Genomic DNA, 72089 nt, shown 5'->3' with positions numbered 1-72089 from the left:
GGCAGCACTAAGCCGGACTTATACCGCACCCGACAGGCATTGCATGCACAGAACGATCGCTCTGCCTCATCGCGAACCGGCGTTGCCGTCCTTCATGAACCGGTGCTCTCCGGCGTCGCCGTCCTCCATGAACTGGCACCGTCATCTTCCGTGAACCGGCGTCACCGTCATCCTCCGTGGACCGGCGTCATCGTCCTCCGTGAACCGGTGCCGACGTCCTTCAGCGATCGCCGACCGTCCTCCGTGAACCGACGTTGTTGTCCTTCGTGAACCGGCGCCGACATCATCCAGCGATTGCCGATCGTCCTCCGGCGTCGCCGTCCTCCGTGAACCGGCGCCGACGTCCTTCAGCGATCGCCGACTGTCCTCCAGCGTCGCCGCCCTCCACTCTCATGTACATGCTCTCCAACGCGCTCTCCGACGTCGCTCGGTTTAAATCGAGCGCGATCGATTTAAATTTTGAACGGGGAGAGAGAAAAAATTTCACGCTCGGTTTAAATCGAAAATTAGCGACGGATTAGCGACGGAAAAATTCCCTCGCTAAAATATTTTTCTTGTATTGAGAATTAGCGACGAAATAATTGTTGTCGTTAATTCATCGCTAATTAGCGATGAAACAACTTTCATCGCTAATCCATCGCTACTTAGCCACGGATTCATTAAGAAAGTTTTCTCTAGCTAATCTGTCGCTAATTTGCAACAAAAAAAATTCGTCGCAAATTTTCATCGCTAATTAACATTTTTCTTGTAGTGAGCACTAGCAGTTGGCCTATCACATTTAATTCCTATAAATGGCCGAAGCTTTGCGGATCCTTACAAATTTTGTCAACAGCACTTGAAGGAAATAATGCATACTTTGTCAAGCCCATTAAGTAATTTGTGATTCCCTTCTTCTCCATTTTAATTATATAGTATATACATAAAAAGATATGCTTCCAGTCTCAGTGCTAGTGAAGTTTCCATCATGAATTCTCGAAAGCCAGTAACCAATTGTTGCAATTCGTGGGAGAACAGTTGCATCGAGTCCTATAAGTTATAGATGGCAAAAATAAATAAACAAATACATACATAAAAGTTGAGCCTGATTTTTATATCATAGTTTTGTTCCCGACTTTAGGACCATGAACAGAGGGAACAGTAGGTACTTCCGTGTGGATCACACTAGCTACGATTAAATTTTTGTTAATTTTCATATAGGGAGGGCATCACCATTTAATGTTTAGCTGCCTCAATATGAACGCATGCTTTTTAGTTTTTAAGAAACTGCTCATGTTAATTTTAAGTTTTTGTAAACTGGTGCCTGCCTTATCATTAATTGGCAAATTAGCCCCTGTCTTAACAGGTTTTGCAAATTGGTCCCCGACTTTTGGTCAAGACTTGCAACTCTGTCCCTGAGGTTAACAGCTGTCCCTCACTCGTGACGGAAACCGTTAAGGTCGTCAGTTAATAGATGGTTCTACCCTTGTAACCAGCTGGGGCAGAGCCACATTGGGGCCCAGAAAATTCCCCACATAATGGGGTTCGGGACCTGATAGGGTGCTCACTATACCCACCCTGAACCTGTATAAGGTTGGGTCAGGGTAGGCACAACTTGACCCGAACTTGTTTACGCCCTCCCCCCTCCACACCCAGCTCTCTCTCTCTCTCTCTCTGCAACTCTGTCCGGCCATCCTCAGTTCGATATTACCAGTGGCGGTGCGCTTGCCTTGAGGTCCTCTCTCTCTCTCTCTCTCTCTCTCTCTCTCTCTCTCTCTCTCTCTCCAACAAAGTTTGCATAGTTGTTCAATGTCTGGTGACATTCGTGGCACATGCCCTTTGTTAGTATTTGATTCAAAATTATACCATTTTTTAAACTAAAGTCTCATGCAAAATATCCTTTTTTTTTTTGTTTAGTTTTTTGAGAAAGCATTTTAAAGTAAAAAATCTACTCTATGATAAAAAAATACTTTGAGTTTAAAATAAGGAGAGTTGGCTTACAGCGAAAAGCCCTCTTGCATTTTGGGCTTGTCACATTGGACCCGGATTTAACTTTGGACTTGAATTCGGATTCACATGGTCCGGTCTGGTCATGGTTTAACTTTGACTATCAAACGAGGGTTCCACTTGGTTGGTAGGAGATGTCAATGCACGTCTCCTTGTAGTGGGACATTGTAGGTTCAAAACTCAATGATATGTTGAATAATAACCGGTAGGGTATTGCCTGAACTCGGCGTGCCTTTAAAGAAAAAAAAAGGGGGGGGGGGGTTGACGTTGACTAAACTTTTTTACTTATTTTTGGAGAAAATGTGTATCTTATAAAAAAACAATAAGATTTAATTATGCTAAACGTTTTGATGGTTGGCCAAGGTGATCAAAAGTCATTTATGACCTTATTGGAGGGCGACACCAAGCTTTAATGGCTAACCTTAACGTGTTAAAAATGTTGAGATGTTAGTGGGTGTTGGCTGCCTGTTTGTGGGCATAGGCAGTCTGTTGAGGGTGACTATTTTAGTCATTATGGGTGCATGCTACTCATTTGAATCTTAATGGTTGCATGAAACTCGTTTGGACCTGAATAGGGTTTTATAGACCAATGCAAACTGGATCTATATAAACCCCAACTACCACAGGTCATGCCATCTGTGATTTTTTTCTTTTTATACTCTCTACTTTTCTCTTGTGAAGTTGTTCAAGGGTCATCATGCCTGTCTACTCAATACAAGGAGTGACCAGCAGTGCACGTGAGGTACAAGCTTGGTTGTATCCCATAAGCAAGGTTGATCACTATCCTTCTGCACCTGGGTTCAAACCCATGGGGGCAATTGTCGCTTTTAATAAAGTGCCTTGTTTGTGTGCTTTCAATAATCAATCTCATTGATTTTTGTCAAAAAAGGTCTCAAAATTCTAACACCCTTTACCCGGTTTGTTGGATCTTCTTTTTCTTTTCTTTTCTTTTTCAAAATGCTTTGATAAGGTTATGATTTTAGGGGTTTTTTTCAATTAACATAATGTATTGTTAGGGTTTAATTTTTTTATTTAGTTTTTTTTAAAATAACATGAATTTTTAAATAGGGTGTTAAGTTTTTTTTCAATTACATTGGGCAGGAAAAGTGTTAGGGTTTAGTTTTTTTATGTTTTTTTTTAAATAACATAATGAATGCTTGATTTTTCTTAGAATATTAGGGGGTTTATTTTTTAATTATCATATATCTATAATTTTATAAAATTTAATGTATTGATTTGGGTTTTTCTAAATGACATGAATATGTAATTAGCATTTTAAGATTTTTTTTGTTTTATTTTCTTTTCAATTTTCATTAAGCATGATTAAATTAATGAATGCCTCATTTTAGATATTAAACCCTTAAATTTGATTTTTGTTAGGATTTGAGTTTTTATTTTAGTTTTTAAATGACATTAATATTTAATTATTTTTTAATTAGCATCTCTATGAATGATGTTTGTTAGGAATTAGGGTTTTGCTTTGGTTTTTCTCATTTATGTCTGACATAAATGTTTAGTTTATGGTTCTAGGTTTGTGTGTGTGTGTTTTAATTACCATTACTCATGAATTCGTGAATATTGTGTGATTTGATTTTTGTTACAATATTAGGTTTTTATCATCAAATAGCATAAATGTATAATGTATGATGTTTGTAGGAATTAGTGTTATGATTTATATATTTTTTTTCTTCTTTATGCATTTGTTTGCCCTATAATTTAGGGTTTTTACTTTGTATGCTTATATAAGGAGGTAAATTTTAGGTGCAATTGTGCACACCCTAATTTAGATTCTTGGCTCCGCTTATAGCATGACAATGGGGACAACGAGCAAGGGTGGGGGCTGGCAACAACACTGAATCTCTCTCTCTCTCAATGAAAAACCAGCAAAATCCAGCTCAAAGAGAGGCAAAATTGGGATTTTCTTCTTTCCATAGTCTCCATTCACTATCGTCTCTCTCGTTTCTCATGCCTTATTGGTCGAGAGTAGGCCTGAGAGGGAGAGGGAATCGATAGGGAGGTAGAGATGAAGGGAATAGTTAACCGTGATCAGCATTTGAGCATTGTTAGGTTAACATGATCACGGATGTGGACAGAAAGAGTAATTTGTAATAACTGTGAGAAAGGCAGGGACCAAATTGCAAACCCCCATAAGGCAGGTAGGGACCAATTTGCAAAAAAACCCTTTTAAAGAAATGAAAAAGTCAAGTGTGTCATTTAAATGAGTTAGCTTATAGGGTTGTGTGATTAAAAAAAAAAAAAAAGTTCAAGTGGTCATCCAAACATTTCTAGAAAAAATGGGTGTTTCTATTAAACGTTTTTTAAAAAAGAGGCAGCTAAACATAAATCTCCCAAAAGGTAGGTGACCCTCTGAAAATTGTACCCATAAAATTAATCTTGCAAGGTTGGATAGAGAATGCATCATGGCAAGAAGAAGAAGAACACTCGAGGTAATAAAGAGAATTCCAGCTTAATTATTGTTAGCAGGAAAAGTGTGTGTGGGGGCATTAATTGAGAAATTTTGGTTGACTAGGGGGAGACCAAAACGGGTAGTATTGTGTCTAACGTCGTCACGCTTGCAGAGTTGGATGAGTTGTTTTTTAACAAAGTGGCCTTCTTTTTTTTTACTTGTCTGACGACCAGATCACTGATTTAGAGCTACGACAAAATAATGGGGCCAGTGATATTAGCCCCAAAACAGGTGGGCTACGTACCTATTGGAATCATCTCTGCAAGCTTAGGTGTTAGAGATCTAGAGCATTATTAGCCCATTAGTGTGGTTGAAAAAAGTTGAGCAATGAATGTTGATGATTTGAATTAAGTTTCGTGGTGGATCCCATTTAAGAGATCATGGATTCCCAATTTTTCAAAACTTGAGAATGGGATTGTGGGGAGGCATAGAAAGCATGTTGGATGCAGTTTTCTCTCCCAAAAGACACGGTTTCGTGCAATTCACGCTTGGTCCATTAGTGGTTTATGGAACAAGCTTTGGTTGATTAATTACTATAGTTAATGGAAACAGTATACCATCCAAGATTTTCACATCAAATCATCATTCTAAAGTAGGGAATGAGAATATGAAGGCACCAGAGCTTCCATTCCTTTAGCAGATAAATTTGTGGCCTAGCTAGCGAACTTGGTTTTGCAACTTCATATGAAAATGAAAGGTTTCTTCACCTCTTTTTCCTTTTTGTGATCGATGTTTATGCACACTATCTTTTATTATCATAAGCTCTTGGACTAGGCTTTACTATTAAAGGTTCTTTTTTAATTAACGTGCTTTCTTTTGGCTAAATGAAATGCCAAGTCCATGATCTATTTGTGCAATTTGCTGTGATGTTAATCATCTGACAAAATTATGTTTTTCACCTACTAAATCCTGACCATCTTGTATTAATTGCCACGACAAACATGTTTTAGAAGTTTCATAAAAAGGATTAGATGAAGTTAATTAGTTGCATTCTAAATCACAAAACATTTTTAATGGAAGTGACTTATGGTGTTCAAGAAATTACTTAGATACCCTTTCCGTTGCTTGGAAGATATTACACAGCAACATATATGGAATGTGCAAACAAACACACACACACTCATGTGTTCACAACTTAAAACCATGGTTCAATGAATTGAAGATCAACTCAATTGGTTAATTCCTTGAGCTAATTATTATCTACACGATAGATCTAACTTTAAGAACTAAGATTGACAAAAGAAGTAGCAATATATACACCCAACACCGCATTTACCAATGTGCATGTTCTTTGAGACAAGTACAATATTATATGGACCAACCCTTTTTCTTTTGATAGAAAAGGTGACGACAACCCATGGATCCAAATGCCGTGGATAAGATACATTTCAACTTTGTGATTCCAATTATTTCCCATCCAACTCTCTTATTACCATAAATACACTCTTTTCCTAACTTGTTTCTTTGATAGGTCCAACCTTGTATTCACTGTTGAGCATAATTAGTGTGTGTAGTATGTGATTAACCAATTGCTTTTCATATTGGAGGTTTCTTTTTTGTGTATCGAGATTTTTAGATTTGTTTTTTAAATGACTATATGAATGTGATCTGCATCTTGGTTTTATTCTGGCTCCCCGATTGTCCAATTAAGACATATTAGTATGTTTCTTTTAGTGCTTGAAAATCGATGGCCCAAGCGCTCATTCCTAGCGAATGGACTATTTCATATATCTGTGGTGTGTCTATATATATATATATATATATATATATATATATATATATATATATATATATATATATATAGAGAGAGAGAGAGAGAGAGAGATATTGTTTGTCGATTAACTTTTGTAGTAATTAAATCCTTGACTAGTGGATGGCTTTTATATTGGTTTCTTTTATTATTGAAAGTTGATGGTGTATGCCCCCCTTTCCCCGATCCCATATGCAGTAGGTGGGGCCAATCTGATGCTACCATCCATGCTGTGCTGCTTCAACCACAGTGTTTTATAGCTAATTAGCTAGTGTCCCTACCTGCACAAGCCCAACCAAAGGCAATTAGGTAAGTCTTAAGGACACGTTTGGAAGCAAGAAAAACTCTCATAGTAAAAAAAAAAAAAAAATTGCTTAAAAGAAGTTTTGGTATGATAACTTTTTTAAAATGAAAAATTTTCACTTGTTTGAGTAACACAAGAAAAATAAAATGAAAATCTTAAAAAAATAAGAGAGAGGAGGGGGTGGTGGTGGAGCTTCTTCGGTGCAGTTTGCAGGAGGTGAGTGATGGTGGAAAATTATCGTGAAGTAGTGGTGGTGGAGCTTCTCCGGTACCATTTTTCGGGACATGGATGATGGTGGGTGGTGATGAATAGTGGTGATTGATGGTAGGGAGGGTGGTTTTTTTGGGAGGTGGGTGATGGTGGTGATGAAGATTCATTGTGAGGTAGAGGTGGTGGTGGAGCTTCTCCATCGTCATTTTTTTAGAAGGTGGGTGATGGCGGATGGTAATGATAGTGGTGAGATGGATGGTGGTGATAGATAGTGGAAAATCATCCTGGGGAGGTCCTTTTTTCGAGAGGTGGGTAGTGGTGGTGGTAAGATAGATATGGACCTCACCATTTTCGATGATGGTGACCGTGAGTTGGGTGGTGAGGAGTGGACCTCACCATTTTCTCTTGGTAGAATACATTCCTCCACCTCTCACCAAGTAATATTTTTTATCCAAAAAATGTACTTTTTAGAAAAAACTCTCAAGAGAAAATTTATCTAGTTTGGAAATTCATGCAGCTATTTATGAAGTAATACAATGGATTGAGCCCATAGGTCAATTTCCCTTAATTCATGCTGCTATTTAGTGCCACTTACACGAAATCAGTGGCAAATTTAACTTTCACAGGAAAAGCCCAAAAAAAAAAGAGGAGGAGATTGTGGGGGGTAGAAAATTGTGATGACATCACAGATGGCACCGAACAGCTGTCAAGCAACACCTTTTTTTTTAAGATGTGAAACTCAGAAAACTAAACCACTAAATTAAGTGGAAAGATCAGGTGCAATACGATTGCACAAATATTTGTGCATTAAGCACCTGATCACCCCTCCATCTTAGGGTCAGGCCTGTCAGGTGTGAGGCCCAGTACCTGATGGATGGAGATCGGGTGCTTAATGCACAATTTTTGTGCAACCGATCGTCTCTCATAAATTAACGGGATGAACATACGACCATCTCGGCTTTCCAACCTCTAAATTAAAACCATATTGGCCCAAATATTTAAAAGGGGATATTTTTAAAAATATTGAAAACCCAATATTTTGTTCATGTCATAGACATAAAAAAAACACATGATATTTTCAAAATAACATGAACATATCGTTTTAACAAAAATATCTCAATTGTGTCGCAGTATTTATACTTCTAACGGCTATTTTATTGCCAAAAAGCAGACTGACTTATTTTTTATGTGCTTTTGTGCCTTTGTTTGCAATTTTTTTGACTTATTTATTTTTACTGTTAAAAACAGTAGAAAAATAAAAATTCTAATTTTCTCAAGAGAATTTCTCTGGCTTTATTGATCTCAACATTTTTAAACTATGGCCGCCGCGCTCTATAAACTCAGGCGTGGGTGGCTGAAAAAGAAAATGCCCACCATGTCCAGTTAATTCCGGTTCCCGAAGTCATACCACTACTAGGAAAGAGTGTATTATAATACAAGTAACTGAGAGAACCACTTTCCCCAATCAAAATTAGTCTCTCTGCAACCGTTCCCAAGCACCATCCTATTTCTTGGAAAAAAAGACGACGTACGAGTAAAGCGCCTTCCACTTGTCAATAACCCACAAATTACAAATATGCAATGGGAAGAAGCGATAGCATTTGCTACCCTTGTGGGTAAAGAACCCTTTAGTTGGAATTCTTAGGGGGGAGGTTGTTTTGACCAAAATTGATTTCAGCATGGCTAAAATGGTAGGAATCAACCCATTCATCATAGTTTTTTTTACATAAAAATATGTTTTTTTTTTTTAAATTTGATACTATTGATTTTCAACCCTCCTAAAATCTCACATATAACATCTGAAGGGTCACATGAAAAAAAACTGAAAAATAATTAAAAATATTATAAATTTTCATTAGGGGCTTCCTTACCCACGAATGAAATGACTATCGTAGTTCACTGTGTACAAGCATTAAAATGGCTAAAATAGACTATTATGGTTATTGTATGTAGTCAATGATAGAATCTAAAAGGGCTAAAATACACTAACATAGGTCTGATTACATTAATTAAAAATCTATAGTTGTCTCCAAAAATATTATCTTTAAAGAATTTGTGGCTTTGATGTCTCGTAAAATCGAATAGCAGCTTTGACCCTTTGGTATAGTTATTCTCCAAACAACCAAGAATTGTGGATAGATATTGAGGATGGTGATGATGCATAATCAATGTTATTTAGTGGTGATGTCTACTTGAAAGTATGAAAAGCTAATGAAAAATCAATTAAACAATGAGTAGTTGATCAATGAAATGATATGAATCCCGTGGAGAATGTGCATCTATCTCAGGCACCATCTATTGATCTGAATCATTTGCCGATTATCCAACTATCCCAGTGAACGATATTGATGTTGTATATGATCAACAGATCACTGTAAAGGATGTGAAACTACATGGGCAAACTAGTGTCAATAATCTTTATCGTAATAATCTGAATGACATGCAGCCTTCTCAGGCATACAACAATGTTAGGTAAAAGTTGTAATTTCGATGTAATTTATGATTGAGATATAAGCGTGATGATGAATGTGATATTTTGATGGTTAATCTTAAATGTTTGAAATGCAGTAATGATGCATATACAGAAGCAAATGAAATGATAGATACAATGAATTTTGATGTAGTTGATGAAACCAAATAGTCAATTAGTGATAGCAACGATCATGTTGGCAGTGCAGAATCAAATGATGTCGATGATAACGAGTATACCATGTTGATAGGAGAGAGTGAAAGCGATGAAAGCAATACACCAATGGCATTAGAAAGTGTGAACCCTTGGTTCTCGTTCAATAGGTTCTCATACAATAAAGAACAATTAAAAATTATAAAAGCGGAGATATTTGATTTTATGAGCAACTGCATAATGAAAGATTTAATAATTATGAACAATTTCAATGGCTATCAACACACTCAAACAATCGAGAAATTACTTTGAACAAAAGGTTTAATGATCTCCAGCATTGCCATGAGTTTTTGAAAGATCAAGTGATCAAGAATAAAACAAAATTCTTAAAAAGTTATAATAATAGAATTATTGTTGTATGCATGAGGAAGAATGCTCATATGACAATTGATTGCCTCTAGAAGATCGATTGCACAAAGGTACGTGGAGTCGGTTTCTTTCAAATGAAGATGTATGATAGTGAGCATACATGTGATAGATCATTGAGCAACCTTGTAATAGAGAAAGTGACTTCCAAATGGATTTCAAGTGTTATTCACAAATGCATGCACGATAACCCAAAAGTAACTCCAAGATAAATCATGAACGACATCAGTCACAAGGAAGGTATGAAGGTTACTTACAAACAAGCATGGTGTGGATAAGAACACACTAAAATTGCATTACATGTTTTATTCGAACAGTCCTTCAATATGCTTTTCGCTTATTTGGATCATCTGATGAATGCTAACTGAGGATCGTTAGGGTATATTAAGATCAATTTAAGTACATGTTCTTAGCCTTTTGGCCAAGCATCAATGAGTTTTTGAAATAATGCTCTCCAGTTCTTATGGTAGATGACACATTCCTAAAAGAAAGATACACGGGTATATTGTTGTCGGCCCATAGTATTGACCCTTATGGTGAGATGTTTACAGTAGCATTTACAGTTGTTGATAAGGAGTCCAAAGATTCATGATCATAATTTTTAGAGGTATTAAAGCATAAATGCATACACTTCAATGAATTTAGAGAGAGAGAAGTATTGACAGTTATCTCAGATAAGCATTTAGGTTTAAAGCATGTTGTCCCTCATACATGACCTATATGTCATATTGGATTTTACATTGGGCTAACTGCCACTTTCAAACAAAAAGATATGGATGTTTAACATTTAATATAGCATAAAACTTCAATTCATGAATTTTCATCATACGAGACAAGCCCCTAATTTCACTTATTGAAAAGCTTCATCTCATGCTGATAAATTTTTTTGAGAAAAAAATATCACAGGGCAGCATATGACAGACGTTATAATGCCAAAGGTCAAAGAAAAGCTAGAGGAATTGAAGAAAAGGGCCTAACAAATACGTATGCAAGTAGTGTATTGCTTTCGACAACGGTACGAAGCCCATGATCGATCTCATGGTTACAATGTTGATCTTCAAAGGCACTTGTGCTCTTGTGAAGAGTGGCAGGTTAGCAGGATTCCTTGCGAACATATGATCACATGCATTTTGTATGAGAACAACTTATCAGAAGATTACTGTGATAAGTGGTTCAAAATTGAATCATATCGAGCTGCATATAATCAATATTCTTTTTTACTGATGGCGGATAATGTCCCACACATCGCTTTGCCTACTCTTATAGTTGTCTATTCACCAAAAGTGGTTCGCAAAGCAGGCGACCTAAGGTTAATAGATGGAGAACAAAACACAGGAATGATATACCATATAAGTGCAGTGTATGTGGTGAGATTGGCCACAATAGGCAGCACCACGAATAATAGTATATATATATATCCAGTGTTGTTTAATGAATTGTTTCTTTATGTGCATATCCAATATTTTTTAATTAATTACTTCTTTGTGTGCATATCTAATGTTTTATAATTTATTGCTTCTTTATGTGTATAACAAATATTTTTTAATTAATTGATTTTTTATATATATATCAATTAATTTTCAATTAGTTGCTTCTTTATGTGTATATTTAGGTAGTTCAAGATGTATGGCCATATACATTCTTATAAAAGAAATGGATTAAAAAAGCTTCGAGTTTCGAAAAGCAAGGAACAATTGATCGTATATGAGGTATAAACAATATTTTGAATCATGTGTGCATATTTGATATTAATTGTATACAATTTATTTGTATTTGTTTGTTAAAGAGCCTCGAGTTTCGAATAGAAGAAGTAATTGCTTTGCATTTGTTTGCTAACTCATTTTATATATGTTCATGTTTTTTACTATATATTTTCTCATTTTACAAGTATGACTGTGGTATATTTGTCATATAATATATATTGTACTTAAGCAAAAATTAAAGATTGTCATGCAGGTATATATTTATGTGTTAGTTGTTTACTTGTTTGAGATGTTTGTTGTAGTTAGTTATTAGCTAATAAAAACTTATTTTCAGCAAGATGTCATAGATATAAGAAATCGTATGATTAAGTTCTATAGGCACATGAAAAAAAAGGCTTTCAAGGGTGCGAAAAATAATGAAAAGGCGGAGACATGGGTTAGAGAGGTACCAAAAGAGTTTGTCTAGCTAGCTGAGTTGTGGACAATTATGCATATTTATAATAGATAAGTTAAAATTACATTTTCAATTGGTTCGATCAAGTTAAACTTTGTAATTGAATTGTTAAACTTCAAGTTATTTGATTTTGTGCAAACCAACTCTATTTAGTTTTATGTTAATCATATTGATTATCTGTTTTTTATAATTGTTAATAGAGAAACAATTTTGCAAAATTGCCCGATTTTTGCTGATCAGTAAGATTTTTGCAAATATACTTCACGAGATTTCAAAACATATATACGAACAAGTATGATATAGACAAATGAGTTGAAAATAGTTGCCAAAATTAGTAATCAAAAGAGAAGCAGGTTGTGGATCACTAGTTAAGAAGAAAAAACAAAAAAATCCCTAGATTATGCAAAAATAAGCAAGTTGGGGACCACATCGGGTTTTTATATTATTCAAGAAATTCATAAAAAATAAAAAATATCAAATATTTGTCAAAAATTTATAAATATTTAAGTACAATATTTGCAATATTTAAAGATTTACAAATAACTTCATGTGAGGGCATGCAATATATGTGAAAACGTAAACTATTTACAAAATTAGTGATAAGTGTTTCGCACATAAATTTATGTGATTTTATGATATATGCGAAAGTATGTTATTTACAAGAAATGTTTCACATATTTTTATGCGAAAACATTTACCATATGCAAAAGAGTATGATATTTATAATTTTTGTGGTTTCACTTTCATCGAGATTTTGCAAATAATTATGTTGAGTTCATGAGGTCTAAATTTGCATAAAAAATGTGATTTTGGATTTAAGTGAGTGTTAACATATTGACATGCAGTACAATTTTATCACAAAAATGTATAAATTCACCGTTGCAAAAAGTAAGTGTCCTTACTATGTTGCATATTTGCGATTTTGGACATCAAAAGAATATTGAAAATTGTAAGGTTTTTGGAGAATCAAAATAAATTAGCTGTAAAGTACGGTATATCTCAACATGGTTGTCAGCAATTGCTGTGGCGACCAAATAAGCAAAAACACTGTCTTCAAAACACGTGGACAGATCATTCTTTGAGAGAGAGAGAGAGAGAGGGGGGGGGGGGGGGGGGGGCTTTCCTCGTTAAAAGTCTCCTTAACTGGGCATAATTGGTTTCCAACCCATAGCTTGCAAAACTCCGCTTAGAACACGTATTTTTCAACAAAAACTTTAAAATACAAATGGACTAGACCTTTTCAAAATAATCAGAGAAAAAGTCCTTTTTCTTTTTGAGAAAAAACGCTCAGAAAACAAAAAGAAAACTAATCTTTAGAAAAAAAATCAGAAATACTTATGTATGGACTCAGTTTTATTAGATCCCATTTTCCGATCACATTGAGTATTGAATTTGAACGATGGTCTTTTGCCTCTCATATATAGGTGCGTGTGTGCCACTTATTTTATGAAAACCAGAACCAAATTATACCCACATGAGATTTACCCAATTTTTTGTAACTCGTTTTTTTATTTATAAACTTTGCTTTCTTCATCTGTCTTTTTGAATGCTTGAATGCCCTTATATCAAATTCATCATTATTAAAAGATTTGTTTCCATGAGACATAATGCTAAACGCTAAGGTCCAATCTTATCGAGGAAAAGTCTCCTTTTCTGCAATAATTAAAAACAAAAGGAGAAAAGCAAGAAAAAGAGCCATAAGCAAGCCCAAAAATTCTGGCTCAAACAGGGCCCCATCTTGATCGACTGGGCAGCTGGGCTTGGGCTTGGGAGTGGGCGGTGGTAGCAAACGAGACTAAGTGGATCATTCGAGAGTCCCTCAAGAGTTTCAGATTCCTCATCCCACAGCCACAGGTGAGTGTGGTCACGGTTCAATGAAGATGGCAACAGGTGACAGAGTGCCCACACGGCCCAGATCTAAGTGTGCTCAACTCGCTCTCCCCCACCAAGAAGATGCCCCGTGCTCATGCTATTCCGGCCCATCAGTCAGCTGACTGGGTTGTCAACCCACCAACTTCTTAATGAACCAGAAAACGTGCTACCTAATTGCAACCACCTAGGTCTGGAAAACAAGCCAAGCCGCTCGCAGTAGCCCGGCTCATGTTCAGCTCATTCAAACTCGTAAAATAGGCTTGGCAAGGTGATTATGAACAATAGGAGCTCAGCTCGGCTCCTATAAGCTCGTTTAGGTAGTAAGAAATATATTTAAATCTATTTTAGATATATTTTACATGTATTTTTTTGTAATCCTAATTCTTTCAGCTCTAAAACAATGTATTTTTTCTATAAACAAACCAACTTGAACTCGGCTCGTTTAACTCAGATTGATTATAAGCTCAAAATTCAGCTTGGCTCGCCACAAGAATGAGCCAAGCTTGAACACTTCAAGCTTGTCTACAAGCTTGAACATGTTTTTCTTTCATATCCACCTGGTATGAAAGTGCATCACACGACTACTAGACATTTTAAAGAAAAGTTGTTGAAGAGGAAGAGAAATGGAGAGGAACAAAGGCAATACAGGGATCATCTACAGGCACCCAAGTTCACAAAAAGAATTCTGAGATGAAATACCAAACATGGCTTGTGATCGTTTCATATTCCAGTTTAATGCAGAACAATGACGCAAATCATACACTTGCTTTTCTTGTAAAAAATAAACTCACAAAAAGAAAAAACACAGAGAAGACAGCATTTGGTAGGATGTGTTTGTCCACTACGCTAGAACAGTGCTATTATCTGCAACGAGACACCAAAGTATGTTTTTATATACACAATTATGTTCTAGCGGTGTCTTCAACTGACAGTTCCATTGGGGTAAACTGAAATTCAATCAGGTACCGAGTTTGAAGCCCACAAGTCAATGCTGAAAGAGCGAGAATTTCTAATGTATACATCTTGGAGCCAATCACCAAGATACTTCCATATATACCTTAAGATCAATGGCGCCTTTGGCTCCAAAATTTTCAATAAATATGGTCAACATGCAGAGGCTAACAGGAAAACTCCTGCAGCGGAAACTCATACAGCATTACCAGTTGCAAACAGCACCCAAACTTTAAGACAAATATGAATTCTAAACAAGGCGTTCCACAGGCCATGACCTGAGACAATGCATACCAATCAATTGTTGACAATTTTGAGAACATTTCGTGGGGAAGTTCTAGTTCATTTCCATCTCCACATTAAGAGCCCCACAGAATATTGTAGGAGTGAAACAATGCTTATGTTTAACTTTCATTTTTGGTACTCAAGGAGCATCAACTAATAACTTACCCAACACGACTTTTAAGCAAGATATGGCACGAAAGAATTCCATGACAACTAATTCCCTTTACTCCTCAGCAATCAAGAGCTTCATACACGTAAAACATCCACAAACATTAGGATGAAGACTACATATTCTAGACTCTTTTTATTGAGAGAACATGATGCTGGTCCACAGAGATTGGGCAACAAGGCTTATTACAGTTTGGCATGCAATAAATTTTACAGATCTGTATAGATTATCACCCAAGTCAATCAGGATAGGTATATTGGTCTAGCATGGTGCTCAACCAAGTGAATCAGGCTTAATGGCACTATATATAGAAAACCCTACATAGGCTGCTTGTTATGTTTTACATTTGAGGCAATAAAAGCTGTTCATATATCACACCAATTTTTTTTGAAATATTATGGAACATATTTTCATCAATCAGAAAATTTCTCAATTTGCAGTAAAAAGTCTTTTGTTTCCCAAACTAGAACCTCTAGGGATAAAGTATTCGGTAAAATTTTCTCAGTCTGAAAAGGCATTATTACAACAACTAATTTATATTAGGCATTTCTTCTTTAAACATAAAGATGATTAAAAATGTAATATGCAAAGGTTTAGGAAAGAACAATTCAACCACCCAAGAATGGGGAGTCAGCTTTTGACTCTCTAAGCTTACGGTCCAAAATATCTTATAGCCTCTAAGATTTTAGCCAGCCACATTGAAAGTTATTCAATGCAAAGAGATTATCAAACGATTCTCATGTCATAGATATTATGCCATCTTTCGCTTGAAAGGTGCAGCAATGCATACGTACTTGCCAATGGAGAGCTGGAGACTGATATTGACAGTGAGAGTGATCATATTTTCAACTGCCAGTAAGGTTGGTACAACTATTTTACTTCTAGCCACCTGTTAGATCATTTTTAACCATCACTTGTTACCTTAGCAACTTGGTTATTAACTAGTTTAGTTAGTGACTGCTGATAGAGTTTTTTTTTGTTTTTTCAATTTTTACACAGAGAAACCGCATTGGGATCAGGGACTGGCTGTGCTGGTCTTAGCCTGCCATGCATATCGTCGCCGACCTGGCAGCATAAAACTCCATGGGTTCCCAACCCCCCCCCCCTTCACGCTTCTTCAAAGCCTCATGCTTTAGACTGGTGATACAGTTGTCTGTTTGTCCTTTTGGAATGGTACTCAGTTTATCACTCATTCCCATGTATATCTAATAAGTTCACTTGATAGCTGACATACATCTTCACTCGTCAATTCACTGACTCTATATATTTAGACTTAATTTCCAACTGGTGTTTCCATTCATTTCCTTTTATTGTTTCCTTAGTTTCTCTTTTTTTTCTTGAATTTCTCAATTTCATTAACATTTTTTTTTTCCTTAGATGAGTTACTTCTTCCACCACAGCATTGGTTTCCCAAATTGCCTTGCTCTGCCTTATATCTTTAAAGTCCTTACCTGTATAGGAGTTTTAGCAGACCTCTCTCTCTCTCTCTCTCTCTCTCTCTCTCTCTCTCTCTCTCTCTCTCTCTCTCTCATTAATGCACACCCACACGCATGCATGCACAAACCAATGCCTTTATGCTCATAAAACACACTATAATATCAATTTTTTAATGTGGCAGGTCAACAAAATTTTCTTTAGGAAGCATTATTTGCTTATGTTGGTGATATGGCTCATGCTTTCTTGAGGTATGCCCACAATCTTATTTCAAGATTACTTCTTTCAATATTCTCAAATTTCTACCATGACGTACCAATATAAATGTGTTTACACCAACTGAATATATGGATTCTCAGTTTGCTCCTTTTGGTCATAGAAGATTGAATATAAAAGAGCCACCACCTAGAGCAGATACGTGTACTGGTTGATTAGGCCTCTTAAAACCAGCCTGCCACAGAGGTAAGTTTCACAGATAAATTGGTGTTTTGTGCACAATGGCCAACTAATCCAACATCATTAGTTCCGACACACTTTTCATGCATTTCAGTCACCATATATGAGCAATGAACTCCACAATTGCCCATTGTCTTGCAGCATAAGCACAATCATCACAAAGACATCAAAAGAATAATGGCAGAAATAGTGAATGCCGGATATTAAAGTGTATGTGGCAAGAGAGCCTAGCAGATGCCCTCCACATGAAGCCAACAAGATTCTAACCATTGAAAAAAATGATGCAAGTAAATGCAGGTCTGGAGCATGTTTTTATTGACGACCTTGGAGATGGAAGGACAGCACAAAACAAAGTGTAGTAGCTCCACACATTTTATTGTGATGTTAGACTGCTTAAAACTCTGTTCACAAAACAGATAATATAATTTAAAAGAGTGCATTACAAAGAAGAAAAATGCCCTTCCAATCTTCTATACTGTTCACAAACCCTATAGGTTGCAGTTCGAAGACCTGTATCTCCAAGAATAAAACTCTTTCCTTGCAATTCAAAAAAACTACATTTCAAACCACAAAACTCTGTCGTTGTAACTAATTTACTAGACCGTACATTTGAGGATGTAGAATATTTCATTCTCTTCAAAGAAAACAAAATTTATTCACTAGTTCACTAGAATACATATTGAGGCTCTAGAATAATTTATTCTCTCTTCCAAAGGAAAAGGCATTGCTCATCTCCATTCCCATGCAAGAGAGCTAATGCGACACTGCTTTCGTAATCCCACAAGCCCAAATCCCTCTAATTGCAGGGGGGGGTCATTCACCTTCGTTCTTCAATACAAAGTATGAAATATTCAACCTCCAAGATTTAAGATTCCAAAATACGACAGCAAAAATATAAGCAAAATCTAACTAACGAAAAAGTAGTTTGAGAATGCCAACAAGAAATATCAATCTTCATTTCATACATACGCAGATAAGCCTTATCATGTAAGTTTTAAAAATTATATCTTGCAATATGTGCAGTTGAGAGAGTTCTTGGTACCTCTATGAATTCCGGTGCCCCATGCCAATAAAAAAGATGGTCCTTCTCGCTTCCTTATATACCTTACGTTCACGATTCGTTAATAAACCCATCCTTACGGCCCTCAAAGCCCGGCCTCATGAGCTTCTTCTCTCTTTTAGCGATCCGGTGCATTTTCTTGTCGTGAGCACGCTGTGATATATTCTCAGATCGAGCCTGTTGCTTCGCTGCTTTGTTCTTCTCCGTGATTTCCATTCTTTCCTTCCACTTCTGCGCACTCTTCTGCTGCCTCTTCTTCTGCTTCTTGATGCTCTGTTTCAGCAATTTTGGATCATCATGAACCTTAACGCCTGCCGCCCTGCTTGCAGCGGCGCTCCACGAATGCTTTGCGGAAACAAGCTTGCCTTTGTCTGTGTCATCCATCGCCGCCTTCAGTCTTTTTGCCTTCTTCAGCTCCTGAGCCTTGGAAGCCTTCCTTTTCTTCCCCTTCTTCTTCTCAACTTCATGGTCTCCGATCTTCACATGACCGAACGCAAAGTCCCCCGCAGATTCCTCAGCCTTCTTTCCGGCGCCCCTCGGCTGCTTCTCTGCGGATCCAGCATCCACCTCCCGTTCTCCTTTCCCTGAATCTTTCTTCTTCTTATTATTATTCTTCGATTCTCTGGCAGCGCCGGAAGAAGATGAGAAGGAGGGTGTTCTCGTGTTCCGATTCCCTCGGAGCTCTTCGATTCGACGGTGCAGGCGCTGCCGGAGCTCCTCGTACGTCAATGATCCGCTTCGATTGCGATCGTCGATGATCCCAGGAGGAGGAAGAGCGTCCGTGCCCTCGCTTCCGGATTTCTCGTTTGCGATGGATTTCCTCAGGAGGTCGAGGGTGGTGGAAGAGGAGGCGTTGTCCGGGTCGAGGCGGTGCCGGCGGGCCTTCTTAAGGTTCTCGCGCGTCTCCTTCTTGGCGGAGGCCTTGGCGTCCTTGCTGAGCCCCTTGTACCACACCTTCTCGCCGTCTTCCTGAGCGGGAAGGTAGAACCTGGCAGGAATGAGCTCCACCAGCCGGTCGAAGAAGAGCGAGTGCTCGTGGATCAGGGCCTTGAGCTCTCCCTTCTTCACCATCGTTTCCCCTTATCTTCCCTTCTCTTCTCTTTCTCCTGTTTGGGGAAGAAGACCTCCCCCCGGGCATAAACCCTAAAACCCCAAACGCGTTCGTGTAACGTAAACGGTTCGGATTCGAGTCGGATGTAGCAAACACCAGATCCGACTAATCTGTTTGTTGACTAACCGGATTCGGATTCGGATTCCGATAGCGAAAAGCTCATACGAAATCTGATCCTTTTACATGTAAACGGGTATCCGTCGGATTTGAAATTTTGAATAGCAAAAAATCAAAACCATATCCACATCGATTATAATCGGTTATGGTTTTAGCTTACAAAATCCAACTAAATAGAGTCAAACTGGATCCAATCTGATGACAATGAAGGCGAGGAACTACCGAGCTGGTTATCATAGGTTCAAACTTTACTGACTCAATCTGCTCAATCTGACCTTATAGATATGTTTGACATGGTTTAGTCTGCAAAAGATCAAACCTTGAATCATACAATTTTAACCAAAAAATATGGTCTTTTGAGTTGTGCAATTGTAATATATTATGGGCAGTTGATTTTTGAAACCCTTAAAAAAAATTATATGTTACATTCACATGATTTAAAATTCATTTTCTAGTAAAAAAAAACTTGTATACAGGAGTGCCAATGGGTCGGGTTTGACCTAGATTCTATCTATACCAAACCCTATGGAGTCAGGGTCTGGTCACAAATAAGGTCTGATTAGAACATGGGTAGGACCTTTTGGGGATGATTAATATATGAATTCAGATATAGTTTGTGAAATTTTATACCAAAGCCGTGTCTGACCCGAGTTTCAACTAAGATTCATAAATTTTCAATATAAAAAAGTCAAAAAATATTATTTTACTATGTATGGTCTGGATCTGGTTCATATAATCATTATGAGATCCAGGTATGGTTTCTTTCATGATGGGCTTGATTAAACCCGAATTTGGACCCCCATATCATCCAAATCAAGCTTTACATTCATAAGGTTTGATTTACAAAACCAGACTCATTGACACTCCTACTTGTATATCACATTCATAAGGTTTGATTTACAAAAAAAAAAAAATCTAAAAATAAAAAAAGGGCATTTATACTCCATAGTTTTATGCCTTCAATAGCATCAATATATATATATATATATATATATATATATATATATATATATATATATATATATATATATATATATATATAATCACTAGAATATGAGAACTGAAAATATGAGCATTTTCAACACTTTTTTTGCAAATCCAACCATATGGATGTGCTTGGCATGATGAATTTGTTAGGAATCAACCTGGATAGTGTATTTTTTATGCAAAAATATGATTTTTGAATGCTTGAATATTTATGAAGAATATGAACCATTGATTTTAAAGCCTTAACAAAATCTCATTTATGCATCAAAATCAAATGATTCAAGGGCGTGTTCTTATGAAACCAAGCATGTAGAACATATCCCTATGGTTAGATACAAGAGAAAAATAAAACTTCATCAAAATTGTGGTTCACACATTAGTTCTTATATTTCCTATTTTCATATTCCAGTGACTATATATATAAGAATGTGTTCCTTAGGCCTCCTTTTTCATTAGGTCTGATTAGGCCCCTTAAAAAATCATAGTTTTAAGTTTTTTTCTCATGTCTAACACCATAGATGTGATCTATAGGTTTGTTTAGCGAGGACCAACTTTTGGATCGTTGAAATTTGACCTGTATATAGGTTTTTTATCCAAAATCAATAGCTACGAAGGTACTAGTTTTTTTTTGCTAAAAAAAAAAAAAATCATCTAAAAAACATGATCAAAAAGTCGATTTTCACTAAATTAAGCATGTTAAACACATCTAACTGTTCAGATCTATCATAAAACACTTAAAACCTATAGGGCAGAACAAGAAATGGGGCCTAATATGTTCAGATCTTGTCTACAATCATTTGTATGTCCAAAGGACTTAGTAAACTTTAACTTTTTTATTTTTTTGTAAAACTAACTCTATGGATATTAATTCTTTTTAGTAGGAACCAGCTTTTGAATTGTAAGAATCTAACATATATAGTTTTTTGAGTAATGCAAAAGTTAATGGCTATAAAAGCATTGATCTTTTTTTACCCATACAACCATATTTTTCATAAAAAAATGATTTAAAGGTCAATTTCTACTAAATTAACCATGTTGAACACATCTATGAGGTTAGATTGAGATAAAATAACTTGGATTATTAGATTTAAAATAAATTATAGGACAAAAGATTTTTTGTGTGGATAATCCAAGAAAAAAAAAACCCTCAATCACTGACCTCCAGTTGGTAAACCCCTTGAGGTCCCCCTGCCTACAAAGAGTAGGCCTAGCTTCAACCTTGTGGCATGGGATGCCAACCGTGGGTTTCCAACTTCTGATATCCCATCAACTTGGTGACATTTGCAAGTTGCCCTTACCAGATGAGTCAAGTCCTTGTGAGCAGGACTATTGACTGTATTAAATATATACTATATACATATATATATATATAGGGCAATATTCGGTCATTTGAGTTAACTGTTTGAATCGACCCAATTGGATCACATAAATGGATTCAACGTGATCTAAATGCTAGAAATAGGCTTTTAGATCATGTTTTTTCTAATGAAGAAATATGATTTTATGAACCAAAAAAAATATTGCTTGTTTTAGGTAGTAAAATTGTGTTTATCTGTCATGATAAGACAATCCAAAGCTGTGAAGTTAGTCCAACAATAAAAATAAAAGATGGGAAGGAAAACTCAGTTGTATGTAATGGTGACCTGAGCAAATGCTAATCTATAGTCAGAAGATTTATGTTTTTATGACTAAATATCTAAAATCTTTAGTTAGACGTGTCCATGACCTGAGTATTTTTATATTTATTTTTAGTGAATAGAAGCTCCTTAAAATAGAAGATCCCCCGCATAGTGGTGGGAGTCGAACATGAAACAAAGGAGTCAGCAACTTCAGACCAGACTGGCTGCCACTCGATCCACCTGAGCGAGTGGTGGATGAAAAGGTCTTGTAAATATGAATTTAAACGAAATCACCAAGGTTATATATGCTAAATCTGTTCTATTTACAACCAACCGGAGGTATCCTTATGGTGGGAGGTTGCAAGTTCAAAACCCAGTGGTACGTTGAGTAATAACGGGTGGGAGTCTTGCCTTTAAAAAAAATTTGTTCTACGTACAAAACCACTGTACAGTAAATCATTGTCACAAATCTCATTCATATATAGCCAGGAAAATCTTGCGATAAATTAAAATATTTTATATTTTGAGAAAAATATAAGCAAATGTAAAATAAACTGACAGGGGTCTGTCTTAACTTCTCAGAAAAAAAATAATAAAAGAATGAGAAGAGAGGCACCTGCCGTTCATCTTAAAAATGAACGACACCCATCAAACTGCGAACAAGGCTCATTGTGAGCTGTTTGTTTTAAACCATCCAGATGCCGTCCATCCGAAAAATGATGGAAAAAAGAAAAAAAAGAGGTCCATCCAAATGAGTGGCATCTTATTTGTACAGGTTTGGATGCCGTTCATCTTGAGATTCGATGGCATCCATCCAAAGGTGCTCTGCCGGTCAGAGCACACTCTGACCTGATACCATAAAAAAAAAAGAACTGAAAGTAACTAGATTGTCATGTTAAAAACAGGGGGCTAGTTGAACACGTACCAGATTCCAAACTGTAAAAACTGTACCCAACAATTATTTGACATGTTATGGGTGCAGTAACATAAAGAGTTGATGATCAGAGCAACCAACATTTTGACAAATCTTTCTTTTTCTTTTTTCCAAGAGAGAAGGGAAGAGCATTAAGATTTGCATTGTTGTAATAATAATTTAGCTGCATCCTCCACCAGCGAAGCCAATCCTGGAATTGGCGACATCATACACGACACTCATCTTCTGCTGCTGGCGGTTCCCAATTATGGCGACCCCATCGCTCATGGAGCTGCCAGCAAAGGCCAAGCAGGAGACACCATCCCCCACATCCATGATCACGTTCCACGCCTCCAGTCTCAGCTGGGACCCACCTTCGAACTGCATCACCACCTCCGGCACCACCGCCACATCCTTTGCGCTGGCATTGAGACATGTGTCCAGCAAAGAATATGGGCTCGCCCTCTGATACTTGGCCGTCTCCTTGAGGAATGCCTGCTTCAGTGCCGTATATACAGTGTCGGGCAGGCGTGTGATGATGGTACCCGAATCGATCAAGGTAGGCGTGCCCGTATACGCTGATGTAACTATGGGAAGAGGCCTCCCGGCTATGGTGATGCCGGTCAACCGTAGAAAATACAGCGCCTTATCCTTCGAATTGGAGTACATGGGAGTAAATTGGTAGTCAGATGGATTGTATGTACCCTCTCCGAAGGACAACATACCTGTAGATGAGGGTGAAGGCAGGCAGTAAGAGAATACGTCTCCGTATAAACGGCCCAACTGCCTGAATAGCGAATATGAGTCGCGGCTGAGACCAACGATCCCGGCAGTTTGACCGAACAGGCCCTGGTTCATCTGGCCACAGCCGTATAGGAATCGCCGGACCGACTTCAAACCGATGGTCAGCGTATCCCTACTGAGATACCCTATGGAGAGCGAGCGATCGCCGTAGCTAGCCTCGTACGTGCACTTGTCCTGCTCCTCGTTGCAGCCGGATGGGTTGAGCGTGGCCTCGTCCAGGCCGATGCATGCGACTTCGTGGCAAGATACGTATTCGTATGTAGACGACCGGGAGGGATCGAATATGGGACCCGCTTGAGGGTGACAGTACTGGCTGCAAGGCTTGCACTGCAGCCACGTGAAGGTGCTGCCGGTGTCGGCCACCATGACGTAATCCTTGGCTGGGCTGCCAAGCCCGACGCTCACGATGAAGTTGCCAGTCCCGACCTTCCCGCCGGATTCCAACGGCACGCCGAAGGCGTCCGGCTGGGAGAAGCTGCTCTGTCGGTGAGCCCCGCTTAGCCTGGATACCAGGTAGCGGACGCGGGCTTCGTCGTGGCGGACCGTGTCGGCGAATGAGAAGGGCGGGTGGTTGAGCGGCGAGCACGGGCCGTTGATGTGGTGGAGAGGGAGGTGTATGCCGGAACTGTTGGACTGCCGGAGACCTGCTAGAAAAGAGGAAACGGTAAGAAGGATTGCCCAGTTTGTGCAGCAGTTTAGATTAGAACGGATAGACCTTTCATTTTCAAAACTAAGGGAAAAAGTTTCCTGTTTCATTCAACAATAGAAAGAAGGAAAAAACAAAAATCAAAAAACAAAGAAGGAAAAAGTTTCCTACAAGAACGTACAACGTAGCAGCTTCACGCAGATCGTTACAAAAACAAAAAAAAATAGTGCATATTCCATAAATTCCTGGTTTTTGGATGAACCGTGGGACTTTTCCGCTTTGAACTTCCTGCAAATTGCATGCTTTATGATTCTACCGATTCCAGGTAAATTATGTTGAATCCAAACCTACAGAGAAGACGTTGTTCCTCGACTCGGACTCAGACCACTACCTATGCTAAAAATGGTCATAAAAGATCTCAGAGCCGATATATATATAAAAGAGAGAGAGAGAGAGAGATGAGTTTCAAGGGGTAAAGTTTTGGGTATTTGCTTAATCTGAATTTACAGACGTACTCTCCATAGCGTATTTAGCAGAAAACATGTTTGAATAAGCATTTTAATAAAAAATTATGATCTCATGCCACACTAAAAGTACTTGATGAAATAAAAAACAAATTCTTGGATGAATACAATCCAACTCAAAGCATGACTTTTTGTAAGCAATGACAAACACTTTACAGGTTTAGATTAAACAAAAAACACATACATCTGTGTTTTTTAGAAGTATTTAGGATATTTAGGAGCTACTAAGATATATATATATATATATAAGAGAGAGAGAGAGAGAGTCACCATGAACGTCTGCAGAGCAGAGCTTGTTGGGCATATCTCTGAGAGGAGATGCTCTTGAGAGCACGAGCGAGAAGACAAACAAGAAGACAAGGCCCATTTTGACGCCCTCTGCAGAGAGTCACGTTTGAGGTTTCACTTGTTTCCTATATATAGGCCAAAGAAAGAGAGCTGCAACTGTAAAAAACAGAGGGGAAGACACATGAGGGGCAATGGGTTACTTAGACTGCGGTGGGATCGAGGGTTTGTATATATATATATATATATATATATAAGTAAATTATCAAGCAGCTGGGATAAATGAGTGATGGGATATTACATCACCGCCCGCCGTCTGCGTAACAATGATTGAGTAATTTGGGGAGCCACATGAAGAATCACAGCCAGGGTCACCCCAAGGTCCCATAATGTAAACTTTTTACCTTTTCACAACCATCGGTGAGAAACAAGAAATGGTCTTGCTTAGCGATTACGTGACCGCTTGTTTCACGTAATGTTTCATGAACACATAATTTGCATGCCCCACTGTTACGGATCAACTGACCAACCACAATGAGATTTTGTTAGGCTGTCATCTCATGATCAACAATTCAAGTCATTTACTCATGAGTTTGGTTAATAATAGAGACCGATCACTCAAACCACCATCCTACTTTCTCAACAATTACATTGTTTCAGCGATACCGAACTCAGTTCTTGTTAGATGCATTCGGTTGGGACGGTTTCATGTACCTCATGCCTTAGAAGGGCAATAGAAAATAGAAACAGTGTCACAAGATAAACTTAAACAGAAAAGGAGGCACAAGAGAATTATGTGGTTAGGCAAAGTAGTTGCCTACGTCCACTAGTAAGAGGGCTCTGATTCATGTTTCAACTCAGAGTATATATATATATACATACTGCTCATCATTGATTTGTGACAGATATACATGCAATTGTCTTTCCTTTATCCTGGGTTACAAGATTTTCAAGATGAATCTGTCGCATGGATAAGTAGTTGCTCTTGACATTATCATTTTCTTGATTGTCGATGGCATCTGGCGATGATGATCCAATGCATGGTGGTGGTAGTCCAATACCCTCTCTCAAACGAGGCGTGGGGTGGACCCATAAGGTGAGTTTGTCTCGGAGGTCATGAAAGGAGCCTTTAATAAGAGGCTTTGTTAAAATGTCGGCAATCTAGAGGTGAGCTGGAATAAACTGAGTAATGAGTTGATGTTGAGCCACCTTTTCCCGAACGAAGTGATAATCAATTTTGATGTGCTTCGTTAGGTTATGGAAAACAGAGTTCGCTGTCATATAGAGGGCAGAAAGATTGTCACAGTAGATGGTTGGTGCATGCGTAATGTGAACTCTAAGGTCCTAAAGAATAAAGGTGAGCCAAGTAATTTCTGTAATTTCTGTAGTGGTGAAAGCTAAAGCTTCGTATTCTGCCTTGGAGCTGGACCTGGCAATGGTGGGCTATTTTTTGGAGCTCCATGAAATGCAGTTACCGCCAAAATATATAGAATACCCAGTGGTCGAGCGGCATGTAAGGGGGCACCCTGCCTAATCTGCATCGAAGAAGCCATAGAGGATAAAAGGATTATTAGCAAGCAGACGAATGCCATAATTTAAAGTGCCCTTAATATACCAAAGAATTCTTTTCACCAATTGAAGATGAAACCGGGTTGGCGCATGCATGTATTGACTCACGTAACTGACACTATATGCTAAGTCGGGCTGAGTGAAAGTCAAATACTAGAGGCTACCAACCAAACTTTGATAAGCTTTAGGATCTTGAAGAGGTTCATCTCAACTTGGAGGCCAAAGTTTTCCAACCATGAGAGTAGAAATGGGTTTGCATTCTGTCATCTGAGCCTTGTCAAGGATAGAGTAGGCATATCTTTGTTGGTCAAAGAATAGACCTGCTGAAAACGAAGTCACTTAAACTCCCAAAAAATGATGAAGGGTCCTAAGTCCTTCATGGCAAACTCCCGACTGAGGACATTGATAACATGTTTAAGAAATTAAGCATCAATGTCGGTGATTATGATGTCATCAACATATAAAAGAAGAAAAATGCTTCCCTGCGATTCATGACAAATAAATAGAAATGTATTCAGAGTGCTACAAAAGAAACCCATGCTTAGAAGAAAAGATCCAAATCGATCAAACCAAGCCCGAGATGACTATCGTAGCCCATAAAGGGCACGTTTAAGCTTACAAACATGAGAAGGCTTGCTAGCGTTAATGAAACTAGGTGGTTGTAGCATATATACTAGTTCATCAAGAAAGCCTTGTAAGAAGGCATTTTTAATGTCCAACTGCCATATTGACTAATGTCTGGCAAGGGCAATGGTTAACACTAGATGAATAGTAGCGGGTTTGATAACTAGAGAGAAAGTTTCAATAAAATCGACCCCAGTTATTTGAGAATAACCACGGGCAACCAGACGAGCCTTCAATCGGTCTAAGGATTCATCAGCCTTAAGCTTGGCCTTAAACACCCATTTACAAGAAACTATATTTATATGAGGAGGTCTAGGCACAAGTTCCCAAGTGTTGGTTTGATTTAAAGCCTCTATTTCATCTTTCATGGCTTTATGCCAACCATGATGTTGTAAAGCTTATTTAACATTAGTTGGTTCTTTAGGAATGTCAATTTGAGCAATAAAATACTTTGGATTGGGTTTGACAATCCCAAGCTGGCTCCTAGTGACCATGTGATGAATCGATCGATCAGGTCTGGATTCAACTGGTTTAGGCGACTCATGAAGGAGTGCATTGGATGTTGATGATGGTTCATTAATAAGTTCATTGGCTTCAGCAGCAGCAGGTAAAGTCTCATGCGTTGGATTGTCTGGTGAAGCACCATTATGCTCTTGATCATAATCTGAACCATATAGAAGATGACAATCAGGATGCTCATCTGAATCACAACACTCATAAGATGGAGTTGGAGCAATAATCTGATCATCTGAGGGTAGCCACTCGAAGAAAGTGGTTGCAATTTGGTGCTCACTATAAGATTTGTTAGTAGAGACCATGAAAGAAAAAACATTTTCGTCAAAAATTACATGACGGATAATGTAAACACGTCCAATGGGTACATGAAGACAACGGTATCCTTTATGCACTTCACAATATCCCATAAAAACACATGGTAGGGAGCGTGGGTCAAATTTATGTTGTGCATAATCACGCAAGTGAAGAAAACAAAATATGCCAAATACACGTAGATAATCATATGTGGGTGTCTTGGAGAAAACATGCTCAAAAGGTGACACCTTGTTCAAAGTTGAATGTGGTAAACGATTCAAGACCCAAACTGTTGTATTAAAGGCCTCAACCCAGTATTGAAGAAGAACCCTTGATTGAAAAAGCATTGAGAGACCAAGTTCAACAATGCTACGATGTCGTCTCTCAACTCAACTGTTTTGTTCGGGCATTTTAGGACACAAAAAATGATGAATAATTTCACGGTCTTTAAGATAAGTTTCAAAAGCATGGCTTGTAAATTCACCCCCAGCATCTGACTAAAAAATTTTAATTCGACTTTCAAATTGGTTCTCTATCATCTTGATGAAATTTTGGAAACACCCAAAGAAATTTGATTTTTTCTTTAAAGGAAAGAACCGGATGAACTGAGAGCTATCATCGACGATAATAACATAATAACTAAACCCTTGTTTAGAAGCAATAGACGATGGGCCCCATAAGTCACAATGTACCTTTTCGAATATCTTAAAACAAGATTGTTGAGATGGAGAAAAAGGAAGTTTACTGGATTTAGCCATAGCACAACTTTGGCATAAACCCTTAGACTTATTTGAAACAAAAATCAATTTATTCTGTTGTAAAGCTCGAACCAACTCCATGTTCGCATGCCCAAGCTGACGATGCCAGACATCCTCACTGACAGTGCGTTGTCGATTTGAAAAGAAAACAACTTCTTTATTTGAAGAGTTAAGAATGTAGAGATCTCTCTGTCTATGTCCCGTTGTGATTGTCTTCATTGATTTCTTGTCCTTAATATTGAAATGATAATGAAAAAAATAAAAGAACAAATGTTGAGCAGTCGTCAGCTGGCTAACGGATAATAAATTTTTCTTAATTTCGAGTACCACTAAAACATTGTCGAGCTTGAGTTGCCCATGATTAGCATGTAGAAAGGTAGAGCCAATATATGAGATTTTAAGAGTATTCCCATCTCCAATCATGATTCGTTCAGGTCCTCTATATTTGACGAGTTTAGATAACATACCTGGATCCGATGTCATGTGGGAGCTGGCTCCGGTATCGGGAAACCAGCCTTCATCTTGATTCTCGACTATAGACATGGCTGCCAAGGCCTGTGATATATTGCTTGCCTGGTACATTTTGTTGAATCGGTGATAACACTTAATCGCCGAATGGTTGTACATTATTATAGTTTTATTTGGATCCCTGTCCTTGTCGACTCTTTTGATTTGAAAAATTTTGGTTTTGGTTTTCTCGAACCTGTCTTGATGACTGTTGGCCAGTTTGGGTGAAACTGCGTTCTTTAGAAGAAACTTTTTGTTGTCATCCTTTCTTATTATAAGTCTTGCCCTATCACTGACTCACAAAAGCCATATTCTAATTTGGAGTATTTGAGGGTGTTTGAAGGTTCTTAAAAGTTTCATGGCTTTGAAACAATCCAATGATTTGCTTATAGTTAAGAATAGGTGGTTTCATCATTGATGTGACAAAGGACTCGTACTCATGTCCAAGGCCATTCAGGAGTGTGAAGACCATTGTGTGGTCATTCACAGGGTTTCCAATAGCAGATAATTCATCACAAGTACTTTTAAAAGCAGTTATATATTCATTGAGAGACTGACCTTATTTTTTAATGGACTGAAGCTTCTGTAGAAGATAGCACTTGTGTTCCTTGGAATCCAAAGCGAATGCTTCTTCAAAAACGAGTACCTCTTCAGACAAGGTATCGATTATCCATCCCCGAAGAAGTCGGTCTGACTTGCGCCAAGCAATGAAGTTTGGGTTCAGAGTTTGGCCACCACCTTCTTTAGAAACATACTGATATGGGACAAGGATGGAACCATCCATAAAGCCTTGTAGATCCTGGCTTTCTATGAGCTCCAAGATCTGAGTTTTTTAAAGCAAATAATTTGAATGACTCAACTTGATGGAAATGAAGTTAGCAACGTTCAATGTTGCAGGGTAGGGAAATTTCTGCTGAAAGGATGTGTTTGCACTTGAGGAAAACATAATCAAAAGAACAAGGTAATACGAACAACCTGCTTTGATACCATAAACGTAAACGGAAAAGGAGGCATAAGAGAATTACGTGGTTCGGTAAAATAGTTGCCTACATCCACGAGTAAAAGGGCTCTGATTAACCTTTCTTCAACTCAGAGTATACATATATATATTAGAGCAGCATACTGCTCATCATTGATTTATGACAAATATACACATTGATTTGTGACAGATATACATACATATGTCTTTCTTTTATCCTTGGTTACAAGATAATCGTATGAGCTGCTATTTTTGTTATTATGTTGATTTTCAGGATTCGGTTGAATCTGTCGCATGGGTAAGTAGTTGCTCTTGACATTATCATCTCCTTGATTATCGATGGCATCAGGCTATGATGATCCAATGCATGGTGGTGGTGGTCTAATACAAGATATTGTGATTAGTAGCTTTTCTCCAAGATAGCTACAACCCATGAGAACAAGCTCATCTCCCATGGTTGGCCTGTTTGGAATCTCTGCGCTGGGATGGGCGTTTATGCATTTGGTGATCCCAAGGTAAAATCTTGGTCAAACTAACTTGATGGTCCTCTTTGCAATCTCGACGCTGAGATGGGCATTTATGCATTTGGTGATCCCGAGGTAAAATCTTGGTCAAACTACCTTGGTGGTCCTGTTTGCAATCTCGGAGCTGGGATGGGCATTTATGCATTTGGTGGTCTTGAGGTAAAATCTTGGTCAAACTACCTTGGTGGTCATGTTTGGAATCTCGACGCTAGGATGGGCGTTTATGCATTTGGGAAGGGAAGTGAGGCCCTTTCTCCTTTGTATTTACATTAAATCTTGGATTTGGCAGGTACCACTTCTTCAAATGCGTAAACTCCATAAACGCCCATGATTCCAAACAGGTCCTAAAATCTAACATCATTACCACAGCAGTTGGTTGGCATGCAATTGGTGAGGCCAAACAGGTTGTGGTTACCTAAACATGTGCCTGGTAATCGACGGACATCTCAGCTCTTAAATGCATCATCCCTTCCATATTAATTCTTTACTTACCATAAGCAATTCCCAGCAAAGTCTTCAAGTTTCAAGCTGCATTTCAATAGTTCAAGGGATGGGAGCCAAATGTGGTATCACACCAGAGGGATCTCATACTGGGGATTGCCCCAGTGTGGCTATAAAAGTAACCTACTTTCTAAACTAAAGGTAGCCTGCCCTACACTCACTACCAAATTCAGAGACTACCTGTAGCCTACGTACAATGCATCAAAACAATCCTAAAATCATCTAAATTATTCTAGTACAGTCAGAAATTGAGATCTATAACTATGCTAGAATAGAGATTAAATAGAATTTAACAAATTACATATTAATTGGAACCTACCTAACTCGAGTAGAGGGAAAACCACTTCTAAAATCATGTTAAACCTAATAGTATACTAACCTGCAATCCAAAATCAGAAAAACATCAAAATAATGTAGAACTAACTATACCTTAGCTGGGTTTAATGCCCAACACAGGGAATCCACCATTACCTCTACTTACATTGATACACCTAAATCGGGATACATCTAAAATCTATCAACATTGAAATCAATCGAATATAGTATTGAACTATGATATTACAACCTAATTAAGTTCACTAATTAAATATTAAACAACTACCCAAATGCAGATAACACATAAAAATAAACAGACCTCTTCTAATTTACCTAAATCACAAAACATGGAAATCGGGTAGAATCACTCTACCCGATTTTGGTCATTGACGTGTACCTAAAAGCAAAATGGATTTAAGACAATTTCTAATTCTAATACAATATCAAAAACTAATTAATCATGCACATCAGCTCAGTTAAATTACACTAAGCTATTAAACTAATATTCTAAACTGAAACACTACAACCGTCTAGAATTAATCTAGCCGGTTTAGCGTGAGAACGGGGAAAACACTTCAAGTTTGGATAAAAAAATGCAAACATCATAAAAAGCAACAAAAATGCAAACCTAGACTCGATTTACTGTGTTGGTTTAAGCACAACCAGACCTAACTACGACTGGAAAACAGGGGAAAACGCAGGCATAAAGAAAACAGAAAAATAGACCACACGAAATTGGGTTTTTAGCTAGAAGAAGGGAATGAGAAGAAGACGTACCTCAATCTGGACGTCCGACGAATGGAGGGGTAGATGGGGAGCGAACTTTGCGTCATATCTGCGCCTAAAGGGGCCTCAATGATGCTATCAAACTCCACTTTGTTGCAGTCTGCTAGGAACCACAGGAGGTGGTGCTCTAAAATGGTGAAAAACTGTGGCAATGGAGACGAAGAGAGCCGAAAGGGGGAGGGTCGACTGACTGTGGAGGGGCAGACGGCACCCCTACCTCAGCTGGCGCACTTCTTTGCTGCTGCTATCTGCAAACACATAAACATGGGCCGTTAGTTCCAGCAAGGGGTGAAGAAGGAAAGATATGGGAGATGAAATGGAAGATGAAGAGGTGGCGACTCCATGGATTTGCTTGGAGCTTCTTGAAAAACCGAGGAAGGAAGGAAGATGGGCGTAGGAGCGGCTGAGAAAGAAAATGAGAGAGGAAGAATCAGGTTTTAGGGCATAGAAACCAAGGCAAAGACGCCCCTCTCTTGGGCGTCTCTTTGGTTTTAAACAAAGCGCCCTCTTTCTGGAATTTCCAGAAAGAGGATTAAACTGCAAATAAGTGCTATGCGCCTCTTTTTGAAGGGGGGTATTTAGCAATTAACTTCAAAAATGAGTTTGGGGCTAAGCTGGGTTGGATATGGTGTATTTTGTCCAGATCCAAGGCCCAAAATGGGCGTTTTGGATCCGAAATGACCTGGTTCACCCTGAGGTCTGACCCGTTGTACTAAAAATGCGATATCTCTCTCATTTTAAGTCCGATTCAAACAAAATTTGAACCGTAGCTCAATGACATCTATATGCATCTAAGTGTGGGTTCTAAACTTATAAATGATGCATTTATGTAATAAAAATATATTATATTTATGCATAATTAATGCATCACACAAAGGATGATACAAAGGGCAAGAGAAAGGTAGATGTCGAGGAAAAAGATGAACCCATGGAGGTAAGAAACTTATAAATATATGAACATCTTGTGTTTGATACTTGCATATACTATGTCATATTATTTTTTAATTTTTTTGTTATTGTATACACTTTTGAGTTAACATAGGTATCATCTTTAAACCCATAAAAAGTCACAACAATAAAAAGAAGAAGATAATGGCTAGATCTTGGGTCCCCACACAGAGTTAACCAATGATGTAAACAATAGTGCCCCATAAATAGTTGTTTTAGTTAAGTTAATATATAATATTAGTCTAATTTCAAATTATTTGATAAGGTCTTTCAATGTGTAGCATATTTAATTTTTTATGGAGCAACTCAAAGAATTACACAGAACCTTACCAAAGAGACGTTACACGTTCTTTCGTCTCCTCATATTTCATGGTGAGTAACATGCAATGTTATTGAAATCCAAATTATATTATTGTGGTTTGATTGAAACACATTCTTATGTTATATTTTCAGCAAATAATGTATTATGACAACCTTTGTGCGCTTGATGTGATACATGAGAAGAATATTAGTGGTTTGATTTTTTATTTTGATAAGGTTTGTATATTATTGCAATATTTAGAGATGTACCCTTAAACTTATGATTTTATCTTATGATGTTTTTTATACTGCATTATTCTATAACTTTTAGGTATTTCTTATGTGTTGTTGGCATAATGAACATTATTAGATTCTCTACATGTGTTTAAAGCAACATGAGGTCCACTTTTACAACTCACTGTAGTGTCCATCGCGTGTGAAGAAGGATGTTCATAGATTGATATCATGCATTGTGGTGAATTGTTAAGAACATTGTGTTGTGGTCATTATTGAATTGCATGTGTTTATTCTTTTTTAATCATGCAATTGAAGTTCATATGGTGGGCATTTTGATTGAACATGAAAGTGTGAAACTTTAGAATTGTTAGAGCAACCTTGAAGTAGGCAAATGTGTAAGTAACAAGATGATACAAGCTCTCTCGTGCATGTGTGGATTATTAATATGTACGAAACATGATAAGGTGTAGGCATGATTGTGGTGTACATGTTCTTCCCTTTGTCATACAACCGTTCAATAATGATCACATTTAGTTTCATGAGGTACTTCGGATTAATGTTTATTGATTCTTTATTGTATACAAATTAGATTAATTAGATTGTAAACTAAACTTTTATCCTTAAAATATATCACAAAAAGATGCCAAATCTTACCAATAAACTATAATCAAGAGACTGAGCAAAAAAATAGAGCAAGAGATGAAGAAACAATAAGACCAAAGAGAAAATGAGGACCAAGAAAGGGACAACACAATAACATAAGAGTCTTTTATTGTTTTGTATATTGTTGAATGTGTTAGATATGTTCAATTTAAACTATCTTAACTCTTAAATTTATGATATGAACAATTTGATTTAGTTTGTAGAATATTAATTATTAAACTCTTAAACATGATTATGCATAATCTATTATATTTATTGTTATTATTAATCAGAAGTATTGAAATTGAATTCTTGTGTTTCACTTTGGCATTCTTAAAGGAAAAGTAAGTTTCACTATTAGATCTTTCTTTAATTAAAGTAAATCGCAGTTACATTAGTTTTTGTGGTTGGAATGCATTTACAAAATGAGTTTCGTTGTTGATTTGATAACATGAAGGTTACTTTCATCAATTTGTATAAATGTTAGAGTTTCACTTTTTAATTGGCTTACACAAATCTCTATTCCTTTAGTTTTTATGGTTGGAATGAAATTGCAAACTAAGTTCCGCTATTGATTTGTTAATGAGATGTTCAATTCCTTTAGTTTGTATGAATTTTAGAGATCTGCTTTTAATTTGCTAATATGAATCTTATATCCATCAGTTCCTATGGTTGTAATGGAATTGCAAAAAGAGTTTCACTATCTATTTTCTAATGTGAAGCTTGGTTCTATTGATTTGTACAAATGTCAAAGTTTTACTTTTTGATTGGCTAACATGAATCTCAATTCTTTATGTTTCAATGGTTTGAATGGAATTACAAAATGACTTTTGCTAATGATTTGCTAATGTGATATTCAATTCCTTCAGTTTATACGAATATCAAAGATTTTCTTTTAATTTGCTAACGTGAATCTCAGTTCCATCAGTTTCTATGGTTGGAATGGAATTACAAAATGAGTTTATCTATTTTCTAACATGAAACTCAGTTTCATTAGTTTGTATGAATGTCAGAGTTTTGCTTTTTAATTGGCTAATGTGAATATCAATTCATAAAGTTTTTACGGTTGAAATTGAATTGCAAAATAATTTTTACTATTGATCTGCTAATGTGAAGTTCAGTTTCTTTAGTTTGTGTGAATATTAGAGATTCACTTTTAATTTGCTAACGTATATCTCAGTTTCATCAACTTTTATGGTTGAAATAAAACTATAAAATGAGTTTCATTATTGATTTTCTAACGTGAAGCTCAGTTTCATTAATTTGTACGAATATCAAAGTTTCACTTTTTAATTGGCTAACATAAATCTCAATTCCTATAGTTTCTATGGTTGGAATGAAATTGTAAAATGAGTTTCACTACTGATTTACTAATCTGAAGTTAAGTTCCTTCAGTTTGTATGAATGTCATAGTTGTGTTGTTGTTAATAAAAAGTGAATTTCATTGTACTACTTTAAGTGGGATTCTGTTTCGCCAATTGTTTTAAGAGAAAGTTATTTTCTTGAAACTTGAATCTGTATATTGTGTACACGTGACACGTTACTCGTGAAACATAAAAGCGAATAGACACTAACAAAGAGGCACCCAGAAACACTACAAGAAACCTGTGGATTAGCGACGACCTAAATTCGTCGCTAATCCGATTCTAATCCGTCGCTAAACAGTTAAGCGACGAAAAACTTTCATCGCGAATTTTTCGACGCTAAGTAGTGCCAGAACTTATCCGCTGCTAAATCCGTTGCTAATTTGCGACGGATTAGCGACGAATATGATCCATCGCGAGTCCTTCGCTATTTTAAATTAGTGATGGATAATATCCGTCGTTAAATTTAAAAAAAAAAATTTAAAAAAATTGCTCGCTGCCGGCGCATTCTCCGGCAAGGAGCAATTTTTTTTCACGGAACCGGCGCGTTCTGGCAGGCTGTGACTCCGCGCGGATCCAGGGGGAGCTCCTCTTCAAGTTCCAGGTCTGCCACGAGAACCAGCCGAAGAGCTTCACGGCGGGGGCGCGTTCCGGGGGGAGCTCCTCTTCAAGTTCCAGGTTTGCCACGAGAACCAGTCGAAGAGCTTCACGGCGGGGGCGCTCAGCTTCAGCTGCGACTCCGCGCAGATCTTCGCGAGCTGCAGGTGAAGGAGCAACGAGTACGGCATCTTCGTGACTCCGGCAGGCTCTTTGCGACTCCGACAGGCTCTTCGCGACTCCGGCAAGCTCTTCGCGACTCCGGCAGGCTTCAGTGGCTCCCCAACAACAGCCTCCTCTTCGTCGCCACTCTCTTCGACTCCGGCAGGCTCCAGTGGCTCCCCAACAGCAGCCTCCTCTTTGTCGCCCCCTTGACGTCTCGGCTACGGCGAAGCCACGGTGGCTCCATCTGCGACTTCTCCATAGGTGGGGATCGACTCTTTGTGCGCATCGTCAATGGGGCTTCTGGCGTCCTGAGAAGCGCCTCAAGTGGGGATGGTTTAAATCGAACGGGAGGGAAAAACAAATGGAGGAAAAATTTTGAACGAAGGGAGGGAAAATTTCGCGCCTCAGGTAGGACGAAAATTAGTGACGGAATTAGCGAGGGAATTTTTCCGTCCCTAATCCGTCGCTACTTAGCGACGGATTAGGGACAGAAAAATTCCCTCGCTAATTCCGTCGCTAATTAGCCTTTTTTGTAGTGTTTTTGGCGATGAAAAAATATTGTCGCTAATCCCTCGCTAATTAGCGACGGATTTAGCGACAGAGATATTTCCGTCGCTAATTTTGCAAATATTTCAAACGTTAGCGATAAATAGTTTTTGCTCGCTAATCCGTCGCAAATTGGCGACGGAAAAAATCCGTCGCTAAGTAGCTTTTTTCTTGTAGTGAAAAAGCATCGAGCAACAACCTTTTGGCTAAGCGACATCAGGGTTGAATTGCGTACAAGGTTTTTGGCGAAATGCTCCAAGAAGCTCCGACGAAGCGGCACCAAAACATTTCAGCACATGCATTCTCTTTTATCTTCCTATTCATTGTGTTTGGATCATTCTTTTGTGTTTTCTCGTGGGTAATGGAGTGTCACCATAATGGTTTTTGTGAATGGAATATCACCCTTGGTGTTTGGGTGATTTTTTGTTGGAATTAGTATTTCGCAGTTACAAAGGGTTAGCAAAGTAAAAGATGTTTCACTTTTAAATTGAGAAGTTCATCTTTTATTTATCATTATCAATGTGAGAAATATTGTATTGTCATTTCTTATTGTTTCATGGGAAAACAATGTTTCACTTTTGATAGGGGTTTCACAAATAGGGTTAAAGTTTGGAAATGAGAGATTGTTTTTTGGTATTCTTTTCTATTTACTATCTTTCACTTTTCTTATTAATTTGGGGAATGGTGTAGCTCACCAATAGGGTTGAGTTTGAAAATTATTAGTTGTTTTTTGTTATTCATTTCTTTTTGTTGTTTTTCTCTTTTTTGTATCAATTTAGGGAATGGTGTATTCTTGTTTGTTGTGGCTTTGCATACAAAAATGAAGTTTCGCTTTTATCATGAGTTTTGCTAATACGTTTTGAGGTTGCAAATTATTAGTTGCTTTGGGTGTTCCTTTTTGTTTACTGTTTTTCTCTATTCTGCATTAATTTGGGAAATGCTATATTGTTACTTGTTGTTTCGTGGCAAAAATGTGTTTCACTTTTTACATGGGTTTTGCCAATAGGGTTTAAGTTTGAAAATTATTGGTTGTTTTTTAGTGCTTCTTTCTATTTACTGTATTTATCTTTTTTATTTTAATTTGAAAAATGATGTATTGCTATTTGTTATGTTTTTGTGTTTCAAAATAGAATTTTGCTTTTGACATGTTTGTATAGGCAAAAATGAGTTACATTTATTCATTCAGCAATACCTTATGTTTTTGTGTGTATATGATTGTTGATAAGATCTACTCTTTCGACTTCTAGTGCTGAGAAGTTGAGTGAAGATTGTTTTAGGCTTCCATGTCATGATTATCAAGATGAAATAAATAACAATTTGGATGATAACATATTTGTGAGCTGAAAATAATAGTAAAGAAGATGACCAAAGAAGAAGTGTCAAGCTATATGAGCCGGTATTTAATGTTGGCACTTCTACTATAGTGAATTTGAACTCAACAAATCTGAGTGATATAACTATTTATCCCGAGACAACTTTGAATTTGAGTGCACCAATGGATTTGGGGCAAATAACTATAAAAATTGAGACTATTTGTCATCCAGACATTGAGACTATTTGTACTACAATTGGTGCTACATTGAGCCCACCAGTCTCAGGTGCTCTCCATGCTAGTGAGGATTGGCTACAATATTTGACACCTATAACAAAGCATGTCGATAAGGGAAAGTCGATCACTGCACAAGGCAAAACCATAGATGTTAGGTATTCTCTTATGGTGTTTGCACAAGCAATAACAACGGGCATTGAGGCAATGAAGTTGGAGGAGAGCCATCATCAACAGTATTAGAATAAGCAAGCAACAACATTAGAGCTTGAGTAGTCAGAAGGAATACATAGACAAGTGCAGGATGAAGGGGTGTCAATGCATACAAAAGAGTACATGCAAATGGTGGTTCACCAATCAACCAATAGGGATGAATCACTAGTAGTGCATACAAGAGAGGTGCATATGAGAGATGAGAGTACATCTTCATATGCATCTAAGAAAAAAGTTAAGATCGTCAAGACACATGTCCTGGAACCACCTAAGCTGAAATGCATTCAAAGAGAGGAAATAATGGCAAGTTTATCAAAACTTTTTGCTTATTATTGAGTAGTTCATGGTATAATTATTTAGCTAATAATGTCAAACATTGTTATTTTTGCAGCCTTTGTAGTTCGTACCTATATGTTGGAGTTGACATTTAGTTCAAGAGTAGTACATATCACTCATCTAATTTTAGAAGGCATGACTCGATGTGATGCACTAATTCATAAAGTTTTTGGTGGTTAAGCCATGGAGATTTAAGCATACTAAAGTTGAAGCAATGACCAATAGATGGAATGTGAATACAAACACATTTCATATTCTAAATGATCATAACTTTAGAGGATACGATGCACATTATAGGTTTTAAGTATCGTGGTAGACATGTCTCTGATAGTAGGCTGGTGGATGTGAAGAAGTTAGTGAAATAATATTTGAGAGCACCAAAGATGACATTTAAAGGAAAGAAAATCTCGTTGAGTTGGTTGCAGCATACATACCATGAGAAGAATAAAAAACCAGGATGTAGACAAAGAGCTTCGGCCATTCCTCATGTATTTTTGTCGGTCATGCTTATTTAGAGATGCGACTCACGACTACGTTACTACAATATATTTACAATTTCTTATTAACTTTGACAAGGTTCCAGAGTATGCATAGGGAGTCGCTGCCCTTGCGCATCTCTTGCTACAGTACATAAAGGTCTAAAGGATCTTTGTTGTCATCGTATTGAAAAGCCTAACCCCAGTTTTATCTCCAAGAAAAAAAGAATACACGTTAGAAAGCATTAAGAGTTTAAAAGCAAGGTCATGTGCAAACGTCATTACCATTTAAAAGCTTGAAAATGACACACCGGAACCCCCAAATCCCCTCTTCAAGACGTCGCTTTGACTAAAGAGTACAATACTTGTCCAATGGTAAATCCATATCTCTTCAAGAACTCATGACCATTTCAATTATTGAGGACCATACATTCACCTTACTTTACTTTAGGAAGGAGGGCTTCCTTTAGATGCCAATTGTGTCTCAATCTCTTTGAAAGACATCATTGAAGCCTTCCATCAACCTTTTTCATCTGTCCCACAACCTTAACTCCCTTCTTCTATTTAATTATTTTTTCGCTAATAATGGTACCTCGTTTCTATCCTCTCCATAATGACAGCTAGGGGTGGCAATTTCTGACACGACCCGCCAACCCGCCTCTTAGGCGGGTTTGGGTTGGGCTTAAGCCAACCCGTTTAATAAACGGGTCGACCCGTGTAACCCGTTTATTAAACAGGTCGGGTTCGGGTTGGGGGTATGCCAACCCGCCAACCCGGCTGACCCGTTTGATAAACGGGTTAGGCGGGTGGGTCAACCCGCCAACCCGTCTGCCCGACCCGTCAACCCGACCTGCCAACCCGATCCGCCAACCCGACCCACGAACCTGACCCGCGAACCTGAAAACCCGTTTACCCGACCCAACCCATTTATTAAATGGGTTGGTGGGTCGTGTTGGGTTACCCGTTTATTAAACGGGTCGGGTTCGTGTTTGCCACAGCTGACCCGTTTAATAAACGGGTCGGGTTCTGGTTGAGGTATGCTGACACGCCAACCCAACCCTATTGCCACCCCTAATGACAGCAGGCTTCATAACATACCTCATCAACTTTCGTTTTTTTAATTTACTATTTCCGAACCACTAGTGAGTAATTTCATCTTGTACGTCACATTCTAGCCATCATACCACATTGGCGATTTTATCCACAAGAGGCATCGTATTGCTACTCTAAAGAGATGTGGGGCGTCAAAATTTTGGTTGGTATGGAGCCACCCTTGGACATCAATAAGGACACCTTTGGAAGAAAAAAAAATCTCATAAGAAAAGAAAATTTTGACTATGCGAAGTTTTGATATGATAATTTTTAAATGAAAAATTTGTGATTGTTTGTGTTCTATGAGAAAAACAATAGTAGAGAATATGAGAAAAATGTGAAAGAGAGTCGATTAGCCCCCTCTAGAGAGAGACATGAAAATGGTGGTGGGTTCTAGGAAGACTAAGATGGAAGAAGCTCTTATTGTAGCAGCTCATGGAATGAGGTGTTATGGATGAATGGTTGCATTAATGCAAAAAAAAAAATGATAGAAAAAATTCCTCCACCCCTATGCAAAAAAAAAATCCTATAAAAAATCAGACTTTTTAAAAATACTTTTCTTTTAAAAATTCTCTCTTTTGTAATGGTTGAAAAAGTTCCATTTTTTTTTCCTACTTGCATTTTTCCCACTATTTTCTCACTTCCAAACATGCCCTAAGGGTCCACTCTTGCTTGATTCATTCATAAAGAGATTCCATATTATGAATCACCCTTTTAGTTGCTTGAACCGACAGGGCACCCCCCCACGTCCAAAATCAGGATAACCACAATAACAAACAAATATATTGGCTCTGCATATTCCGTATTATTATGTAGCTTTATCGAACCTGATACAGAGTTAAAGTATGTTAATTTCTTGGTAGGCTCCGCCCTAGAGAAGCTAAACCAGAGGGTCACATGTAACCACAAATTCCCCATACATTTTATAACAAATAACGACATACCAACCACTTACGTATCTCTCAAGCATACGTAATAGGACTTTGCCACAACAATCTGACGGGCCGATGGTCTAATTCGCAGCATTTATCTTAAACAAAAAAAAATCTTTTTTATGCAATTCCATGCTTGCCAAGCAACATACACACACATACACACAGATTTAGGATACACCTGTTGGCAATAATCACAGGTACTCGAGGGAGAAGTTGGAGAACTGCTGAGTAATATTTATCCAACAGACGTGAGATAAAACTGGTGAATACAACTATAAACAGGAAGGCAAGATCTCATGCCAGTCTTTAGGATAACGGGCAGTGTTGGTCTCAGTGTGTCAAAAAAGCTCATGAGTAGGATCTCACACAGCCATAAGGAGATAAATCAAAGCATCTAACAGAGCAAGATGCAGTCAAATCACTGATAATTGTACGCTGTATTAGAAAACATTAAAAAAAAAATATCAATTGACGGAAAGCAAGCAACCAGTGTGAGAATGCCCGTTCAACATGGTAAATCACTAACAGCACATTTTGTGCTCCAAGAATTATATTGTCCCTCTAGCTTTTCCGGGAAGAAAAGCAACCGGCATGATAGTGACAACTGGATGGGTGCAATGCTAATCTGTCCTGATGCACACGCAACCACCTTCACAAGGCCATGGATAACAGCAATAGGAGGAGCACGGTGACAAAACCTCCTGTAATCAGGTGGGGACTGAAAATGGACACAGCATCAATCATACGGGAATCCAAGAAGCAACAATAATGAACCTCATATGTAGTGCATGTTGATATGAGCAAGATGGTGAGACATCAGAAAGGCGAATATTCACGAAATTAAATATAAATGTGGAGGAAACTGAACACAATTCAATATCAAGGTCCTAGTGCAATATATTGAGAAGGACGGGCGAGATTTTTTCCATGCAAGTCCAAGGAAATTGCTTGGACCCTCTCTTAGTCCAAGACCAACAAAATGAAGTAAATGAAAGAAACAAAATTTAAGTGGAAAAGAACTAAAATACAGGCACACAGAAATTACAAGGGGAGAAGGAAATGGGCTCTCCCATGAACACAAATGAAGAAACTGCTGCTTAAAAGTGTGAGAAGATGCTTGCTTCCAAGAGATTAGAGCTAAATAAGCCAACAAAATGGTAGCCAAATGAAAGATCAAGCAAAAACTTCAAAGTCTAGGAATCATAAAATTAAGCCAATCACAAGCACAAGGTTACCAACTGTGCTTAGCTAATGAAGAATATTCATGACATTGTAGCAGTCAACATGTTCAAAGAAAATTTTCATTTCTGCAAGACAGTTGAATACCCTAAGCAAGCAACCAACTTCTATGGTTATCTTTGTACGAAAGCAAGTTTCTCCAACTCCATGGTTTAAGAATACGAAAAGCATATGCCCAATTCCTATACTGTCACATTCACACGGATGCTGGTATGCAGTGAAGATGGTACAACATGAGTATTTTACAAACGGGTGCATGGGTGCAGCTGGGTTGTCTATATTGCACATATGTACACACAATATACAGATACTAGGTTACAAACAGGTTGCATATGGGTAAGGTCAGGGTTGACCAAACACTGGATTCAACTTTCAACGAGTAGATTCGATTTCAAATCCCAATCTCACTTGGCACACATGGTAGAATTCTGGATCTGGAAATGATCTAACCTCCTCTAATACTGGATCCACAGAAAACCAAGTATATTGGTTTTCATGTGAAATAGATCAGCCGGATCAGGTCAGACCTGGTCCAACCCTTTATTTATCTGATTCCAATCCGTATCTGATTAAACCTGCCATATTCAAACTTACCCGTTTATAAACAAACAATACCTTATGGATCATATCTGCTTGAAATACCTTTGATCAAGTCAGATATTTGATCCAGCACCAACCCACTTGCAGAATGTACGACACTTTACACAAACAAGCAACCATTTTAGATTTTATCAAGTCCCCAGCGCCAAGCACTGGAAAGTACCAGCTTCAACAAGGTATGTTGGCATTTTCAAGTACCCGTGATACACAACTCCTAGAAAATCAGAACTGCCAAAAATAGTTTTCTAGCAGACATCAATGTGCAAACATTGTCCTTATCAGACGGAAAACCCAGGGTCTCACAAAGAATTGCTCGTGCCAAAAACATGCAATCTTTAAGGGATACTTACACAAGGATATTTATGCCAAATATAAATATGCAGGAAAGTAAGCTCGACACAGGATCATCCAAGTAAGTAGCATCCAACAGCTGGATTAAATGAACTGCATAGGGAGAAAGAGCAAGGAGGAGGATTCTAACCATTAAGAAAGTTTCCCTTGAAGTGTGAAATTTTATATAAAAAAGCAGGCTCACAACATTATTTTGTATAGCAGGAAACACATTGTATAAGGAAGACAATCAGAAAAAATAATAATAATTACTGAAGATGTTAGAGCTATTTCACAGGGATTCGGCTAGCAGGGTGCCGCACCCGCGTCGACGTGACTCGACGCGGGTGCAGGTGCGGCACCGGGTGCGATCAATTCGATCCTGGGTGTGTTGACCGCACCCAGGGTTATTTCGGTCCATTTTTGTTTGATTTTTTTTTTAAAAAAAAATTGCCCTACGAAATGGGCTGCAAGATTTAAAAAAAAAAATCTGCTGACAGTTGCTTGCTGCTGCTCTTGTTTTTATAAAGGGGCACTTGTGTCCACAACATCTGACGAGCTTTGTTGGCATCCCATGCTATTCCTGCCTCCAAACAAGTATTTCACAGCGTTGGAAAACATACTGTTAACTTGGAATTTAGAAATGATGATCCATCTTCCTCAAAAATTAAAACCAAAATTCAAGAGCCTTTTGAAGTCTTTATGCTTCAACCAACCAGATCCTTTTTCGTCAAGGGTTTTCTCTCTCCATAATAAATGATAATGGTGGTGGTAGAGCCTTGGTAGCTATTAGTATTCACTTTTCCCCTGACGAGATGGGTGCTCTAGCCCTTGTGTAGACCTCTCTTTTCCACATGTCAAATCCAATAAATTTCTTTTAGCTGTCATCTGTGTGCAACTGTATATAAAATGAAATTTGAAGAACCTTAGGCAGTGGCGTCCTAGGCCTCGTGAAGACTCTCTCTCCAAAAAACCACGTCAAACCTTTCGCTTATATTTTTTTTCGTGAAGACCAGGGAGTTTCAGACATGATTGAATCATGACAGTCAGCAGAACGCAGCAGGCTGGGTCGATCAGATTGTCAATCCTTTTGGTTCATCAATTTTGTCTCGTTGAGCTAAAGTACACAACAAGCAAAACGTGGGTAACAAGTCTTCAAACAAACACACCAGCAAAAAAAACTGAACCCCGACCCCCTTATATATATATATATATATATATATATATATATATATATATATATATATATATATATATATATATATATACTACGCCTTCATCCCAAAATAATTGGGGTCGGCGATATGAACCAAAAAGAAAATCATTATGGGTCTTCCACATGAATCCTTCTCCTCCAATCATTTCTATCCAATGCCATGTCCTTGGTGAGGTTCAAAGCATTCATATCCTTTCCTATCACCTCCATCCATGTCTTCCTAGGCCTACCCCGACCTCTTTTAACAAATATATTTTCCCATTTCTCCATCCTTCTAACTGGAGCATCATTAGGCCTTCGCCGAATATGTCCAAAATATATATATATATATATATATATATATATATATATATAATTTTTTTTTTGCCCCTGCCGCACCCCCGCACCCGGGATTTTTGGAAGTGCCGAATCCCCGCACCCGCACCCGCTCCCATGTGACATAGTGTTAGAGGCACCTAGTTTCAACCATAGAAAGCAACCCAGCAGACAGAATTGCAACATTTTGATTAAATGCTCCTGGGTTTATGTCTCTCAGTTAAAAAAAGTGAACGCTATAAAAGGAACTAATACCTGGTCCATTTCCATATAGCTCTAGATTTCACCACCATACTTGGGAAACTTCTAATTAGAACATAACTTAGTGAATTGAAAGTTATGAACTTGCAAAAGAGACAAGTAGTTTTCTTTCTCACATAACAAACTGAGTATACAGGAGAAGCACGAGAGAAACAAAATAGCAGAGAAGGCATGGCAATATTAAGTTTTTTGCATTAAAGGAGACAGACATGCCATTCATCCCTACTGAGACAACAAAACAAGCTAAACCTAATTCTCACAAAATAGACACAGTAACAATCTACAGTACTAAACACAGCTTCAGTTTGCACCAGGTGACAATTGTATCCAAGAATTTCATAAAATGGCCAGGTTACATTTTTCTCTGAACTAAATTTGCAAGTTGAAACCACTAATATTTCTTAGCTACGGGAGATCAGCAACATTGACCAAGCAAAATCATAATATAACAATGCAGAACCTTATAGAATGTGGTACAAACATGCTTCTTCAAAACAAGTCTTCCCATTCTAAAGCTTGAAAAAGAGTGCCATTTACCCATTGTCTCACTTACAATGAAATATGGCACAATGTTCATGGGTTTGAAGCAACAAATAATCAGGGGAGTATTCTACGGCGCCGCTGGACAGTCTCTCTTTTCACATACATTTTCTCCATTTCATTCAATGGACGACTTGAACCATCAGGCAAGCTTACAAATTTCCAGCCACTACTCCTTCCACATTTTCCACGTGGACCCAACTTCTCAATTGTGATGTTCCATCCTTCTGATGGTCGCCTTCTACTATACTTGTGGCACTTTACCTCTCCAGCAGCCTGTGAAGATCAACAGCATATATGTTCACATAATGGTTGAAAAAATATGTGTGAAGATCTCAATTAAAATGTACAAAGGTAACACATGGAGAAATCACAAAAAGGCAAATAGGATGCATAAAATGTAAAAGCTTCACATGCAAGTTTTAATTTTTTTTCCACCCACATTTTGTGGGTAAAAGGGGTTCATATCATTTAACTTGATAATAAGTTGCATTTTAATCAGAACAATTATAAACTTGCATGAGACTGTATGTCCACTAACATGGTAAACAATAAACATATGTTCCTCCAGGAAAATGTTATATTAGGACAAAAAGAATAAAAAACAAGTACAAACTTTCACATGGGCACCTTTTGTCTTGTGACTGCACAAACTCAAATCAATAGAAAAGACTGAGAGATTTGTGATCTTACTTTCTTCTTGTTGAATTCCATTCGCCGCACAAACTCCTGATACAACATTTCATCTTCCTTTACTGAGATTTCATACAGAACCTCATCAGGATCTTTGGCAGTGCCGTCCCAGCCCTCTGGCATCACCTTAAACTCTGGCTTGTAAGGGAGGGATGCCACATGAAACTCCTTATCATGTGAGTTGAAAAATCTGCCAAGAAAAAAAAAAAAGAACGAATGATGTATTAGCTATCTTGCAGATGTATGAGCTCCAAAAGTTCAAATATAATTCTGTTAGAACATCTAAATTCCTGATCCCATGACCCGTTGAAGAACAGCCCTGGCATAACAAATATCTTTTCAATTCTTACTTTTTTAGATTTGAATTTTACCAATTAAAATTAGTGCATCAAGTGTTAAACATCTCAGCAAATGCTCCACCAAATTATTCAGCAAAATAAAACCACATACTGACAAAAAATTTGACATGAAAACAATAATTATAGGAATTAACAAAACCTGTCTTCTGATCATTAAACCATGAATGGCACCATTAGAAAGGTACTGAAAGAACCTAGACATTGAAAACTAATAAACTGTACACAATATAAGTGCAAGATTATGAGCTCACACAGTTTATAATTTTTCTTAATTCATAAAAATAGGAATGGAACTTAGTTCATCTTAAACTGCAAGCACATACCAAATTTTAGAGACAGCCAACAATAGCAATTAACAAGACCCATCCTGCATATGGGGCTTGTAGAGTATGTCACACAGACAATCCATTTCAACTCGTCTTCCATATTCCTTTATATATTAGTCATATTAGAAACCTCAGAAAAATGCCCATATCCAAGTGACACAGCTATGTCACATGGACTCTCCCATAGGGTCATCGCACACGCGTCGACGCGACGCGGGTGAGGCACCCGGTGCAGCTACCATAAGAATCAGTTACACTGGGTGTGGTCAACCCGCACCCAGGGTTATAAGTGTCCAGAAATGGACTCAGTCAACTATGACCAAGTCCATTTTGGTCCAAGTAAAAAAAAACACAAAATCGTGGTTTGTGGGGGGGGGGGGGGGTAGAGAACAATCGCGTAAACCTCCCCCCACCTTCTCGACCCTTCCTCCGTCTCTCGTCCCCACTACTCTTCCTACGGCAGTGGTGGTGTCTCCTCCTCCTCTTCCGACAGTAGCGACATTGGTAAGCCTCTCTCTCTCTCTCTCTCTCTCTCTCTCTCTCTCTCTCTCTCGTTGCCACAAGGGCCGAACCCAAGGTTGGGTTCGGTAGAACCTGAACCCAAACCTGGGTTCAGAATAAGCGAACCCAAGCTTGTTGGGTTTGGCAGAACCTGAACCTAGACCTGAGTTCACCAGAACTAAAACCCAGCGTGAGCCTGGGTTCGGCAGAGCCTGAACCCAACATGGGTTTAGCAAAGCCGAATCCAAGTTTGGGTAGGGTTCTGCTTGACTTGACTTGTACTTCGTAGTTAATTTGATTTATTGCATGATGAATTGATGATATGATAATTATTGTTATTTCATTAGTAATATTAACTTAAAACTATTAAAGTATATATATACCTGTTAAAACATATGTAATAATACCATAATACCCGATAGGGGTATTATGGTCATTTCACAAAGTACCCCATAGGGGTACTTATTTTGTTTCTCTTATTTCACTATTTTTTATTTTTATTTTTATTTTTAATTTTGTATTTTTTGGATACCGAAAAGGGGCCCCACAATGGAGTCGTTGGGGCCCCCAACGGTCACATATGTGACCGTTGGGGGCTCCCAACGACTCTATTGGGAGCCCCTTTGGTCTCCTTTTCTTATAAATAGGGGGAACCCCCCATGTATGTTGTATTGCTCTTGAGAGCTCCTCTTCAATAATAGTGATATTATTTTTCATGTGTGTAGCCTTTTTATAAGGCCCTTTGTATATCCCTTAGTGGATTTTCTCTCTTGTGCTTGTTGTACTTGTCCGTGTGGGACATAGTGAATGCTTTAGCATTCTTGGTTTCTTCCGCTTATTTCATTACATGGTATCAGAGCCATAAGATCTTCTAAAGGTAAAATCTTGTCTCTCTCTACTTCCTTTCTTTCTCACATCTTCATTGTGTAGCAATGGAAGTCAAGATCGATCTATCATTCAAACTCAATGGAAAAAATTACATGATGTGGGCATCCGCAATGGAGAATAATCTCAAAGGCAAGAAGCTTTGGGGTTATGTTATGGGAACCGTTCCGGAACCCCAACTTAAGCTCACAAAGATAGAAGGAGATCAAGAGAAAGCACTTAAAGGCGATGCTCGTCTCAAGGCCATTGAAGATTATAATCATCAAATGGAAGATTGGGAGGGCAACCATGCAAAAATCCTAGCATGGTTTATGAATAATGTCGAACTTAAGGTATGTGCAAATATTGCAAAATTCCGTCGGGCAAATGAAGCTTGGTTTTTTATGAAGGGTATGTTTACCCAAAAGGATCTTGCAAGAGCTTATTTCTTGCAAGAAAAAGTAATCACCACAAAACAAGGTGACATGAGCATACAAGATTACTATAGTGCTCTAAATCCTTTGTGGGATGAATTGGCTCTTTTAGAGCCTAAATGGGTATCTATGGAGGATGTGGTTCTAAGACAAAAACAAATGGAACAAGATAGATTGTTTCAATTTTTATTTGGGCTTCGTCCCGAATTTGAACAAGTGAGATCCTCACTTCTCCATAGATCCACGTTTCCTCCCTTAGAAGAAGCTATTGCCGAGATTACTCAAGAAGAGACTAGGCATAGCATGGGTAAAAGCATAGAGGAAGTTCTTGCCGTATCTAAACCCGACAATCATGTTAAAACATACAAACCACCTCATTTTGGTAAGCAAGGGAGTGGTGGAAGAAAAATGATTATATGTCACCATTGTTATGAGCCGGGACATATTAAACCCGTTTGTCCAAAGCTAAATGGGGCATTCAAGCCAAAGGTGGCTTCCGTTGAAGAATCCACCACCAAAGAAGATGACGGCAAGAACGGGGATCTCAAAGATACTCTTGGACAAATCTCCTTGGCTCTTCAACAAATTTTAAAGGTCACTTCTTCCACCTCCGGTGCCGCCATTGCCTCATCATCACCTCCTGGTACGTACTCTTGGATTTTAGATTCCGGAGCTTCTTTTCACATGACCCCTCATGAAAATGCATTAACCAATGTGCACACCAATTCAAAAATGTCTTGTGTCTCTATGGCCGATGGAACTTTTCTCAAAATAAATGGTGTTGGAACTCTTGATTCTAAAAATGTTCAAAATTTCCTTGTTCCAAAAGTTAGAATAGTTCCAAAATTAAATCTTAACCTCTTTTCCGTTTCTCAAATAGCCGACCATGGATGTGAAATATCTTTCTCATCCCAAGGGTGCTTTGTGCAGGATCTCCGGTCCGGGAAGCGGATTGGGCAAGGCCATAGGAAGGGAGACCTTTATTTTATGGATAATTTAATGCTTCCAAATACCTCATTTTGTACTTATGTCCAAGACAAAAATATTGAAACTTGGCATAAAAGGCTTGGACATCCAAGTTACTCTAAAATGTATCTTTTTCCTTTTGGACACAAGTTTTGTAAAGAAAAAGATATCAATTGCAAAGATTGCATTTTTGGCAAAATGAAGTCTACTCCTTTTCCTATTAGATCCTTTGTGACAACAAGACCTTTTGAATTGGTGCATTCCGATGTTTGGGGGCCATCTCCGGTTCTATCTAAAGGTGGTTATTCATATTATGTTACTTTTATTGATGATTATACTAGATATGTATGGATTTATTTTCTTAACTTTAAATCGGAAGTTTTTAACTTTTTTAAAGAATTTCATGCAAAAATTCAAAATCAATTTCAAAGTCAAATATCCATTCTTAGATCCGATTCGGGTGGAGAGTACTTATCAAATGATTTTCAATCATATCTAAAACAACATGGCATTTGTCATCAAAAATCTTGCCCAAGAACTCCTCAACAAAACGGTCTAGCGGAAAGAAAACATAGGCATATTTTGGAAACCACTAGATCCTTACTCATTTCTAAAAATATTCCTAAAAATTTTTGGGCCGAAGCCGTGTTAACCTCCACCTATTTAATCAATAGGATGCCATCTTCAAAATTGAATAATATCTCTCCTTATGAAAAACTTTTTAATGACACCCGACTACAATCGTCTTCGGATTTTTGGGTGTAAATGCTTTGTTCTTTTACATAAAAGAGATAAATTGTCACCTAAAGCAATAGAATGTGTATTTTTAGGATATGGTGAAAATCAAAAAGGCTATAGATGCTTTGATCATAAAAACAATAAGTTATTTGTCTCCAAAGATGTAACTTTTTTAGAAGATGAAAATGGATTTGACATATTGGAAAAATCAAATGAAATTGATTATGTGTTTATCAATGATCTTTTAGAAGATTCAAATGATGACTCTTTGAGTCATCCGGAAATTTTAGAAAATACTCATGATTCTCATGATAATGATGTATCACCAACTAATGGTGACAATCTCCAAGTATACACTCGGCGTGAGGAAGCCCAACCTATTAGTGCTTTAGAAAAATTCTTGCGGCTTAATGAACCCCTAGAAGAAACCTCCCTTAGGCGTTCTTCTAGAGAATCAATTCCTCCTAATAGGTTTGTCTCATATGAAACTCTTTCACCTAAATATAGAGCTTGTCTAATAGCCTTGCATTCTTACTATGAACCCTCCCATTATAATCAAGAAAAAAGTATACCTCATTGGGTTGAAGCAATGAAAGTTGAACTAGATGCTTTAAATAAAGCTAAAACTTGGGAAATAGTTCACCTTCCTCCAAATAAGAAAGCTATAGGATGTCGATGGGTCTACAAAGTCAAAACAAAAAGTGATGGTTCCCTAGAGCGTTATAAAGCTAGATTAGTTGCTAAGGGATACTCACAAGAATATGGCATCGATTATGAGGAGACTTTTGCTCCCGTGGCTCGCATGACAAGCGTTAGAACTTTAATTGTGGTAGCATCATCTAAGAAATGGCCTATATTCCAATTAGATGTTAAAAATGCCTTTCTTAATGGTCAGTTGAATGAAGAAGTATATATGGACCCTCCGCCGGGAATCAGTGTTAACCAAGGTCAAACCCTTCGGTTATTAAAAGTCTTATATGGTCTTAAACAAGCCCCTAAGGCTTGGTATGATAGATTTAGTGCTATCATGTTACAATTGGGATTTCGCTCATGTTATACTGGCACTGCTCTTTTTGTTAAAAATGCAGGTAATAGTATCATCATCCTTCTGCTTTATGTTGATGATATGATCATCACTGGCAATGATGAAAGCGGTATTCTTAAAGTTAAAAATATGTTAAAACATAATTTTGATATGTCTGATCTGGGTTTTCTCAGATACTTTCTTGGTATAGAAGTTGCATACTCTCCTCGAGGGTATATATTGTCACAGATGAAGCTTGCTGCAGACATATGTTCCAAATCTGGGATTTCAGATGATAAAAAGGTGGAGACTCCCGAGGTTATCAATGCTAAACTACGACTGGAGGATGGAGTTCTGCTGGATGATCCTTCGCCCTACAGGCAACTCATAGGCTCCCTCACCTATCTGACTATCACCAGGCCCGATATTGCTCATGTTGTGCACTCTGCAAGCCAATTTCAGCATGCTCCTACATCTGTGCATATGAGTGCTGTACTCCGGATCATTCGATATATTAAAAATACTTTGACTAAAGGGCTATTCCTATCCTCAATCTCTTCCTTAGATTTACTAGCTTATACTGATGCTGACTGGGGAGGAAACCCAAATGATCGAATCTCAACTACTGGCTTTTGTGTGTTCCTAGGAGATTCGCTAATTGCTTGGAGGTGCAAGAAACAGCAGAAAGTCTCATTGTCTTCTACTGAAGCAGAATACAGGGCTATGGCAACTACTACAATGGAGCTGGTGTGGCTTCGAAGTCTTCTTCAAGATATGGGAGTCGAAATTACCGGGGCTTCGAAGCTTTGTTGCGACAACAAAAGTGCTATCTATATTGCCAGCAACCACACTTTCCATGAGAGGACGAAACATATTGAAATGGACTGTCATTATGTACGTGATGAATATCTTCGTGGGACAGTAACACTGCCATATGTCACTTCAGAATATCAACTTGCTGATTTCTTCACCAAAGCCCTGCCTGCTCCTCGCTTCCTGTTCCTCCTTGGCAAACTTTCGGTCATTCCCCCGTAAAGTTTGAGGGGGGGTGTTAAAACATATGTAATAATACCATAATACCCGATAGGGGTATTATGGTCATTTCACAAAGTACCCCATAGGGGTACTTATTTTGTTTCTCTTATTTCACTATTTTTTATTTTTATTTTTAATTTTAATTTTGTATTTTTTGGATACCGAAAAGGGGCCCCACAATGGAGTCGTTGGGGCCCCCAACGGTCACATATGTGACCGTTGGGGGCTCCCAACGACTCTATTGGGAGCCCCTTTGGTCTCCTTTTCTTATAAATAGGGGGAACCCCCCATGTATGTTGTATTGCTCTTGAGAGCTCCTCTTCAATAATAGTGATATTATTTTTCATGTGTGTAGCCTTTTTATAAGGCCCTTTGTATATCCCTTAGTGGATTTTCTCTCTTGTGCTTGTTGTACTTGTCTGTGTGGGACATAGTGAATGCTTTAGCATTCTTGGTTTCTTCCCCTTATTTCATTACAATACCCTCCCAGCACCTAAGTTTTTTTAAAGTGCCGCATCGCTGCACCCGCACCTATGTGACATAAGACACAAGGCTTAAATGAACTAGTCATATACTAAAATCAGAAGCACAAAAAATTGAGATTGAGAACATGAAAAAACAATCCTTACAATCCTTTCCTGAGTCAAATACTTTTTAGAGTTTGGTCAAGGAGCGAGAATGACAAGCCTTACTCTAAGGGTACATTTGCAAGCCACCAAGCCCTTTGAACCGCTTTCTCATATGAGAAAGTAGACAGCTTTTTCTCAAGTGAGAAAGTTCTTCAGTACTTTGAAAACATGTGATTTGTTTTCTCAAAGCAAAATGACCAAAAAAGGCATGTTATTTTCACAGGTAAGAAAAAAATATGTGTGAAGTGTTCTCCACTCTTGGTTCTGAGGAAACATATCTCAACCACTTTCTCATGGGTAATGTCTACTTTCCCTCTTGCAAACATGCACTAGAAGAAATCCTTCACAAGTATTATAGTCCCCCCATTGCCCTGTAAGGTTCCCTAATAGTCCAAATATAAAGATTGGCAATCATGTCATTCAATCTATGTAACATTTCCTGGCAAAGACATGTGCTAACCTTTCCAAACAAGCCAACTCCGGAAGATCCACAACCACATGATCCAAGCAATTCTTGAAAAAATGACAAACATAGAACAATATGCTCAAACATCTAACCAAAAGGCTAACTAGCCCCAAATTCAGGGACATATTAACCACAAAGCGTGTCAAGGAAACTAGTGAAAGCATAGTTCAACATAGAACAATATGATCAAACATCTAATCAAAAGGTTAACTAGCCCCAAATTCAGGGACATATTAACCACTAATTGTGTTAGGGAAAATAGTGAAAGCATAGTTCAATCAAAAAATTAAGGGTGAACAAAGTGGTAGCTCTAAATAGTAAAGAATGGAGAAAAGACGGCAGAGGAGAAAGGACGATCACCTGCCGATCTTTGATCCAACAAAACTATGCCAGAAGAGGGATACAGATTGACCGGCAAAAGCCATCTCCAGCCACCAGAGCTCATTGATGAGATGACAACATAGAGAAGAAAGGTGACCTACCGAAGATAGTGTAGGTAGGTGGGATCGTGGATGGAATCGAATAGCGAATGCACTTGACAAGGCTAACCTCATGTGGTTTTGATAAGGCTTGACAATGATGATGATAATAGGGCTTAAAACTAGCTCACTCTAGGTTGTACCTAAAGTCTATTAGGTAGACTGTCCAATGTCGTTAAAAGAAAGGGATATCATTACAAATTTGTAAGTGAGGACCAATATTTGGTGTACAAATAAATGTTACATACAAAAACACTAACATTAGACAAAAGTAGGAATCTGGCTCTGGCTAATTTGTGGAACACAAGATAACTCACATGACAGAATGCACTAATTGCAAAACATGCACTCAAAGAGACCAAATCTGCACTCATATGAAAAGTCGAGAACCTAGAAGAGAATAGGTAACCACCTGCCTAAAAGGTAATCTAGGCATTCAAAATCTGTTTCAAATGGATGGAAGCCCTGTTTAATCACGTGACTGGTGACAAATCCACTCTTGGATTCATATAACTGAATTTCAACAACGTCCATTTTCTATCGCTGCATGTCTTATTTAATAACGTGGTTGGCAACAAAGTGACTCTCCTCAAACCAGGGGGCTCTTGTAGATCATAATAATCCATATGCAAAGCCAAAATCCTTAAGGCCAAGTTCTAGACAGTCACCAAATTGACTGCATACGTGATGCAGATTAGTGCAGTAGTTTCAGCATGCAAATTTATGAAAGGAAAAATACATCCCAAGGTCCATTACAAATGTCCTCAAAATGATAGATCTCCATGAGAAGTCCATAACACTATTGCGTCTTTACATCAGCAAGTTTCAAAGAGACGCCACGCAAAGAAGCATGAACAAAAATCAAACCCCTTCCACGAACTTGATTTCACCACCGTCCTATTCCTTGTAAGTGCAAATGGGCTCCTCCAGGAAATTTTTGAGGGTTTCTACATTTGTTGCTTTTGCTAGACAATCTTGGGGGTAGCCCACCAGTAGGATTGAAGCACTAGAACCCCTGTTGCAAGTCCATCTATCTAGCTACCATACTGGGACCAAGGAAAAGAAAAAAATGCATCTTTTGAATCCATGGTCTTCGATTTTCCTATAGAAGCGAGACAACACAAAATGCAGACGTTGAACAAGACCAACAATTTGGTTTTCTGCAATGCACAAACGTATCTAATGGTACAACAAGAACATCTAAAAGTTATGCATAAACAAACACCGAATCAGAGAAATTGTAAATAGCAATTTCGTCTTCCCCTCTCTATCCGTTTTGAAGATGGACGATTCGGGAGCAGAAGCAAAAGAAACACTATAAAATGCAAGGCCGTCAGGAAAAAACAGCAAGTCTTACTCGGGACAGGTGTCGAGCAGAAGCTCGATGGAGTCATCCAAGGGGTGGCCCAGCTTCTTCTCCTCCTCCTCCTCGATCTCCTTGAGCCACAGGATAGCGTGCACCCTCTGCCTCATGATCCGGTAGTCCTTAGCGAGGCGCTCCACCGTGTAGACTTCCGGGTTATCCTTGTGCAACCTGTACATCTCGCTTTTCTCCGAGTCTTTGAGGTACGACCCTCGCGCACCGGGCTCCCTCACCTGCTTCATCAGAACCCTGATCTCCTTCATCCTCTCCTCCCAGCTGTCCAAGTACTCCTTGCTCCGCCTGTTCTCCCTCTCGATCTCCACCGCAAAATGGTCGCTGTCCACCATCGGAACGGCGGTGACGTCCGCAGAGGAAGAGGACGAAGGAGGATGAGGCATCACCGAGCGGCCGACGGCATTGCCCTCGAAATCCTTCTCCGTTAATCCGGTAGACCAAGAGGACACGGAGTCCCAACCACCGGGGTCACCATCGTCTCCGCCGCCGCCCTTCCCGGAATCGAAATCCCTCCACCTCCGATCCCAAGAGTCGCCGTCTTCGTCTCCTCCGCGCCCCGATCGCTTCGCGAAGGTTCTAGAACCGACAAGAGTAGGGACGAAGCAGGGAGGGCTACCATGATTAAGGGGATCTACGGAGGACGATTTGGGGGTGGAAGGGAGCCGTCCGAGGAGGGACGAGGAGACGCGGCGAAGCGATAGGAGTCGATGATAGATGCTTTGCATCTTCTTCTTCTTCCCTTTCTTCTCTGTTTCTTCTCCTTCTTCCTCTTGCTAGTCCTCGAGCAATCTCGATGGCATTTTCTGCAAAATCTGATATACAATCTCCTCTCTCTCTCTCTAAAAACTTCGCTTAAACCCTACTCCAGACGGACCTTCAAAAGAACTCAGAGCACAGGGAAGGGTTTGGGGATCGTGGACCTGGAATCAGCGTCTGATCTGAAGTATTGCATCGATTCGAAAATCGATCCAAATTTCAAAGAGTGGGTTCCCAATTCGGATCTGACTCTGAATTTGGATCTTTTATTTGAATTTTGGATTCAGATTCAGATTCAAATGAAAGCTTCAATTCAGGAGCTAACCCGTTAACATTAAATAGGAGACTAATATATGCAAATATCCTTAATTATGTGTTTAATAGTTGCTAAATACCTATGAACAACTAGTAACTGAATTCAAAATGAGACTAAAAAGATATACATATCCTCACCTAAACATAGCTATTAACCTCTTATGATTTTAGAACCTGCTAACCTCTTATTAAATACTATCACATCCGAGGCTAATAAATATAGATCTTATTAAATATTATTTAATAGCTATTAAATTCCTATAAACTAAAATGATTCAATGCTTATGCTAATTTTTTATAAAATAATAATTTGTTTTTATGACAAGAAACCCTTGTTGAAGCTAGGAAAAAACCTGGGTGGAGTTTATGACCACCTTGCCTTACGTGGCCCACCTCTGGAAGTTGCAGACACGCCTGTGCCATCTTATAAAATAACATTATATTCAAGACTAATAAATATAGATATTCTAATGTATGTTTTTATTAGTTGCTAACCACCTATTCAATTCAGATCATTTTAGATTCAAGACAAAAACACTTTCTTAAATATTTTTTTTCATTAAAGAAATATTTTACTTTACATATCAATAATTAAAACTTTACAAAACACATGTAAACACATAAAAAAAACAAAAACAAAAACAAAAACACTTAAAAACACAAACTTTGCAAATTAAAAACTTATGCACTTAAGAAACACAAAATGGTACCTTACAAATTATTTTTTATTTTTTTATGAGTAGGGGTCGACTACTAATGACCGTAACACAAATTGATGTTGGGGAGATGGTTTGGAAATTCTTCTTCCCATACTTGTAATGTTTGTTTGGCAAAGCAATGAAGACTGTTATATGACTACTTATGTTCTCTTATATCTCCTTCTCCTCGTTCTCTTCCCCATGACCCCCCACCCAAGCTAGGCTGCCTCCCTAAAATGGTTGTTGAGTCCCTCTCTTCTACCCACAGTAAGGCATTTTTCACCAATTACACATCCAAGTTACATAAAAATGCCATCTTTCCAAAAAAATTTGAGACCAACCCAAACTCACATAGAACAAGAAAGGGTGGAGATAAATTTCTTCACTTGGACCTTGAATAGAACACGATATTGTTGACCATGTACACTGAGTCACTCACTTTCTCCATGTTATCCATGTACTCAAACATGACAAGGATAAGGTCTATGTTGGGGTTGTCCTCCCAAAGTTCACCATCCCTTGAGAGTCAAATCATTTCCTTAGTCCTTTAAGAACCTTATGGTCGAGGAATGTAGATGACAAACAACCAACCAATCATAATTGAAAACTCCTCTCACACTCGTAATGATACTGAGACAATATAATTGATTATTGCATAGTCACCCCTAGCGTAAGACAATCCTGACAAGTGGCAAAATCTTTTGGAACAAGTTGTGGGATCTTGACCTTGAGCTGGAGGGGGTTGGGATGGAATCTTGTTGAGCGAACACAAACTAAGAGAGGGAAGTCATGGAGAACAATGGAGGAAGGAGAACCACAGAGAGCTTAAGCGAATGGAGCACTCCATATTTGATTATGCCTCTTGATAAAGTGCCTTGCCGTAGAACAAAGTGGCGTATCTTTCGCTGGAACATGAAGCAGTGTGTATTTCATCGGAACATGAAGAGGTATGGAACGAGACATGCATCCCTATCATTGCATGGCTTTTTAACACTGCATAATACTTGATAAACTCATACGACAATGAGCAATTCATGAAAAAGGAATTATAGAGGGAGAGAGGAGAGACAATGAGAGAGTGAATAAAATCTTTTGTAGATTTGCACAAAACCCTAGACATTCACTCAAACATCATGTGAATGACTGACATACTTTAATTAAAGAATGAGATCAGCTAAAAAAAAGAGACTTACACACTAAAAACTTACGAAGAAGAGACTTACAAATACTAAGACATTATATGTAACATCTATATCAGTTGAAACAAGTTGTGAATATCTTTGGAGAGATGCACACTAAATATACATTGACCGACATACTCGAATTAAAGAATAAAATCTACCCAAAAAGGAGTTTCACATTTATTTTGCATGTACCTATTGACATTCACACTAAAAATGAAGAGGTTTGCAAGCGCGTGCAACATCTAACATCAGTCAAAACAAGTTGTGAATCTCTTTGGAGAGATGTGCACTAAATATATACTAACTGATATACTTGAATTAAAAAATAGGATCATGTAAAAAATAAGGATATGACACTTATTTTATGTTTATCTATTGACATTCACACTAAAATTTTATGAAGAAAAGGCTCACAAGTACTAAAACATTTTATGCACAACATCTAACATCAGGTGAAACAAGCTGCAAATTTCTTTAGAGAGATGTGCATTAAATATACATTAACCAACATACTCGAATTAAAGAATGAGATTTATCAAAAAAGGAGATTTGTAGTTATTTTGTTGTACTTACTGACATTCGCACTAAAACCTGATGAAGAAGAGTCCCTTAAATATTAAAACATTATATATGCAACATCTAACATCAACTGAAACAAGTTGTTAATGTCGTAAAAGTGTGAATACAAACATTATCTATGCAACATCTAACATCATAAGAGAGATGCGCGCTAAAGATATGTTGACTTCCACACATCCATTGGTATTTCTAGTAAAGTGTGAATCCACTTTAGGTAGGAGATTTTCATCATCCCGGTGCAAATGTCGCAGGTCCGTGCCAAATGCCCACAAAGGGTAAAATAGTCTAAGAAAAGTTGAGAATCGACGTTTCTTAATAGATGGAGAATTTTGATGAATTAGTAGGTACTTGCTTGAATATGCCAAATTTCATGAATAGTAATATCATTTTCTCTTTTTTTCCTTTTTTTGGTCTCCTCGAGTGGTTTTTTTCAAAAACATTTTTTTTTAATTTATCATGGGATTTTTTGTAGCCAAGTAAATATTACACAACCAGCCAAGTGGGGCCTAAAGAGGCTGGATCTAGCTGATCACCAGGTCGATCCAGCCACCATTCACATGCCAATCCACTATTGAAACTCGATGGTTCCAAAATCCGGTATGGATTGTGTCACTGGATCAAATGGGGCATGTGCTAGAAAAAGATTCAACATAAAATTATAGAACCATTCACAAATCATTTATGAAGAACCAAAATGATTTATATTTCTAAAAGTAGTGATTCACAAAATGCAATAAGATGAATAAAAAGGACAAAGTTGTAATTACACAAAGACTTGGGATTAAAACGAAACAAAATTTTAAGTCTAGCTCTAGATCCTCAGAGGTCCTGGTTTTCATCACTTCCTCTGCATCTCATCATCTACTGTGCAATATATCAATCACCTAAATTCCTTTAAAGGGCCAAACTCATGAAAGCCTGGTAGGTATGCACAAATCTTAGGTAATTACATAATATTAAAATATTTATTTTCATATAAGATGTCACAATTCATTAAGTCATGGTACATTTCAATATAAGATGTTACAATTCATTAAAGCATGATACATTTTAATATAGTTTATTAAAGCATAGAACAGTTTAACAGAAAACAATACGACATGTTTCAAAATTAACAATTGTGAAGTAACATGCAACTTTATTTAGAATATGATTGTGCCTTATCAAGGCATATTTTCATTTCAAGTCTATATAGATAAAAATGTCTTTTTTTTCCTCTGGATTGCAATCCCCTCGAGTACCCGGGAGCATACAATGCAACAAAAAAGAACACTTCAGAAGTTCATTATGCTATGTATTTTAAGTTTTTCAAAGGTCTAACTGCATGGGGTCCAAAGGAAGCGGTCCAAGACCGGGAGAAATTACTGCTCTGATAAATGTTCAGTATACGATGCATCTAGGACTAGCCTTGATAGTCTCGATCTCCTAACCTCTGAGCGACAAGAGATTATCAAGATGCCTTGCTCTTATAAGCATAATATTGTCACTCGAGACTTGTACCACCTACCTCTCAAGATAGACCATAAATTTGAATGAGTTTAGGGTTCTTATTATGGAGTTTTGTTATTTTATGTGCCTCATATCATTAGAAAATTCAGGGCTCAATAATTCTAATACCCCTCCAGGGTAATCATGATTCATTTGTATATATCTAACTCATTTAGTATTACTCGAGCACCTTTAACCCAAATGAGCACTTTGCCTGTGAAGGCGAACATAACATTATAAGTGTGTGTATTCACGTATCCTTCATGATACAATGCCCCTTTCACACTTCATGAGTTCGCATTAAACCAAGCTCATATATGAACCTATGTTTATATTATATCATAGACCATACACACTAACATGCCCAATGACACTGTATGGGTTCTTTGGACCCCTGACTCCAACATGAACCACCATCCATGCAAATCATGCATCATTTCATGTGTCATAAAAGAAAAGCACATAAGATCATGTTTCACTTGTCCCGATGGGTTCTATAAACCCTAAGTTCATCAGGAGCTACGCATATATTATGTATCACAGTTATTCATTATTTTTAACATACGATTATAGCTATCTGGGTTCTTGTGACCCATAGTTCTGCTATTTGAGTTTAAACATTCATTTCATGCATGCATCATCATTTGGCATTTTAAAAGCATATCATCACATGCATTAACATTGTAATACAGTTACATGTAAATTATAATTTCTTTGTAAATGACATATGTGATTTCAATCATACAAATTTTTATGCAAGCATCTACGTAAGCTTGTAAACATGTGAAGGTTTATGCAAAAAGTTTATAAATATGTGAAAGCTTGTAATTATTCAAAAAACTTGTAATTATTTTCTCTTTTAAATTTTATGAACTTTAATCAAGTAATACATATTTTCAACATAATATATATATATTCTCACAAATATATATATATATATATATATATATATATATATATATATATATATATATATACATTATTTTCACATAAGCTGAGTTAATTTTACGTGAAAATGAAATATATTTAATTATATTATATAATTATCAAAAGAACGGCGTAAGGACCCTACCTCGGGATTCATGTATGTTTTCAAAGAGCGAGGAGAGGTCACAACGAAGGCGGCGATAGCAGTGGCTCGGTTCCCAGTGAAGTGGCAGAGTGGACGGCAGAAACACTGAGTTGAGGTGGTTCAGCCTTGGCTGAGCTGAGCTAGGCTGGGCTCGGTTCAGCTGGGTTGAGCTAGGCTCTGTTCAACTGGGCCGAGCCTGCTCAAACCAGAAAAGAGTTGGGTGAGGGACACTGGACCCCAGTGGTCGCTGACTGGGTTGGAAGAATTAGCTGGCAAGTCTTTGCCGAAAAAGGAGAGAGAGAGAGAGAGAGAGAGATGGCTGATGCCTTCTCACCCTCACTGCCCTTTTTATAGAGGAAGGAAGATGGCGTGGGAGGTGACCCCCACCTTTCCTAAGCTGCAAAAGGCGGGGAGGTGATCCCCGCCTCCCTCCCACCCCGTGAGGCGCGAAAGGGTACAGTTGACATGGGCGGCGGGGGTTGTGATCCCCGCCGTCCCTGAAACGAAGGAAGGGACACACGTCCGTCCCCTGAGCCTTCGCGAAGGGCGCCTTGTGACCTGCTGGTCAGGCCATGGCTCAGGCCACGACGGTGGCCGGCTGCGTTAGCTGGGGTGCCACCGTGCCGGCGGCACTATGGTGACGACGGTGGCCCACCAAAACAGGTGGTGTCGGGTTGGAGTGGTGGGTGAGAAGAGAAAAAAGTTTAAAGGTGATGGTGCATTTTATAAAGTTTGAGATGAAATGAGAGGGGTTTTCGGTCCTATTTGAACCCAATCCAAATGGTTTACAAAGATGGGTAGTGGGGTGGGTTGGATTCAAATTGATCTAACCCAAAATGTTTTTAGGGTCCTTGGGGTTAGATCCAATTGGATCCAACCCACTTGGTTTAAGTGAGGGTGTCATGTGTTGGATTTGGTGAGACCTATTTGGATCTCATCCAAATCCAATCTATTACTCATATATATATATATATATATGTGTGTGTGTGTGTGTGTGTGTGTGTGCCAAGTAGACCCAAATCCAATTTAGTTTAATGGGATCCGTTTGGGTCTTTCAAATGGGTCAAAAATCTTGTTTATATATATATTTCCTTGTGAGATCCATTTGGGTCTTTCAAATAGATTTGAAATCCTATATACCTATTTATTTCCTTGGTTTTGAATTGGATTTGTTAAATGAGTTCTGTTCACAAATTCAAATAAGTGGGTTAATCAATTTGGATTTTCCTGAAGATCCAACTAAAACCAATTCTACCCTGATTTGGGTTCACCAATTGGATCCAAATCTCAATTATAAATATTTAGTTTGATTCAGATCTCTCTTTAGATCCAAATCTCAATTATAAATATTTAGTTTGATTCAGATCTCTCTTTAGATCCAAATCTCATCATATGAGTGTATTCAATCTGAATCTCTCCTTGAATCCAAAATATATTTTAAGATTCAATATGCTTCAAGTGGATATTCTAAACTTGGGTTTACCTGGGGGTTGATTTCTTTGGATCTCTCATCGAGATCCAAACTCAAATACCGCTTTGAAAAATTTAAATCACCCAAAATAATAACAATAGTAATAAATTGTTTAATTATTCAAAGTCCTTTAGCGAAGATCTATATCGGACAGATAAATCCCTCAAATATATATTAAAGTATTAAAAAATTTCTTGAATATTACGATATTGGTCTCTCATGACCATACCACATCAATGTGCTAGTAACCTTCCACAAAATCCACATGCAAAATAGTGGAGTTATATGGTAGGGAACACCGGTGGTTCCCGAACTATTCGATTTCACGCGTGTTTTTCAGTAGAAGCCTTGATGGGCATTCCGGTGCAATGAAATCCCAAAATAGCAGAAGCACATCACACCATTTCAATTGTTACGAATGTTGAAAATACTTGAAAGAGTGAACTCGAGCGTGCAATGAATCCCCAAAGACAGTAATATGCTCACGGCACGGCACGGCCGGTAACGCTTCACTTGTATGGTTAGAAGCTTCTTTTGGTATTATCAGAAAAGAAGGATCCCTTTGAAATTTTCTTTTAAGAAACAGAACCCTTCCTTCTCCGACAAGAGTGCTCAACGATTCTGGCCCGGGTTTGTCCACGTAATCGAAGTTCACCGGTGGTCACTACTAATGGTGGTGTTGCACAAAGTTTTGATCAGAGAAAGAATAAGAAGAGATGTCGGTGGGAGGGAGATACACAATCTTCCGGCTTCAATTCTGGCCAACTCAGGCCGGATTCCAATGGGAGTAATAGTAGATAAGGGCGAGGGGTGAAATTCCTATATTTCTCCCTTTTTCACGTGAATAACCCCGATGAAATAACCCACCAATTTTTATTTTTATTTGCCGAATGTTTGCGGGGAACAACCGTGTGATCCTCTCCTTATTACGTTGTCTTGTACGAAGACTTCTTTCTCAGGGTTTTATCCCATCCAACAATTTTTTTTTTAATGGAGAGAGGATTCAATTAACACCAATTAAGTACAAAACAAAGCTTATTCTACTTTGTTTTCTTTGATTCTATAGAACAAGGTTTTGTTCTTCTATTTATCTGCCCCCAAAATGTTTTGGTCCAGCTTTTCACTGCCCGGTTAGAAGGAGAGGCTAAACCTAATGTGCAGAATCAAGATTGCACATTAGGTGTTTGTTGAAATTCTTCAGAGAAGAAGGATGACTTACCTTTATCGCTAAACCCAATTTTGTTGGTTGCAGGCCCCGATTATGCACAACATATCGATGGAGGTTAAGCACAAGCAAAAAGATTTGATAGGCACTGCTGCAACATGAACCAACCGGACTGAGGAGGTCATGTCCCTGGGGTTCTTCTTAACAACACAACTTGAACCAACGCAGGTTCTAATACTAATGTTGAAACCCGGTGGTTTCAAAATCTGCTATGAGTTGAGTCACTGGATAGAATGAGGCATGTGCTAGAAGGAGGATTCAAACCTCCATCTAGTCATCTTTAATCGTAGGGCCCTCCACAATCCTCTAACTGAGCAAAGAATGCAGTCTTCATTCATAGGCATAGGCATGGTCTTCATTTATAGGCATCCCCAGGATTGAATTTAATCCACCACTAATTAGAGACAATGCTCATTAAAATCCAATATCCTCCTTTATAACCATTCCATAAATCATACAATTATGTTTCATAAATTGGCTTAATGAGCCCACCAATCTTGTGCCTCTTGGGGTTCCAGTGTAAAACCCTATGGCCACATTGGATCCAAATCCAAGATCCAACATCCACTAAGACTGAACTGGGCTCGAAAATGAACATGACTAGATCCCATGGTGTCAGCCCAAGGTTGCCAAAGCTGAAGGCAAAATAAAAAAGCTGTGCAAAGAGTGGAAGCTAGAACCGAGGGCTTTTAAGTTTATGTTGAAATGAGAATTGAAGAAGTGACCATTAGATACTAAGATGTTAACAGAATTTCTTAAAATTCACAAGTTCAAAATAAGAAAAGGATCATAAATTTCATACTATATGATACTATTACTACATCCAAGATTTTAACCAACTAATTCGTTTCCCTTTAAAAGAAAAGTTCATCAAATTTTGAATATTGAATAATACAAAAATTACTCACTTGTTATGTGCAACTTCTCTCTATCCCGAACTCATTTCATTAGTAAGTCATGAATCACCGATCGTGGGCGTATCAAAAACCTCCATGAATGTCATACAAAGAACGAGCCCGTAAATAATTTTCAGTATGCAGAGATTATCATGTTATACATTTTATAGCAGCATAGCCCCAGAGAGTAGGCTGCTTAATGGCTTATGTAAACGCATCCCTCCACCAAAATTGTTTAATATGCCACTTCAGCTAGCACTGCCTGGATATCATCAAAACAATCCAGAAATTCTTGTATAAGTTCTACTAGGTTTATTTCTTCAACTTTAAGAATTTCAAAGTTTTTGTGACCTAACAGAAAAAGAAGGAAACTGCAAAATAAAGAGAAAAAAGAAAACAAGAGAAGACACGAGATTTACGTGGTTGGACATTTAATTAGGCCTACGTCCACAGGCAAAAGGAGAACAAAAAATCCACTAGTATGGTGCAAGGAAATACGAAAGCAAAATACAAAGCTCTCAAAGCCTTGATCCTCAATACACCTCAAACTCTCATGTTCATCTCTCAAGGGAGACGAATATATATATATATATATATATATATATATATATATATATATATATATATATAGGGCATACAACCCTAGCCATGAAAAAAAAAATAGAAACCTCGTTGAAAATTCCCACTGTAGGGTCACCAAAAATAAATTTTATTGGCTCATGGATTGGAGCAGGTCCAGAACTTTTGACACCCACAACAATTTTGATATGTGAAAGTTAGAGATAAGATTGGATCTTGGGCGTCACATTCAACCAGACTAAGTTCACGAAATACTGGGATATTTTCTGTCACTCATGAGTTGCAGAAAAAACTGGTCAAGAACTTGGTTGCAGCTTCTCAATGCCAAAGTTTCTGATGCAGTGATCCGGAGGATTGCTCCTGAACCCCTCAGATCAATACCAAAACTAGAGAAAACTATGATCTATTGAATGAAAGCACAAAAAAAAAATAACAAATAGGGTTTTTCCAATCTCTGAACTACTCCCCTCTCTGGCTCTCTCAAAAGACAAATAAATAGACTCTTTCCAAGATGGAACTCGATCTAGATCGAGAAAATATGCAGGGATCCATATCACATTATGCATAAGCCCACTTAACCATGTCAGGTCTGGGTCCAACTAGAAAGGTGAATGACTAAATGCTCACTTCCTCTGCCCCTTCATTGACCTATTGGACCTATGCACAAAACACTCACCATGACTAGGCTTTGCATTTGTACAAGGATCCATTTTGGGAACCAAATAGGTAGGCTTACGGTTCAAATCCAAAATTGTAGAATCAGGGTCACCGGTATCATGGGTCCGCTCTGCATCATTCTCTCATGGCTGAAAAGAATTCGGCTACGATGAATCAATTGGTTCACAATAGGAAAACAAATTAGAAACATTAAAAATTGGTGAGATATGTCAATCATCCGCCAGTCCAAATAGATATGCATCGTTCCCTAATTTTTTGAAGCTTCTAAAAGGACCATACTTACATGGAGTCAATTTTCAGTATGTTTCTACAGGATACCCTTTCGAACGTAAGTAAACCATGACTAATTCACCTACCTCAAAACTAACATGTCGTCGACCCTTATCCACATGAGATTTGTTTTGAGCATAACTCTCCTCAAACTTCGCCTTAACTTGGAGTAAATCTTCTGCATGTAATCCAAAATTTTTAAAGCCACATGCATATGATTGCCCAATCTAAGGAAAGGAGCCAGATCCATAATATGAGTGGGAGAACGACCATAAACAATTTGAAAGGGTGACCGTCTGGTGGACCGATTCACAACATTATTATAGGCAAACATGGCTGGTGGTAGGACAAGATCTCAGGTTTTAATATGGTCCCTTACTAAAGTTTGAAGCAAATTTCTCATAGTACAATTAACAACCTCAGTTCGCCCGTCAGTCTGAGAATGATATGCACTGCTAAACTAAAGTTAAGTTTCCAATAGTGTCCAAAGTGACCATCAAAAGTGACCCAAAAAAACCTAGTATTATGATCGAAGGTGATAGTGTGAGAAAGTCCATGATAATGAGCCACTTCTTTAAATTAATAATAAGCAACCAAATAAGCAGCAATGTTCCGTTTGCATGAGATGAAAACCACCATTTTGAAAAAATGGTCAACGACAATAAGAATTGAATCGAAACCCCTCACATTCCTAGGTAACCCAAGAACAAAATCCATTGACACATGCCCCCACAACCTATTAGGGATAATAAGAGGAGTGTACAAACTTGTGTTTTGCTTGTGCCCTTTCGCTATTTGATAAACATGACAAGATTGAACAAACTTAATCTCGCCTCATTTTTGGGCAAAAATATCTCTTCTATAAGGGCAAAAGTTTTATCTTGACCAAGAATAGTCCACCCCATGTAATTAAAAAATTATGTACAATCAAAGGAATGAGTTAGGGATCCAAAGTTTATTCCCTTACAATAAATACTCATGTATAGAAAATTGAGACACAACTCTCTCAGATGTCCCTAAAATCTGGATCATTAGGGTATAACTTCTTATAATTCTCAAAACCAACAACCTAAACATACATGGTAGTAAGGAGGGTAGTCTTATGACTAAGTGCATCGGCTTAAGAGTTTCAACTTGATGTCTAATTGTGAAAGTGAACTCTTGCAAGTAACTAACCCACTTAGTATGTTTAGCACTTAACTTACATTGACTATTAAGGTATTTCAAAGTTCCATGGTCAGTATACAAGACAAATTCTTTATAAATGAGATAATGACTCCAGTGATAGGGGCATGTACAACTGTATAAAACTCTGAATCATATGTGGAATAGTTGCGTTTAGCGGTTGTCAGCTTTTCACTAAAGAAAACAACAGGATGGCAATTTTGTCTAAAGACAACGCCTATTCTCATGTGAGAGGCATCACACTAGACCTTAAATACCTTAGAAAAATCAGAAAGAGCTAAGATGGGAGCATGGGTAATCTTGTCTTTTATAAACTGAGAAACCTTCTCAGTTGTAGACGTCCATTGAAATGTAGTACCTTTAAGGCATTACATAATAAGTGTCATAATGATACTGGAATTTTGAATGAACCTATGATAGAAGGTTGCCAACCTATGAAAACTATATATTTCGCCAATGGATTTAGGAGATGATCAATCCACTATTGCATACACTTTCAAAGGGTCAGCTTTCACACCTTTAGAAGACACAATGAACCCTAGGAAAATGAGACTAGGTGTCAAGAATGCATACTTTTTGGCATTCACATACAATTTCTCTCTATGTAAAGTCTTTAAGCCTTGCCTTAAGTGTGCCACATGAGCCACCTCAGTAGGATTGTATACAAGAATATCATCAAAATACATGACAACAAACCTTTTTAGAAACGATCGAAGCACTTCAGTCATGATATTAATGAATGCATTATGTGCATTCGATAAACCAAAGGGCATATCCATCCACTCATAGAGTCCATCTTGAGTTTTGAAAGTTGTTTTCCATTATCTTCTTCATGGATACGAATTTGATGATAACTAGTTTTTAAATCTCTTTGATAAGACTCTAGAGCCAGCTAACATATCCAACATGTCATCAAGTCGAGGATAGGAAAACGACATTTGACAGTAATTTTGTTTATCGCTCGACTATCAACATATATGCGCTTGGATTCATCCTTCTTTGGGGTAAGAAGGGTTGGCACAACAGAAGGGCTTACACTCTCTTGAATGAAACATTTGCACAACAATTCCTTAATTTGCTATTGTAATTTCGCATTTCCTCTAGGATTCATCAGATATGCCAACAAGTTGGGTAAATTGGCATCAAGAATGAAATCAATAGTATGTTGAACCGACCTCATGGGAGGTACGTAGTCTATCAGGCCGATCATTTGGCATGATATCTTGAAACTTTGAAATAAGAGGCACGATATCATGAGGTATATTAAGAATGACACTACAAACCTCTTTTGCAACAAGGGCATAACAATAGCCCCATTATGGCAAACCTCTAAAAACTCTCTATAAGACAAACCAATCAGCCTCGTGAACTTAACTGACCTACCCACTTCGAAAAACTTGGTTTCCTTGATAGGTATAAGATGGATCTTCTTGCCATAAAACTTGAATGAATAGGTATTTTTTTTACCAATATGAATGGTTTTGCTGTCGAATTGTCAAGGATATGACACACATCCATATGTGACACATCACACCATACTTCCTGCATAATGTTGCCCTGTCGTAAGTTTCACAACACCTATGAGCGGTTGGGACTTCATTTTCTTCTTTAAACCACTTTATCTTAGATGGACAAGATGTTTTCAGTTTTCAAATTAAGCATTTCAACCACTTCTAAGGACACCATGTTCTCACAAGCCTCACTATTGATAATAACATCACACATATGACCCTCACATTTACAATGGGTACGGAAAATATTGTTATGTAGCCACTTGCTTTTTGTAGATGCTCAAGGGGTCGCCAAAGTGTGATGATCGGAGAGGAGGTTGTTTATATCATCACCATTAAATTTAACAGCTTCCTTATTTGAATCACTATCACTATCAAACTCATTCACACCCTATATAGCAACAAGATCAAACTTGACATCATTGGGATCCTGGTCCTCTAAGTGAGTACTCTTGGGGAGTGTAGGACATTGAGCTACTAAATGTCCTGCCTCTTGACACCGAAAATAATGAGTTGCTTTCTCACCTAAACAGGATTGCAACCTAATGTTGTACGGATGCTCTGAACCTTCTACTCGATATTGGGATTTAGGGCCTACCTTACCCTTGGGTTCTCTAGTCATACAAAAGATCACAACCTTGACTGGAGGACTCCTCTTAGGTCACAAAGAAGAGTACTCTTTGGACATACATCACTAGTTTTTTCTTTTTAAAGTATCCTCTATATTTATTGTATAACTACTTGCCTGATCTAGAGTTTCTATCATTATACAATTAAATGCATCAAACAATTTAGAATAGAAACCGTTGACATACCTGGTGATTTGCTGCATCTCAGTCTCTGTAACCTAAACCAGTAAGACTAGCTAATGAAACTCCTATGTGCATCCTTGGACGGATTTAGAGCCTTGTCAAAGGTTTAGGAATTTCTTGTAGGCCCGTTCTTGGTGATTAGAAGGAACAAATTTGGCTTGCATAAGTCGCTACATTGCTTCTCAAGTTTCAACTCATCCCAAGCCCTGGTTCTCTCAGGTTTTCTACAAGTTGACCAACCATGTTTGGGCCAAACCTTATAACTAAGTAACTGCTAGTGGAACTCTACGATGCTCTAGCACGTATTGATACTCGAAGAAGAACTGCACTACATAGACCTAGTCAAAGAAGCCTAGGCCTCTAACCATCCTTGAAACTCTAGAAGCTCAAATTTGATGCCATAGGTGTTGATGTGTTCCATCTTGCGATCTTGGCAATGATCGACTCATCTACATGGGTGCTCATGCCAAAGTGACTCATCGTCCAGTTCAGAGAACTCCGCTACTATGTCACCTCACACTGCACACTGAGGGTGAGTCATACCCCAAATATGAGCTGGTGGGGCCTCTGGTTGCACCCTCTCTCTTTGATGTTGTACTGGCAGAGGTGCTAAAGGCTGCATGTCTTAGCCTCCAAGACTATTCAATCATGGATCCAGATGACCCTACAGACCTATAGATACTGTAAGTTCAGAGTTTAGATTCATGTTGGTTGGCCTAGGTGGGTCAGTAAGTGAAGGAATGGGATGGGTTTGGGTTTGGGTTTGGGTTTGGGTTTTGGTGGTCTGGATATCGAGTTTAGTTAAAGTCTAGTTGGATTGTGACCAGATTTGGTACATTATGAGTCGTAGACCCGGATTTGTGTAGGACGAAGCCCAGATTGGGTTTGAGGGATAATAGGTCTGGTCTTGACCCAATTCAAAACTAGGTTAGAGCTCTGTCTAGGCTCAATTAGGCCAAGTTTGAGTGAGTTCAACATGAATGAGACCAAAATATTAGGCTTGGGCTTGATCTGAATGAAAAAATAGACCAAACCCGTCCTCAGAAGGTGTAAT

General features: G+C 38.1%; 3 protein-coding genes across 3 annotated transcripts; all 3 read right to left on the bottom strand.

Annotated features, from left to right (window-relative positions):
- Window positions 1–17935: 17935 nt before the first annotated feature.
- Window positions 17936–19273, bottom strand: LOC149812585 (uncharacterized). Its single transcript, XM_089991985.1, has one exon. The coding sequence runs from the start codon at window positions 19216–19218 to the stop codon at window positions 18199–18201; it is 1020 nt and encodes a 339-aa protein (XP_089848111.1). The 5' UTR covers window positions 19219–19273; the 3' UTR covers window positions 17936–18198.
- A 3724-nt stretch (window positions 19274–22997) lies between these two features.
- LOC149812584 (aspartyl protease family protein At5g10770-like) lies at window positions 22998–25345 on the bottom strand. The gene is made up of 2 exons (XM_089991984.1): window positions 25139–25345; window positions 22998–24342 (listed from the first exon to the last, which is right to left on the bottom strand). The coding sequence occupies exons 1-2, from the start codon at window positions 25233–25235 to the stop codon at window positions 23075–23077; spliced, it is 1365 nt and encodes a 454-aa protein (XP_089848110.1). The 5' UTR covers window positions 25236–25345; the 3' UTR covers window positions 22998–23074.
- A 20936-nt stretch (window positions 25346–46281) lies between these two features.
- LOC149812583 (protein GAMETE CELL DEFECTIVE 1, mitochondrial-like) lies at window positions 46282–57171 on the bottom strand. The gene is made up of 3 exons (XM_089991827.1): window positions 56296–57171; window positions 47118–47307; window positions 46282–46700 (listed from the first exon to the last, which is right to left on the bottom strand). The coding sequence occupies exons 1-3, from the start codon at window positions 57039–57041 to the stop codon at window positions 46482–46484; spliced, it is 1155 nt and encodes a 384-aa protein (XP_089847953.1). The 5' UTR covers window positions 57042–57171; the 3' UTR covers window positions 46282–46481.
- Between the last annotated feature and the right edge of the window lie 14918 nt (window positions 57172–72089).

This window comes from Nuphar pumila, chromosome 16 (genome assembly GCF_984573655.1).
Source record: "Nuphar pumila chromosome 16, dmNupPumi1.hap1.1, whole genome shotgun sequence".
Classification (NCBI taxonomy): Eukaryota; Viridiplantae; Streptophyta; class Magnoliopsida; order Nymphaeales; family Nymphaeaceae; genus Nuphar; species Nuphar pumila.
This window is presented reverse-complemented; position numbering and strand designations above follow the sequence as displayed.

Coding starts and splice junctions, on each gene's coding strand:
- LOC149812585 (XM_089991985.1), bottom strand. CDS start 19,218: ATGGTGAAGAAGGGAGAGCTCAAGGCCCTGATCCACGAGCACTCGCTC.
- LOC149812584 (XM_089991984.1), bottom strand. CDS start 25,235: ATGGGCCTTGTCTTCTTGTTTGTCTTCTCGCTCGTGCTCTCAAGAGCA. Junction 24,343..25,138: donor CTGCTCTGCAGACGTTCATG/GTGACTCTCTCT, acceptor CTTTTCTAGCAG/GTCTCCGGCAGTCCAACAGT.
- LOC149812583 (XM_089991827.1), bottom strand. CDS start 57,041: ATGCAAAGCATCTATCATCGACTCCTATCGCTTCGCCGCGTCTCCTCG. Junction 47,308..56,295: donor CTGCTCGACACCTGTCCCGA/GTAAGACTTGCT, acceptor TTTTCTTGGCAG/ATTTTTCAACTCACATGATA. Junction 46,701..47,117: donor TGGAATTCAACAAGAAGAAA/GTAAGATCACAA, acceptor TGATCTTCACAG/GCTGCTGGAGAGGTAAAGTG.